Genomic DNA, 72089 nt, shown 5'->3' with positions numbered 1-72089 from the left:
ATTCACACAGAGCCATCTTCGGAGAAACTGTTGAATTAATACAGTTTTTCAAGGTTCAGGCTTTCTCCTGTAGAGGAATTTCAATTTGCGCAATATTTGAACAAGCGGCGTGGAGGTGTACCGCCCGGTACAGACCTCCCCCCAAAAAAGTCCTTCCAAGGGGTGACACAGAAGAAAACAAACAAAAAATTTCCAAGGCAAAGTCCAAGTTTGTTGCTGATTAATTGAAGAAGAATTTCGAAGAGAAAAATATAACTTTTCAGTATTTAGAGGTCTCTTAATTTGTTTGATATTGATGGGTGTGAAAATATTGACGGAAGATTAATAGATTAAAAAGTACTTTTTGCTGAATAGCCGACGAATCTTGAAAAAAAATTCAAAGTCTTTTGTGGTTATTAATTTAAATTCAAATTTAGAGATAGGTATAACCACTGCACGCTGCTAATGCTTGACGGCCAGACCTGCCGCCGCAGCCGATGTTCATACGAGTCACCCAGACTCCTCCCGTACCCTGAGATACCGCTCTCCCGCACTATGAGAGGGTTAGCTGTGGTGAAGCACGCCGCAGATGCGAAGTTAGTTTGCAGTACTCAAGTAGCTTGCGGTTGGTGCGCCGCACATCAGCCTTTGTCGGGAGCTGAACTCCTGCTCGCCGTTCTTAGAGAGTCTTCACAGGAACGAAGGGGGCCCAGTTTCCGTTCAAGTTGCTGCGCGGCGGTAGATGGCTGAGGGGGCACTGAAACAGTAAGATCTCCGCGACAGACTTTTGTTGGAAATTTGCTTTAGGGTACTATCATATTAGTGAGGCTGAGGGGCCAGCGGCGTGGAAATTTTATTTGCCATAGATGCGGTTTAGCAGGAGGCGGGAGCTTGGTAATGGCCGTTTGGCAAGGACAGCAGAGTAACCATGGGGAAGGTTTTACTTAGTTGTACAAGGTTGATGAACAAACACAGGGCAGAAGGCCTTAAAAATAAAACCCAAAAATATAACCTTTAGAGTTCTTACAAGGAGTTAAAGATCCAATGAGCAAGTAATTTACACAGGTTTCACCTGCGACAGGTGAACCCTAAAGATCCTCTCGGTGGCTGGGTTACTCACTAAGAATGTAACAAGAGTCCAAAAAACTAAAATGACACACGGCCCATGAAATCTGGGGGCAAGATTGCGCGCGGGAACACACCTTTTAAACATGAATTGATTTCCGACATATAAATGGGTGGACATCCGTCCATGCTCATATCTACTTCATTACCAGGGTACAAAAAAGAAGAAAGAGCAACACACTTTACGATATGAAAACACTGAATCCAAAAATAGGGGGACACGGAATTTCAGTAACATTCTATGAGGGAAGACTGTTATGATACACTCCCGAAAGAATTTAACGGAAGAAAATGAATGGCACCTACTTCCCAGGAGGAATTCTTGAGATGGTAAAAAAAACATTAAAAAAATATCGAGGACTTCACAGGGATGAACCTCAAATTCACGATGCAGATGGTTTACTACCGTATAAGAGCCTGTCGCAAAGAAACCACCAACTCCCAGGAGCAATTAATGTGTAGAACCTCATCGATAAATCCAAAGGCCGAAACACGCCTCATACCGATATAAACATCCTACCAGGGATAATCACTCTGGGGTGACTTCGTTACACCCATGTTAAAAGACAAATTACCCTATACAAATTACACATGAAAACAGGTAACACCATAACCTCACAATACAGACAAGAAATAACACGAGAAGATGCATCAATACCCAAAAGGAGCAACATACTCCCAATACATCCTCCCATTCTCTTACACCATAAATACCCTAATCCACAAAAGAGAAACTGTATATCAAAAGGAGCCTATTAACTCCCATACAAGATCCCCTATTACACAAAAATATGACCCTACAAAGCATCAAAATACGAAAGACATCATGGGTGAACTTGAGCAGGGGGACCGGATAGCGGGTCGAAAGAGTAGAAACACATCTCAAATGAAAGCAAAATTCCTCAACTGAGTAGGCACTGTCAAAAATAGAGAAGTGAGACCGAGAAATGTGTAGTCGTAAGGACGAAAACAGGGAAGATCAATAAACATGACGGAGACCACTTTAAGTATGTTGGAAGCTTTACCCCATCTGACACATCACCAACGGGAGGGATACCTAAAGTGAAGACACAACAGAATGTTGGGCGAAAGGAACACATACTTCGTTTGCATACCTCGCTATCACGCAACCTTACCAACCAATACGTGCCGCAAAATTAGAGTACCCTACGATCAAGCCTAGGGAATAGACGATGTACAGATCCTGCCTAGAGAAGGCTACAGGTCCCAAGGAATTTAGATTCCACACAATATCGAAGGCTTCCATTACAGAGAACTAGGACGTAAGCGACACCTGAACGCCACAAAGATCATTATCGATATACGGGAAGAATTGGGCAGAGAAATGCCCGACCCAGGAAGAAAATAAGCCGCGCAAATAAAATATACACATTTTATCATAGCAGACAACCATTAGAAGTGACATCCAGCTAGGCTTAATAGGAGAGATAAGGAGAGGTTGGCCAGAAGGCATAGTGCCCATACAATGAGAGTAGGTCTACCGCAAAGAATTTAGCCCAAGAACATACCCAACAACCTCGCCCAAAAACTACATCTAAAAGGGGCAACCGATAGGAAAAGTGCAGTTAAGAAGCACTCGAAACTAATGACAAGGTTGATGTCACACAACCAAAACAATGATCATCACTCAAAAGAAACCACTTGAAAGGGGCAACAAGACGGAACCTTAAGTTCACAATTCCTTGAACAAGCATGCCACTAGATTCGACCTTCGTAATGGGGAGTTTATAGAAAAATTCCTCCTTGGGCAAGTGGCCGGGATGGAGGACTTCGCGAGGGCCAGGCATGATAGAAAAGATTTTACAAATTTAAAAAAATATCCAGCAACTGAGAAAATACTTAGAGTTCGATAGACTATTTAGCCGTAATAAGGGGCTTCATTGAGACCCATATAACCACGCTCTGCTACCACTTGGTACGGAGATATCCGTGGTAGTTAGAGGTGAAAGAAGGTGCGGGCTGGAATGGGTCTAACTACAAGTTCGAAAGATGAATTAAACTTTCAACAAAGGTTATATTTTCAAAACTTAACAATGGTAACATAGAATTTGTAAACTTAACAAGTCAACAACAAGCCAAAATCAGATCCAAAGAAATTACAAGTGTTAGGGGATTATTACAAGGTCTGGGCTTCGAGCCCCACAATCACAATCCTTGAGCTATTAGCCCAACTTTACCAAGGTACGAAATAGAACAAAGGGGCAGAAAACCCCATCATGCCAAGGAGCACTTGCTCCTAATTACAATGTTAAGCCTCCTAGAGGCACACAGAGATCAAATTTAGGAAAGAGCAGACCCGCTCTCAAAGTTCAAGCCTATCAGGAGGCCCTAAGCAGACTTCACACTAACTGCCCTCAAGGCACACATATAATGGTACTGGGGTACCTCGTACCCAATCTACTGGGCCTTCTCAGAAAGGTAAAACAAAATGAGTTAAATAAATGGCCCAAAATACAAAATTGAACGGAGGCGATTACTTGCACTCCTACACTAAATTTTTTTTAAAACCTATGTGGCGTTAGACCCATAATACAGGGGCTAATCCCAAGCTAGGGAGGTGACACGTATGAGAAAACTTTAATATATTAAGGAAGAGAAGAAACGGTTATGAAAACATAGTCACCTCAATTTCAAAATGAAGGGGAGCTCGAGAGGGTAAATCACTCTCTATCCCCGCTTTACAGTAAAAGAGATTTGTAGATTTTACATAGACAGAAAAGGAATTTACATTTTTAAAAGATGGGTTACATATTAAAGGATTCGAACCCTCCCCGAGAGTTAGACTGCTGAGCTAGCAAGAAATAAAGATGTTAAAAGGCCATAACCTTGTAGAAGAACTGCTGTCTGAAGAACGAGGCGCTTCCCGCCCCCTGCTACATATCCACACACTGAGTTAGATGTTACTGAAGTGGCACCAAGACAAGAAAATCAGCAGTTTTTATACTCTCGTGGAAAATTCGAGACCTTTCAGGAATGAGTAGACACCCCCCCCCCAATTTTATTGGTAGACGAATAATTACACATGGAAATTCGAAGAAGAAAGCAATGATTGGAGGAAAATTAATTACAGAAATTAGTGATTGGTTAAATTCAAAACAGGCGGAAAGAAAGGATTAATGTTGCCAACCCACAAACCACAGAACAAAATTTAGTAAAAACCAAACTCAGGAATACAAAATTTCTTCAGGAGAGTACATTCCATTACACCAGAGTGTATTACCATAGTTTTCGGTAGAGACATCTGTTAGAGAATGTCCACACTTCTTGATCAATTATAAACAAAAACACATCAAGATTCACACAGAGCCATCTTCGGAGAAACTGTTGAGTTAATACAGTTTTTCAAGGTTCAGGCTTTCTCCTGTAGAGGAGTTTCAATTGGCGCAATATTTGAACAAGCGGCGTGGAGGTGTACCGCCCGGTACAGAATGAATGAATGAATGAATGAATGAATGAATCAATCAATCAATCAATCAATCAATCAATCAATCAATCAATCAATCAATCAATCAATCAATCAATCAATCAATCAATCAATCAATCAATCAATCAATCAATCCTGATCTGCATTTAGGGCAGTCGCCCAGGTGGCAGTTTCCCTATCTGTTGTTTTCATTTTCCTAAATGATTTCAAAGAAATTGGAATTTTATTGAACATCTCCTTTGGTAAATTATTCCAATCCCTAACTTCCCTTCCTATAAAGGAATATTTGCCCCAGTTTGTCCTCTAGAATTCCAACTTTATCTTCATATTGTGATCTTTCCTACTTTTATAAACGCCACTCAAACTTATTCGTCTACTAATGTCATTCCACGCCTACGCTCCGCTGACAGCTCGGAACATACCACTTAGTCGAGCAGCTCTCCTTCTTTCTCTCAATTCTTCCCAGCCCAAACTTTGCAACATTCCTGTAACGCTACTCTTTTGTCGGAAATCACCCTTTGACCTTTAAGTCAGTAGAAAACACCACACAATATAATAAAAACTATTCTGCAAAAGACTTTCGATTTGTAACATAAACAAGCAACAACACTGTTTACAGGAAATGGAGGGAGTTCAAAACATATGAGTGGCACATTGCACCCTTCTTATGAAACAGCTTGTGGTCTTCTCTCGGTGGTATTAATGGCGCCCTAGAATCTTTTTCGGACTTAGCCCAGCTAATATGTCATGCTCATTGGCTCTTTGTATCATTGCAGCGAAAAATAGACTTTAAAAAATTGGCACTTAGGACCTTTGTAATGTTAGGTATCCAATTAATGTGATGCAGCAGAAAAAATCAGGAGATGCAGGAAAGATTAGGAAATCAAGTCTTAAAGAAAGTAGATGAATTGTGTTACTCGGGCGCTAGGATAACTAACGTGAACATAAAATAAAGTAGCCAGATTAAGAACATGAAAATGCGGGACACTTTGAGCTGTTTGTTGTCTCATAGAACAGCTCAATCATATGTAATTCAATTTAATGTCGGAGATCCAAATGTGATTTCCTGAGTATTTTGTTCTTGGATTTCTTCCTTCATTCCTTGGTCACTTTCTCTAAAATAAAGTTGAAAATGCCGTAAAAAATTACAATATTTCTACAATTTACCTGCCATTAAAGTAAGAACAGTTTTTAAATCCTAAGTTGGCACGTCTGACTTCGAGGGTCTGCTGATACAGAGCTCTTTTGTGAAATATTGAGACATTTTAAATTATTCTGCTTGTTACATATTTGCGAATAAGCCCATTGAGACTATGCAAAGTGCTTACAAGCGTGCATTTGCCTACTTTTGTGACCATATTTCTTTCATTATTTTACTGCGGACATCCTTTCTATCTTCAGTAGAGGTTGTTCCAGTCTTCTTCTTTGGTCTTTCCTATGGGTCAACTTACCATTTGTGAATTTTGGATCTGAAGATGACCATGTTTTGGACATCTGCTGGCGTATTTCCTGCCTGTCTCAAATCGATTTTGATTTCGCCAATCAGTTTCATTGTGTCTAGTAATATGGGCAATGTTTGTTCTAAAACAATGGGCGCTGAGTCAGCATTTTCCCACGAGGTCATTGACCCCAGGTGAGTAGTAAGGCTATGTAGATTACAGAACGAAGTAATTGACCCCTAATTCAGTAGTAAGCCTATGTAGGTCCCATACCATAGAGGTTAAGACGCGGAATAACGTCATAACCTCGAGTACGAGAGCAAGCCTAACCTCATCGACTCCATTGGAGGGGCCTAATTGGTCAGGGAATGAACTGGGGTGCGTTTGAACCCTAACTGAGGTTATGACGTCATACCCTTACGTACGAGGGCAAGCTAAACTCACGGTCCACCTTGGAGAGCCAACCTGGAGAGGTCCCCCTTGGAGGAGCCGAGTCGGAAAGGTCACGGACCCCTTTGCAGTTGCCGAATCGATCGGGCGCCCATGGAGGAGCCACAAATCGGTTAGGTGACCTGCGGATGATGTTAAGACGTCATTATGACATGTTAATCTAACCTTGCACACGAACGCTAATCTAACCTCACACACTCAGGGTCCCCATGGAGGAGTCCAATCGGTTAGGTGACTGGTAATTGAAGATGACGTGTTAACCTAACCTAGGGCACGAATGCTAACCTAACCTCACACACAGGCTCTTTGCCCGTCTCTCCTTGGAGGAGTGATGGAGCTGTGACGTAATAAGCGCGGGCGATTTAAAATGCAAGTTTTAAATAACCGAGAGCGCAGGCCTTCTCCTGAGGCAGCTGTGACGTCACAGCATGGGTAATTTTAAATGCGGACTGCTGGCTAAGGGTGCATGACGTTATAACTTAACGTGTGTCCATTCCTTGTCCCGTTTCTCTACGGTGTCGAGTTTGTCGTGAGATTAATCTGTCAAGACCTATTTTATAACCGGATGCCCTTCCTGACGTCAACCTCACCAGGGATGATCATAATATGAAATAAATGACATGATATATGATAGGAAGGGAGAGGGTAAAGCCCGGTAGTAGCACATAGCCTCTCCTGTCGAATAGCATGGAGAGATCTGCTCAAGGCTTGATGTCACCATCCGAAGGACAATAACCATCAACAGCGTTATATACCATCACTCCGTATGAGAACTGCGGAATTTATTCAAGGCTTTTTCTGGGCCCTACAATCTAGTAATTATAAATTGTATACGACCATCTACTTTACCATGCCGGGCTGAATGGCTCAGACGGTTGAGACGCTGGCCTTCCGTCGCAAATTTTGCAGATTCGATCCTGGCTCAGCAGTGTGGGAGAGGGAGGGGAGACATATCAGTGCACTCTCGAGGCGTCTTCGTGAGTTACTGAAAACAAATATCCCGTCACAGACAAAATATTATGCTCTTACGACGACTTACTGAGGTGGTAGAGAAACAACAACTGATTCGCTCTTTAAAGTAGAATTGATTGTCACGCGAATACGTGTGTTAACGCCTTTCCTTTAAAATCTATCTTTCTTATGCTTTTGGCAAGAAAATCCATTGTTACATTAGCACGATGTGCTGGAGCATTGTCGTGATGCAAGAGCCAGGTGGTGAGCCGTGACCTTGGACGGAGCTGCTTGAGAGCCTGGATGACCTGAGGCAGACAAGTCTCACCGTACCACTTCGCAGTAATTGTCCTTTGTGTTTCTAGCACAACCCGAGTCAGGATGCCCCGTTTAGTGAAGAATACTTCAATCATCCTTTTCTTCACTGACCTTGACTTTCGCACAGTCACAGGAGTAGCCTTATCTTGTTCTGGGATTTTGTTGGGACATCGTAATAATAAAGCCAAGTTTCGTCACCTATAACGGTGCTATTGACGTTACGCGAAGTCCCATTTTCAAACTGTTTTAGCGTTTTTCGGCACCATTTCACTCGATGTGCCCTTTGTTCCTCTGAAAGTGAATGGGGCACACAAAAGGAACAAACCTTTCTAACATGGAGATGGTCGTGTAGATTTAATAAATAGCTAGTGCAGGGATGTGGAGTGTCTCTTCTATCTGCCGATATGTCACCCCCTCTCTTGCTGCAACATTTTCCTCACAGCTTCAATGTTTTCCTCAGTCACTGATTCAGACGGTCGCCCAGAACGAGGATCGTCTTCAACCCCAAAATTTCCCCTCTGGAACTCTTTGTACCAGCGGAAATTGTTGTCTGATGTGGACAGTCTTTCCCCAGCAGGAGTCAATTCCTCCAGGCACTGGTCAGCCGTTAATCCACGAGCAAAATTTTAGCGGATAATTGCGCGACATTCACCTTTATACCACACTGACATCTTAACTTGCTTTCAATCCCACTTCTTGGTAACAACTGGTGTGAAGATCGCGCCTTGCTGTCCTCTAGACCGGTTTTCACCCCTCTTTTCATCCCTCACCATAGCAGGGGTGTCCAGCCAACCGTTTTTGCGTATTGCAATACTTTCCTAGTGCCCTTTGTATATTATGTTACATGTAACCTTTGTACTTAGCGCTCTTTATACTATGTATTTCCTTTTACTTCCTTACCTTATCTGTCTGAATATCCTTCTCCTAACATAGAGAGTTCTATCCTCCTTATAGAACTAGTAGCTTATATCTATCCCCTCATCCTCCTCATAGACTTTGACTTCCTCCTTATCCTCCTCCTCTTCCTCCTCCTCCTAAAATGCATCTCTACTTAGTTGTGCACCTATGACAGAGTTGACTCCGTTTCAGGCCTTATGCCACTTTTCAAATTTCGTAACAGAGTTGCGAATCAAACACATTGAACATACTTTATGCGTAGTTCTATAATAGCGGGACTGACAATGTGCCATACTGATATAAGAAGGATTCAAAGTCTATGAGGAGGATGAGGTGGTAGATATAAGCTACTAGTTCTATAAGGAGGAAAGAAGTCTCTCTGTTAGGAGGAGGATATTTAGATACGTAAGATAAGGAAGTTCTCACAACACAAGATATACAAAGCAAGAGTGTTGGCACGTCTTCAGAAAAGATACTAAATTAACATAAAATCAGGAATACATACCATAATCCAGAGAAAAAGAACGTCGCCGATTGTGGAAGCACTGACCCAAGAGGTCTTGTGAATCAACTTAAATTAAGCTTAATTAATTAAACTTGGCTGAAATAATAATCCATCAATAATTTTAAGAAACAAACTTTAATTATCCAAATGATTTATAACTTCCGACCTATTTAGATTAATTAAAAGAATCAGGAATATTGAACTTCTGCCGTCAACCTCTTAAAAGAAAACGAAAAGATCACAGAAAAAAATTAATAAACGTAGGTTGAAGGTTAATTTAGATTAAATTAAATCGTTACAATCTGAAAATCTCAAGATTTCTGAGGAATTGAACAGTGAAGAACCTTCTAATGAAGTATCTCGGTTAAATAAATTGCCCCGTGAACAGTCATAACCAGCAGAAATCACCCAATTTCAAATATCGAAGCAATAATAATTCAAGAACATACAATTAAAGACAGAAGTAGAACAAACTACTCCAATATCACCCAAGGAGAGCTAACTCAGCTCAAATAAATAAATCAATCACAGCAGTAACACATCTGCGTGCAGTCAAGATCATTCCCCCCAAATCAGATGACAGTCAAACCATTAATAATAATAATAAAAATCAACTGACCTTCAAATGTCAGTTTCAACATTGCAAGGCAAAATGTCACGTGTGCATTCTATGACATCGAAAAAAACAGATGACGACCACCGAAATCAAATGAGAACTTGAAAACCGAGTAACTCATTAGATAAGCCTTCCCTGAAAACACCTTTCTTTCTTATACTTGGCCAAGATCTCTTGATAATGTTTCAAATAATTAATATAATTATTATAACATAAAGGAAATGAAATTCAAGCGGCATAACTTATTCAGAGACTACTTACATGATAGGTTAGATGAGAGCTCTTCAACGTAAATATACCTTTACAGATATGAAAATTAGAAATAACTGAATTAAAGGAAAAATGAATATCACCCATACATTAGATTTGAAACCCCGAGGGTATGAAAATAAGGTAGATTGGATAAGACCCGATTCTCAATTCTTAAATTTTAAAGAACCACGAAAGGTTTTAAATCAACTGTAGACTTTCTTACATATCCTTGCATTTAAAGGTGTCCACGTCCCATAGCGTGATTACACCACTCACCTTTTGGTAGGTTAGCAGTACAGAAACGGTTAAGATTAACTTACAAGTCGGACGATAGCATAAATCAAAATTAATATCAAAATAACTCAAATTCTTCAGGCCTAACGCCCAGATTGGGAAAACGTCACCCAGGGTCTAGTCCCACGATCATTCTTCTTTCTTCTTGACAATTTTATACAAGAAAACCCTCCAGAAGCAAGCATCCTATTTCAATTCAGCCACAAGAATACCCAAAATCCAAACAACTGCAGCTCAGATTTAATTGTCGCCCTCATACTTCACTTGTCGCGACCAGATAGCAGCACCGCTTAGTGAGCTCTCCCTTCAAGTTCTGAATTGACCTCTAGATGTCTCACCATTAGCCATTAAGGAAAATCATTCCTTCCGATATTTGTTTTCGTAGAGATGCAGACAATGGTCACGGCGCATAAATATAATGCAGAGTACTTGTACCCCACGGAGTAATAATTGTAATTCCATTACAGAAGTAAAAAGAAATACATAGTATAAACCGCGTTAAGCACGAAGGTTACTTGTAACATGCTATATCTTGCATAAGAAAGATAGATTTTAAAGGAAATGCGTTAACACATGTAATCATGTGACAATCAGTTCTACTTTTAAGAGAGGATCAGTTGTTATTTTACTACCTCAGTAAGTCGTGGTGAGAGCGCACTCTTATGTCTCTGGCGGGATATTTGTTTACAGTAGCTCACGAAGACGCCAAGAGTGTGCGCTGATATGTCTCCCCCTCCACCCTCCCACACAGCTGAGCCATTATTGAACCTGCAAAAATTGCAATGGAAGACCAGCGTCCCAACCGTCTGTGCCATTCAGCCTGAAATGGTAACACAGGTGGTGGTATACAATTTCTAATTACTAGATTGTGTGCCCAAAAAGCCTTGAATAAATTCCAATCCTCTCCACAGTGCTCATATGGAGTGAGGGCATATAACGCTGTTGATGGTTATTGTCCGTCGGATGGTGACGTAAAGCCTTGAGCAGATCTCTCCATGCTATTCGACAGGAGAAGGCTATGTGCTACTACCGGGCTTTACCCTCTCCCTTCCTATCATATATCATGTCATTTATTTCATATTATTATCTTCCCTGATGAGGTTGACGTCAGGAAGAGCATCCGGTTATAAAAATCGATCTTGACAGAATCATCTCACCACAAATCCGACACCGTAGTGAAACGGGACAAGGAATGGACACACGTTAGGTTATAACGTCATGCAACCTTAGCCAGCTTCCGCATTTCAATTCACCCACGCTCTGACGTCACATCTCTGTCAGGGAAAGACCTGCGCACTCGGTTATGTAAAGGTAGGCATGGATTTTAAATCGCCCGCGCTTATTACGTCACAGCTTTGTCACTCCTCCAAGGGGAGACGGACAAAAAGCCTGTATGTGAGGTTGGGTTACCGTTCTTGCCCCAGGTTAGGTTAACATACATGTTAATCACAACTGTAAGTTACCTCACCAGTTCGGCTCCTCCAAGGGGAGCCCGTAAATAGCCTATCTGAGGTTAGGTTGGCGTTCCTCGTAGCGAGGTTAGGTTAACACGTCATCATGGCGTCATATCCTCAATTAACAGTTACCTAACCGATTGGACTCCTCCATGGGGACCCTGAGTGTGTGAGGTTAGATTAGCGTTCGTGGGCAAGGTTAGACTAACATGTCATAATGACGTCTTAACCTCATCTGCAGGTTACCTAACTGATTTGTGCCTCCTCTATGGGCACCCGATCGATTCGGCTCCTCCAAAGTGGCCCGTGAGTTTAGCATTGCCCTCGTACGTAAGGGTATGACGTCATAACCACACCTAGCCGTCAAAACACTCCAGGTTGGGCATTGAGGTTAGTATTGCCCTCGTACGTATGCGTATGACGTCATGACCTCACCTAGCCGTCAAAAACACTCCAGGTTGGCCAGTGAGGTTAGCATTGCCCTCGTACGTACGCGTATGACGTCATGACCTCACCTAGGATTCAAAAGCACCCCAGATCATTCCCTGACTAATTAGGCCCCTCCAATGGAGTCTGAGGTTACACTTGCTCTCGTACGCAAGGTTATGACCTTATTCCGCGTCTTAACCTCTATGGTCTGGAACCTGCATAGATTTACTACTGAACTAGGGGTCAATGACCTCGTTCTGTAATCTACATAGCCTTACTACTCAATTAGGGGTCAATGACCTCGTGGGGTAATGCTGTCTCAGCACCCATTGTTTTAGAACATACATTGCTTATACTACTGTGTCTGTTTTAGCTTTTCTTCCATTTTTTTTGAATTCGACTATTTATTTGGTAAGTCTGTCTGGATGCATTGTTTCAATATGGCCATAGAGTCTTAGCCTGCGTTTTCTAATGTCACTGTGAATATTTGTGCATTGTTGGATTTCCTGTCTGCCTCAAAGTTGGTAATGCCGGACACTGCGTTTCGGGCCTAGAATTATTGTTATGATTTTGCGTTTCTTTTCCTCAGTGTTTTCAATGTCTGCTTTCCTGATCAAAATTAACGTCTCTGATCCATAAATACATTCTGGTTCAATTTTATTCTTATTTCGTATGACAAAACAAGGATACATTATAAATACATATTTCTTAAATAAGTATGTAATTTACAGGTCAGCATTCAAAACTTAATGTACAGACTTTTCAGCCAGTCTACTGCTTCTGTAGAGGTACTATGTAATTCTTGAACAGATCCATTGAATCTTCTTTTTGGGCAGTCCATAACAACGTGCTGAATGGTCTGAGGCACATTAACACAGTCGCAGAATGGCTCTTCAGATTTTCCCCACTTGTGAAGCCAGAATTTACACCTTCCATGGTTTGTCCTGATTCTGTTTAGAGATGACCATTCCCTTCTCGATAAGTTGAAACCAGGAGGAGCTCTACAAGGATGGTGGATTAAACTCAGGTGGTCAGGATTTGAAGAGGTCCATTCTTCACGCTAGACCTCACCAGCATCAAAATATGTTTTCAGGAGCTTTTGGGCTTTAATCTCTTCGGTTTCTGAGGTTGCAGTCCTGATGTAAGGGCAGTTGAGGATTACTGTGACATTTCTGCCATTCTCTTACAAGAGCCAGTTCTCTTCGTAATTCTGGTTCAATGACTGTATGGTATTGTCTTAGTTTCGTGTGCTTGGAGATGCATTTCTTGTTATAGATATTTTAGGTTAGTCGATATGATGTTTCCGTGTTTTGGCATCTAATTTCTTTTTATTATTATTATTCTTATTTCTTTCTTAATCTGTTTACCTTCCTGGATTGGTTTTACCTTCGGAATCAGCAAGGGATGCCACCTCCACCACCTCAAGGGCAGTGCCCTGGAGTGCGATACTTTCGTTCGGGGATACAACTGGCGAGCCAGACCAGTACCTCGCCCAGACGTCTCACCTGCTATGCTGAACAGGGGCCTTGTGGAGGGATGGGAGGATTGCATGGGATAGATAAGGAGGAGGAGCGAAGGAAGCGGCCGTGGCATTAAGTTAGGTATTCTCCCGGCATTTGCCTGGAAGAGAAGTGGGGAACCACGGAAAACCACTTCGAAAATGGCCGAGGGGGGAATCGAACCCACCTCTACTCAGTTGACCTCGTGGATGCTGAGTGGACCCCGTTCCTGCCCTAGTACCACTTTATAAATTTCGAGCAGGAAATCGAATGCGGGTCTTGGGGGGTTGGCAGGTAACCACGCCAACCACCACACTACAGAGGCGGACATTATTATTGTTGTTATTATTGATACTTTATACCCAACTAAGGAGCACGTTTAGTAAATTTTGTTAAGTACAATGTTTCCTTTTTTCTTTCCAGTATCTCTTTGTTTTCTTTCTGCCTTTTTCTGTCCATCCTGTATATTTTCTGTAGGTTTCTGTGCAAATTTACGTTTGCTTAGTAAGCTCCTAATTTTTTAAAACCTTGAATGGTTTCAGCTGTAAAACCAACCTCTCCCTGATCTTCGTTTATTTCCATTAATCAAATTATGCGGTTATTAATTGATAGTAGCGGTATTAGGTTTACACGTTTCTTTGCCAGACCGTTGTTATCCATTCCAGAATCCAAGAATCTTAATCGCTTTTTCCTAATTGTATCTGTAATTTTTTCTGTGACTTGATACATTTATTGTGGTTCCTTTTTCATCCAAATTCCATTTTCGTTAGCCACGTTCAAAACAAGTGTACGTGGTTATGACCTGTGTCAGCTGTCAAAAAGCACGTGATTTTAAATTCCGCGCCCCCTACGTCGTTAAGATGGTAGCAGTGAGTTTAGGCTCTGTTAGGTTGGATGTACTGAGATTAACCACGTTCACTTGTTTAAAATCCACGCCCACTTGGTTAGGAAATGTCATCTTGACAGCTGTCAAAAGCACGTGGATTTTAAATTGCGCGCCACCACGTGCATAAGGTGGCAGCAGTGAGGTTTAGCACCGTGAATATGGCAGCAGTGAGGTTAGGAATACTTACTTTTCCGAAAAAGTGAGGTTAGGGTCCGTCAAGATGACAGCTGTCACCTCGACAGCTGTCAAAAAGCACATGGCCAAGCACGTGGCCTTGTTTACAAACAATGTGACGTCACGGTCACGTGGTCATGACGTCATGTTTTCATTGGCCCCGGGGTCAATGACCTCGGGTGCTGACTCAGCAGAAAAAAAAATGCTGGCGCCATGGTTCAGAACTGTCACAGCTCTACTACTAGTATGTGGTCCCCATTTGGTAACTTGATTTCGCTTGACGTAGTTTCCACATACTCATGCAAACCTCCTAGCTTTTTAATGTTAAAAACATTTCTTAGCAGACACACGAAGGTCCTCACACTACGAAAAACGTTAAATTAGCAATTTCCTCAATTGTGCCTTAAAATGAAGGGGTAAAGGGCTGGAAAGTTTTCAAATCATGAGTCTTGGATAGCTTTATCAAAATAAAAAACAAATTTCTAAAATCACTTCCGGTCTAAATGCGTTTCCGGAAAACAGTCTAAAATCGCTTGTTTCTTTACTCGTTTTCTTTTTTATATAAATCCTAGCCAAATTAACTTATTCACATAATTATTTCTCCTTGATGCAATACCCTCAGGTGTTTTTGATTTTTTTAAATCCACACAAAATGTCGTTATAAAGGCTTAAGTAAAACTCAGTATTGACTCACATTAGCTCTCTTAGTGGTAGAAAAAAGCAAACTGATAATCTAATCGACCGGATAACGATGATTAAGAAAAGGGTTGTAATTTTTAGGATTAAATAAAATATATATTCTCATGCTTTATTATAAATTATTTATCTAAAATTCTTAGCTCCTATCCCTAGGATGTTTTCAACATTGAGTTGCTCTTTGTAGTTTAGAGATCCGTTCTTCACAATTCAGTCCTGAAGGTTGAACGACTTCTCCCAGGTGTTTTAATTTAGACAGTCGTGATATTTTGTCAAATTACCTTTCCAACTGTGGATTTTTGTCCTAGGACTTTTCTGAGAATTTTCCTCTCGTTTATTCGATGTATATATTTCTGACCTGCCACCAATTTTCAGGGTTTCCGAATTGTAAAGCGCCTGTCGCTTGATAACCGTGCTGTAGTGGCGTGAGTTTGCATTTTTTGATACATATTTTTTGTTCCAAGGTGATTTTTGCAGTTTAACGTTTAACCGTTCGAAATCAGAACCGGTGAACGACAAGGAGCAGGATTATCCTCTCTACTGTTCAATCTAGTTCACGAAAAAAAGATTCATGAACGGAAAAAGGAAACTAAAGGAAAAAATATTGACAGACATCTTAAAAGGAAAATTCATCTTGGTTGCAATCCAGTCCATAGAAAAACTTAATGAAATAGCGCCCAAAACAGGACCTCAAATTTCATTTGAAATTAGTGTGCGTTAATGGAATAATAATAATAATAATAATAATAATAATAATAATAATAATAATTAATGCCAAGCAGGTTTCCGAAAAGGCCGATCAAGTGCACACCAAATACTTAACCTAAAAACCATAATAAGATACCATATGCTTAGAGGTCGAACCTTTGTATCTACATTTGTAGACTTCAGGAAAGCAAACGACTCCACCGACCGTGATGTGTTGCTTAACATCCTTGCAGAAATAGGAGTCGATGAGAAACTGCTGGCGATAATAAGGGCAACACTAACTAATGCCAAATCCAAAGTAAAATTTCAAGGATGTCTCTCTGAACCCTTTGAGATCAAGACAGGCGTTCGACAGGGAGATGGGCTGTCACCTCTTCTGTTCAACTGCGTACTTGAGAAGGTAATACAGACTCGACGTTAGCCCCTGACGGGACGTACTGTGTGAGAAGAATACAAGAATGAGGAATGTAGCCTGCAAGCACGAACTTCCTGTTCTGCCCAGACAGATCGGCTCCTATCTGCTCTTATCTGCTACACGAAAACATTGACTCACACTTTGCAGTTTGCTGGATTTCGACTCACACTTTGCAGCTTGCTGGATTACAACTGACAAGAGCGAAGAGCTGCCACTAGAAGATAATATAAAGTCACCTGGGTAGTAGCGGAGTTGCTATGGTAACTATTGTGTCACTGGCTCTGCTGGTGAAAACCCCTTCGCCCCGTGCCTCACTGGGCATGTGCATTCTAATGATCTCCCAACAATACTACGGCTTCACTCTGAAGCTTTACCGAAGACTTACGGAGCAAGCCGAAGCTTTCCGAATGGCGTACGCCGCCATCATGAATCGAGTAGTTCGGATAACTAACTGATCTGAACTGAACTATTCTGAAGAACATTGCTGTATGTTTATTTCACCTACTGCAGCTTCACATGGTCAGCACTATTTCTATTATTTTATGCTCAGAGTATTAGCATATGTGTATATAAGCGTGACTCGTGTGTTGAGAATGTCTTGTGAGAAGATGTTGGATAGTGCTTTCCGTCTCTGGAGCTCAATGATTTTTACTGTTTGTTGTTATATCTCCGAGCGGTAGCCTACATGTCATCTACTACCTGTTGCTTGTGAGAAGATATTGGATAGTGCTTTCGGTCTCTGGAGCTCAATGATTGTCACTGTTTTTATATCTCCGAGTGGTACATGTGATCTACAACCCGTTTAAAGCAAGCCCAGTCTTTACAGGCTTTATATAAATAAATGTGTAAAAAAATTGTGTATTCTTAATATTATATTTGACGTTTATATTGTATATTTCAGTTCATTATTGCATCGAGTATTATAACCTCAAATTATATATTGGAATGAATGCCCTATTTTACCTTAGATACCGATATACAGTTTGATTAATCAATAAGAATTGCACTAATAATCAGTGATCTGCATTAGTGCTGTTGTCCAGGTGGCAGATTATACTTTCACTTTAAGTCTCAACTAATACAGTATAGACCTACGGGATTGATAAAATAAGCCAAAAGATAATTAATTATTAATTATAGTACAAGGTAGTGAAACTAAGGCTGTACTTTTATTCCGGTATTGCTGATCTTGATGGGTATATCCATTAGTGGTTGGAGAATTTGCATGAATATATCAGAAAGTCAGAAGAAAGTGACATTGAGAAGGTTGAATATAATTGTGACGTACCCACTCGGCCCACAGATGTTAGACAAAATTATAACGTGGCGGGTCACTTTAATATTAAAATAAATAAAAGATATGTCATTGTTTCTCCATAAACAGTATCCCAAGGGCGCCAGTCTTCAAGCTTATGGCTTGAAGACAAAAGTAGATAATTAATAATAATAATAATAATAATAATAATAATACGTAATGGGACTCAAAAACTCCCAGGGGTGAGGTGAACGGAACACAAATCATTAAGTACACTAACTTGGAATTTAAGGATCATTAATAATCATTTCATAAAATACAAATTAAAACAGCTATTTATTAAGATGAAAAACGTGACGTAACGGCGTTTTAACGAAATCTGAACTTACGGAAGCAAAATAAAAATTGAATGAAATTAATTTTAAAAATGAACTGTTGCGCGAAGACTTGCAGTAACTTATGCCTTTAGCTCACCAATTGTAGACTCTGTTGTCTTGAAGCTGATGAGATGAGGATCTCTCGTGCCGGCTGCTTCATCTGTTGTTGGATTCCAGTCCTACTTCCTGTTTTTAACACATCCTACTGTACTCCTTACATAAAGTCGTAATGAGTCCTAATTTTAAATGCAAAACCACCATGGGTTATGTTCATGGAGAGAATACACTCGTATTCTTCCGTATTACGGAACAGTAGTGTAGCTAAATTCATAATAAAAGCTCTCCTCCCCTAACTAGTCAAAACCGGTCTCCCGTTGACTACCTCTCGTCATTGAGATAACAAGTCCCAATGAGAGTAACTTTTGAGTAGAATATACTCAGATGCGAAGTGAACTAAGTTAAAATCTTCTCCGACGTGCAGACGTAGAATCGTAGTAAGAGTCTCTTCCAGGAGTGAGAATCAGAATGTCCAATAAGAATGTGAATGTGAATCTGAATCTGAAAAGGAATGCTAATGTCCTCTCCAGCTCTTGTCGGTGGTATATATCGGTTCAAAAGTCTCCTTCCATCAGCCATATCACATGGTCCAGTAAGATTCGAGGTCTCATCCCTTCTCCGATGTATAGCTGTGAATCCATCACGTTGCTTCATTATGTTCATTCTCATAGGCTGAACTTTCCCGCTGAAATAAAGCGTCCCGAAGCGGAGTTTGAAAAGTGGGTGTTAATAATGTATCAACTGTCTCTTCATGAGGTAGAGAGGGTAAGGTCTCTCGTAACCTAGATGACGTACTTTTCCTGGAATTGGGATGAAATTAGCCTGCTGACTCTGGTCACCTCACAACGGCTATTGGAAAATTTACTGCAAGTTATAAATATGCATGATGTTAAAATACTTTACCCAATAATTTGTTCGTTCAGAATACGTTATAGCCGCGATACAAAGAAATGAAATGATGATTGAAATGGATGATTGAAATGGATGATAAAAACCCTATATATATATATATATATATATATATATATATATATATATATATATATACATATTAATTTAAACATGACCTATCAGTGATTAAATATACACATCTTATCAATTAATTACATAGTTCAATAATTAAAAACATGCAGTGATGTCCCAAACATCACATAATCTCATCAAACTCAGTACCTCTAGGTTATAGAAGAGGTTATGTAATTCCATAGGCAGAACTGACAGTGAGCTGATATTGAAGGTTATTATTTTTTTCTGCCAAGCATGAGATAATAAGATTCAAGCAAATTCTCCAGCCACTACCGTAATGGATATACGCTATCCTTCAAGATCAGCAATACCAAAATACAAGTACAGCTTCAGTTCCACTACCTTGTATTATAATTAATTAATCTTTTGGCTAATGTTATCAATACCATATAATGTATTAATTAAGACTTATAACAGTATTTCTAGTGAAAGTATAATCTGCCACCTGGGCGACAGCACTAAAGATAATCTCTCATCCTAAAGGGTCAGTGGTACACTCCTGTTTCTATTGTAAAAAAGGTCAAATCACATGAAATTTTCGAGCATGATGTACTATGGTATGATTTTTTTAATCACACTCCATGAACTGTGTGACTGATATATGATAATTACCGGTACCTTCCTGAAAGCTGCAGGTAACAGCTAAATCTGTTCTCAAGATTGTTGGTTTGCAGCTTCCCTGTTGGTATATGGTAGTACTGCTGAAAGTGTCAGTCATTAGTGTGCTATGGCTCAAATTAAGAGTTCTGCAACTGTTAAGCCATGATCAGAAATTTGAAAGAAAAGTGAGGTGTCATTTGCATAACTGAAATTTGCTTCCAGAGGATTCCTTTGCAAAGTAAATTTTACAAATTTCTTACATCCATACATCATCATCTTCAAGCTCCAGTTTCCCAGGTGTGGAGTACAAGCGCTTGCTACTTCATCCTGTTAATGTTTGGTTTCTGTTCCTCTATATCTTCCCACTTGGCATTCCTCTTGCTGACCTCCGATTTCACTATCTCTATCCATCAATTCCTTGGCCTCCCCCCTTCACTTCTCTGTCAAAATAATTCCTTGCTGTTCTTGTTCTGTCCATCGTCATAACATGTCCAAACCATTGTAGCCTGCCTCTTTCTAAAAGCTCGATAACAGGCATTTTGATGCCAGCCTCCTTTCTATTTGCTTCATTTCTAATCTTGACCTTCCTGGTCTTTTTGTTCATTGTTCTGGTGAATTTCATTTCTGTTGGCGGATTTTACTATTTGCCTTGTTATGCAGGGTACATGTTTCAAGTCCATATGTGAGAAATGGAATGAAGTAGGTATGTAACATGGTCAGTTTTACTTTCTGGGGTATTTTATCATCCCAGAGTACGTTTCTCACTCGAAAATGAAATTGAGAAGATTTCTGAGTCCTGTTAAGTATTTCTCAATTTAATGTGTTTTCTTCTGAAGTGATTCTTCCAAGGTAGCCTATTTGAAGTTAGAACCAGACTGCAATAGACTTCCCTCCAGGAAAACTCTTTTTTTGCTAATTGCTTTACGTCGCACCGACACAGATAGGTCTTATGGCGACGATGGGACAGGGAAGGGCTAGGAATTGGAAGGAAGCGGCCGTGGCCTTAATTAAGGTACACCCCCAGCATTTGCCTGGTGTGAAAATGGGAAACCACGGAAAACCATTTTCAGGGCTGCCGACAGTGGGGTTCGAATCTACTATCTCCCGAATATTGGATACTGGCCGCACTTAAGCGACTGCAGCTATCGAGCTCGGTTCCAGGAAATTGTTTGAATCTGTGCCTTTACTGTTGATAGTCATTTAAAGAGCTTTTGTTTTATTGATTTTCAGCCCATACTCTTTAAATTGCTGTTCTAGGGATTTAGGTTCTCCTGTATGTCTGCTTCATTTTCTCCCCACATCAGAACATTATCTGCAAATATTAGAGTGTTAGGCTCTTTGCAATGTTCTTTGTTGGATTTTATGATTCAATCCATGTCAATGATGAACAGGAGTGGTGACAAGGCACTTCCCTGCTGGACTTCTCTTTTGGTTTCAAACCAATCTGATCTTCCATCCAATATTTGGACACAGGTTAAGCACTTTTGATAGAGCATCTTTACTTTATCAATCAGGATGTCTGGCAGACCTATACCTTCTAGGTATTCCCAGATTATCTCTCTAGGCACACTGTCGTAGGCCTTCTCGATGTCCATAAAACCATCACTAAGTTCTTAACATAGCCTATTCCCGGTGCTTCTCCGTTATCATTCTCATGGCAAATATCAGGTTTGTAGTGCTTCAGTTGTTCCTGAACCCGCGTTGCTCCTCCTCCAATAACGGTTCAACTATATTCCTAATTCATTTTCAAATGATCTTCTCCAAAAGTTTGATTGAGAAAGTTGAGTGATGCCGCTATAATTTCTGCATTTCTTCCCGTCTTCCTTTTTATACAGGGCAGTAGCAGCGATTGTTGGGGGGAGGGGGCGGGAGAGGGGGCAGTTGCCCCCTCACTTTGTGGATAAAAGATTACATTTTTATTCCATTTTAGGAATTATAGAAATTATTTTTAAACAAAGCAATTTGTACAAGCCCTGTTGTCTTATCGGCTAATTTTTCCCTCATCTTATTTAATTATTAACAAAATTATTAGAGGAAATACGCACAGAATGTTGTTCGTTCCGGATAACCGATTTGTATACCGCCACAGCAAGTAGTGGACACTGCATGTGCTATGAGGAAGTGTAGCAAGGGTATATTTTTTGCCAAGGTCATGGGCACTGAGGTATGGTTCACCTGCTTGCCGCGTGCATTCTTCAGTCTGGCAGTCTCTTTAGTGTCTGTTAGTTTGTAGTCAAATACTAAATGATTTTAATTGTATAATCACACCGTACTTTATTTAATTGTACTAAATGCGTAATATTGTTCCTTTGGTGAAAGTTTTATTGTATGGTATAGTATTGAATCGACCACCTCTGTGGTGTAGCGGTTAGTGTGATTAGCTGCCACGGTTCACGCAGACAGTTCTCATCCTAATTCCTCCAACGGCTAAATCTACCCAAGTCATCTCCTCATTTACGAGCCTAACCAAAATTATGTTGTGTTAATAGAACTCCTGATTAACAGTCCTTCCCATTTTAACACCTGTTAAGAACACTTTCTAATCTATCTCTTCCTCATTATCTCCACTTACCTGAGTATCTTTAACACCTAGCACACCCGGATGCACACTCTTTGCTGATCTGCCAGTTCTGCTTTCTTTCTTGCATAAGCCTCATTGATATTGATGGATCCGCATTGAATTCCATTTTATTTCCCAAGTAGTTTCCAAGGTAAATGCCCAGAAAACAAAAGCAATGAATATCAACGTAAAGAGCAAACAGAAATTCATTGTCAGTGATGAAGACATTCAAGAAGTCGAAGAGTTTACATATCTTGGCAAGATGGAGGAGCAGCTGCTGATGTCAAAATGAGAATCCACAAAGCAAATGTGGCATTCGTACAACTCTATCCGATATGGAGGGCCAGAGAAATCTCAATGAAAACCAAACTTCGCATTTTTCGAACAAATGTAAAAACAGTAGTTACATGGTTGTGAAACCGGGAAAGTTACCTCAGAGATCACTCATTAACTACAGGTATTTATAAATAGATGCTAAAGGAGAATTAAATGCATTTTTGGCCAAAAGTAATTTCAAAGGAAGATCTCTGGAAACAAACAGAAGAAGAGCCCATTGGCATACAAATAAAGCGGAGGAAATTGAAGTGGTTCGGCCACACACTGCAGAAGCAGCAGGATGCAGTGGAGAGAAAGGCTCTGTTTTGGAACCCCCAAGGATAACGGAAGAGAGGTAGACCCAGAAAGTCATGGAGAGACAGTGTGATGGAGGAGGCAAAACAAGAAGGGAAGACCTTTGGAGAACTGAAGACCCTAGCTCAAATTAGGATACTTTGGCGCTCCGTTGTCAAAGCCCTATGATCTCCAAAAGAGTAAAAGGACATAACTAAGTACGTAAGTTTAAAAGGAGTCCCTCTCCTGTCAAATAGAAGTGGGACTGAGTTACTCTCATAGGTTCAAGGCGTGTTTAAAACATTCTGAGCTTGGTACATTCTGTGAAGCAGGATGCTGCCTTACTTACACATAGTCACAGTGAGAATCTCTCCTATAGGAGGCAGGGACCACTGGTTGATTGTATAGTTCTAGCTGCCAGAACAACAGGAGGGTCCTGGCTTGGAACATGTCAAAAATGTCCACCCCAATTCCATAGCAATGGGTATCCCAACTCTGAGGACGATTAACTTTGCCACTCAGCCGTTGCCCATGGTTCACAAACTCGGATATGTCTACAGTAACACTCACCATAACCGACACATTTGGACTTAACAGTTGAGGGTTATTCAAACATTTGTGTAATGTAATACTGTTATGTAACAAAATGTGTGACATTATGTTAGCTGGCGACATTACCTGGAGAGCTGCACAAACCATGGATCTTAATGTCATGGTCCATTCTCCATCAATACTTCAGATCACAGCCTGCATGGTTGCTAGGCAACATAGCATCACACATTTTACTGAAAGGCATTTATGCCCATTTGATTTTCCCAGAGGGAAATGCAATAACTTTTTTAAATATTCATTATTTTCCATTACCGAGACACAGTTTGCAGAAAATGTGGAATTAATTACTCCGTTCTACACTCTTGTTTGATCACAGGAAATGTAGTTTCATAGAATTAACTGCACAAGAGTTGTTGTTCAAGAGTACCTATGTGGAAAAACTATTCTGAAGTTTGGTTTGGGAGCCATTCTCAGCTAACAACCACTTTCTTTGGGTACACGCTTCTGATATCTGAGAACTTGGCAGCTGTTAATTTGTCATGGTAATAAAATGATGGAAATATTAAAGCTTTTTGCAGAGTCTGTTTGGTTAAGCTCAGCTGATAATGATAATTTTTAAAATATACACACTGTCAAAAATGAAAGTTTTGAAATTGTTTGAGAGATGACACTCATAACTTGCAGATATTGACAAGTCCTTAAACATTACATGGTTCACTCTGTTATTGTCTGCTATTATCACACAAATTTTAAGCTCTCATGTTACAACAGGCTTCACTTGCGTAGGATGTTAGGTCCTTACCTGTGATATTTACAGGATTAAGGGATAAAGTTTGCTTCTGTCTGTTAGGTCATCAGACCAGAGGCTGGTTGGATCCTCAATTAGGACCACCAAAGGCTATGCAGTTATATGGAAAATGCAAAAAATAATGGCAGAGCCCAAATGAGGCATACTAGGCAAGATGAGGAGTGAGGTAATTTGTCATTGCTTTCCTCACTGGACCAGAAGGTGCCACTGGAGCACGACTGATCCTATGAGCAACATCTTTCATAACACTCAAACACTAGTTGTGCTCCAAATGTCATTACTCAGCACGACCCATACCCCAGCAGCTTCCATATTGTCACAGCCATGGATGAGATTGGGACTTCGGTAGAAGCTACACTTTCCTCTGGCCTGTGCCAAGAGACGGATACAAAAAAAAAAGTGAAATAAATAAAGAGGCACTCAAGACGCCACAACAGTTTTTGCTGCTGCTGATAATTTAAGCAAACCCACTGAGCACACCTCCAGTGTAGACTGTACTCTCCTGTACATACACAAACTTCCCATTAATAAAGCCACATATTTTTCACTTGAATGTGGTACCCAGTGCTGGATTAAGGTGTTTGGGGCCCTGGGCTATTTAAAAATGTGGGGTCCCTTCTTCGTAACATCACGTAAGACTAGCATACTGAAGTCGTTATAGAACTACTTGCACTTAAATTGATGAATAGGGAAGTATTGAAATAGACTACAATTTTTCTCTATTTTTCATGTTAATATTTCAAAATGCCAAAACATATTTTACATTTGTCTCATCATCACTATCAAATCGACATACAAAACGAAACTTACGTTTTTTGGCACCACTATGATATTTTCTATCCATTTTACAAAAACATTACAGTTGTAACTTACGAATGGTTCAATAATCAGAGGTGAACTGGAAGTTCTCTTCCTGATGCAAAGATATAGTAGCCTATAGCATGCAAATTCCACCGTGCTTTCCCTGTCCCCTCCCACTCACTTTCTAGACCTCTTCATCCCCTTCCCCCTCTGCCCGTACTCGCAAGATGCCAGATTTAAATTTTCGTCAACAATAACCTTTACAATAATTACAGTGCGTAAGTAGCGAGGATTCCTGTCTCCGGACGCTAATTGATTCTAAAAGTGATGAAATACTAACGCGGACAACTGATAAGAAGGATCGAGCGTAAATATTCATATACATGCACGGAGGTGGAACAGCAGGCCTTTTTATACAATTTTAGGTTCGGCCAAGGGCCGGGGCCCCTTGGCACGCGGGGCCCGGGGCTGCAGCCCCTTTAGCCCCCTCTTAATCCGGCCCTGGTGGTACCATTAATGGTGGACTTTAAATAAGGTAAGTTTTCGCTTGGATTGTCAACAGCCACATTCAATGGGAAGTATAAGTGCTGAAATTTTCTGAAAATTATTTTGCTTTTGAACTTTGATAACTACTGACTCAAAAATTATAAAAAAATGCGTACAGCATCATGAGAATTGAATAATTTCTACCATGTTCTAACAGAGAGAACTAAATCTCGCTCTTCAGAAATATTTTGTGAGTTTTACCACAAACATACCAGTACAGTTTGTAGATCCGTAACATCAACCGCAAAACTACAAATTAATCGATACTTTCTTTTTTTTAAATGTAACATACAGGGGTGAATTGAGTTTTATGCCTTTAATTAAGGTACAGCCCCAGTATTTGCCTGGTATGAAAATGGGAAACCACAGAAAACCATCTTCAGGGCTGCCGAATACTGAATACTGGCCGCACTTAAGCGACTGCAGATATCAAGCTTGGTGTTTAGATTACTCTCTGAGACTTTCCAAAAAAGAGAGAACGTTTATTCAAGTTTCTGTATGATGAGATGAAGAATCTTGGCTACTACCCGGTATATCATTTGTAGGTTTGCAAGACTGATGTATTATGGAGGCTGAATACAGCATGGATTAAGGAGAAGATATTTCAGTCATGCAACCTTCTTTAATAGCAAAGCAAAGCAAAGCAAAAGCAATGTCACCTCCGTACAGGCCATGAAGGCCCTTGGAGGAGTGGAAGGTAAAGGCTTGCACCATTGTTAACCTCGGCACATGATGGGGTGGAGTGGTTAGCTCTACGCCCGGCCGCCTTTGCCCCCAGGAATTAACCTGGTACTCATTTTTGGTGTAGGCTGAGTGAACCTCAGGGCCATATGCACCTCCGGAAGTGGAAATCTCATTTCTTGAATTTTACGACTTCCTGACGGGGATTCGAACCCACGCCCTTCCGGGCGAACCGAGCACGCCTTTACCGCCTCGGCCAAGCAGTCCCTTAATTAACCAATCAGTAAGCTTTATTTATAACTAGAGGTGTTAGCCCTAGAGGCAAATTTCAAGTCAAATAAAAACGACTGGCTGACTGCTTGTCAATTCCAACATACCGTTCTACTCCTCCAGATCACAGTGGTGAAACGAAAATATATCGGGTGGCCTATGGTTAAGGTTTATTTAATTGTCTCTGGTAGTAACCAATTGGTCCGCCTCTGTGGTGTAGTGGTTAGTGTGATTAGCTGCCACCCCCGGAGGCCTGAGTTCGATTCCCGATTCTGCCACGAACATTTGAAAAGTGGTACGAGGGCTGGAACGGGGTCCACTGAGACTCGGGAGGTCAACTGAGTAGAGGTGGGTTCGAGTTCCACCTCAGCCATCCTCGAAGTGGTTTCCCACTTCTCCTCCAGGCAAATGCCGGTATGGTACCTAACTTAAGGCCAGGGCTGCTTCCTTCCCTATTCCTTGTCTATCCCTTCCGATCTTCCCATCCCCACCAAGTCCCCTGTTCAGCAAAGGAGTTGAGGCCGCCTGGGTGAGGTACCGGTCATCCTCCGCAATTGTATCCCCCAACCCAATGTCTCACGCTCTAGGACACTGCCCTTTAGGCGGTAGAGGTGGGATCCCTCGCTGAACCTCGAAGGTAAACAGGTGAAGAAGAATAATAATAAGAAGAAATACCTGGTAAGACAACAGGGTTTGAACAAATTGCTTTTTTGTTTTGTTTTGATAATTGATAGATTAAGATGGCTAGAATGTAATACCGGTAAACATTTATTTTTCTGCACAAAGTACCTGTAGGTGAGCGAGTGCCCCCCCTGCCAACCGCTCCTCCTAATCGCCGCCTCTGATGGCATGGAATAGTTGAAAAAGGGAAAATCCTCGCAGTCGGTAGGACTCGAACCTACGCTCCCAGAGGGAATCTGATTTCTAGTCAGACGCCTTAACCACTCGGCCACGACTGCATACAGTGTTCAGCTCAGATGTTTGTGTTACACAAATAGATAACAGACGAGGCCAGGCTGCGTCATGATGAGCTCTACGGGCTGTGTGGTGTCTACAGGGATACCAACACCGTGAATTAAATTTACCCACACCGTTCTACATTTCCGGAACAGTTCTATCCCCCGACCCAATGTCTCACGCTCCAGGACACTGCCCTTGAGGTGGTAGAGGTGGGATCCCTCGCTAAGTCCGAGAGAACAACCAACCCTGGAGGGTAAACAGATAAAGAAAGAAAGAAAGAAAGTAAACAATTGTGCCACCAGATATCCGTAACTTGCCAACGTTGTATGAAATAGAGCACCGGCGACTTTTTTTTTTTTTTTTTTGTAGCCTTCAGAAATCTAATGCCGTCCGACCGATGTGAGAAGCGTACGAGGGCTACCTGCCCCAGGCCGAACCACTCAAGCTATGACGGGTAACATTCTTTGTATCCAGAAGACAATATGGAAAGGTACGAAAGTCTGTGCCATTCGTGAAGGACACAAGTTCGTGTACTATGGCACAACATTCTGCCGAAATTCTGCCTTTACCGCCTCGGACAGGCAGCCCCTAACCTTCTTTAATGCTAAGTAGTATTTGTTACTACTTTGTGAAAGACTTGCCAGAAAAAGAAGCCCTTTTTTCTTCTGAAAAGTATACAGGAATACTATATCACCAGTTGCAAACATCTTGTGGGGGAGGGGGGGGGGGGGAAATCTACTTCTGCATATTTTCTCATACATACCTATTTTTTACAACCTAAGGAGAAAAATTCACATCACTGCTGTGTAGATATGGTGAAGGTTGCAAAGGTTCTTCCCATTGATATTTCGACTTATATTCTTCACAATAATAATATTTCCATTTATTTAGGAACAACGTCCTGTATTTACAGGCTGCCACTAAGGACAAGATAAAACAAACCAAATTTCTGTACAGATCTATTCATTGAAGAAAACTCTAAATTATAAAGGAAGAGTATAATTAGTGTGGCATTCCAGAGCCGTAGCTGTAGAGGTGGCGTCTCAGGATTTTGATGGAGCCTCTGTGGACGAGGGTCGCAATTTCAGGGATGAGTTTCATTGGAAGTTGGAAGCGCTTCCATGTGGCGACGAAATGACGAGGTACGGTACTGCGAACTCGACCATTATTTATATTTCCTGAAGGTGGTATTTAGATTTGTAGTAAGGGATAGTGGATTTGTATTTGTTAATCTTTTCAAGATTAACCTCCTCTGGCTGACCGCTATGGTGCTCGAATCTGACAGTTGGATCTAATATGAATCCTTGAGAGCTGCTGTCTTTAAAGGCTATGATGTCAATTCTCTGCAAACTACTGTTTATGGCCAGTCCGTGTATCTCCTCATGTACATCGAATCCCTTCTTCCTTAGTTCTTCGGCCGCGTGTTTCTTAGGAGCTCCCCGCGTGTGCAGAATCCCAGGACATAACCAAGAGTTTCTTTCTCTCCGTGGCAATGCCGACAGAGGTTGTTGTCCAGGGATCTGCCTGGCACCGAGCGCACCGCAGAAATATTAGCAGTCATCTTTATAGCCTCTCTCCACTCGTTACAAGACAGTCCGGTATGATCTCGCACCCAAGAGTTTGCTGGTGTGTACTCTTTGTACAGTTGTACTGAGTCCTTTTTGCGGCAGTGAACACCAGGAGGTGAATTCACGTTCTCGTAGCTCTTGACGGATGTTCTTAGTGTCGTACAAGCCGTTCTTGGCGCTTATTTTCTGGATATCAGCGTTTGTTAGTTTTAGGCATTCTACGCATTCCCGACTCTCCGCATGAGAATCCCTTGAAGCGACGTCGAGTGGGTGTTTAGTCTTAAGCAAGATGTTACAGGCGTTAATACATTGAAGGTAAACTTCCCACGAGGTTTTAAAAAGAGCGAGTCCTTTGTATTTCTTTTCGGTATACAGCATGCCATCTGGAGTATCCGTCGGTAACTGCAATATCTCCTTTGTTGCACTTTTAATCATTTTATCGCTATCGGATAAGAATTTCTGTGCGATTTTCTTGAAACTGCATGTCAGGAAAGGGTACATCAGGGTGGGACAGATTGAGGAATTCGGTACTATGAGTTTTTGGTCTTCCTTAAGCAGTGGCGACGATGTTAGAAGTTGGAGCTTATTGTGAAGGTTTTTCATTACAGCAGTCTCGTCGAAAACTAGAGTATCCCTGAAGGTAGTTCCAAGATAACGAATTTGCTCGCCGTCTCCAATTAAGTCAATCCTACAGTCTTCCTCCATGGATAGTATTATCCTTCAAGATGAATGGAAGATATTTGAGAAAGTTAAGGCAAATTAAAAATCTGTAAGTTAAAAGAACCAGAAACCTCATATCAATCCAAAACTTCCATGTGGGAAAAGGAAATATCCCAAAGTAGCAGATACAATTAAAACATGTTTCACTCTATGATACAGATGTTGATTCCCATTGGGAATCTGTAATATTTGTTCCGAATGAGTAAATTTATAATACCAATATAAATGGTCCGTTATTGGACATTATAAATTTTCCAGCTAACTCATTCCTGGTTGCCAGCGTTTCGCCCTCGTGTGCTAGGCTGGGCTCATCAGTTGGTACCTAGCACACCCACCAAGACGCATGGCTAGTGTATACCGTGGAGGCCACTGCGTAGGCTAATTGTAGCCACCGGCAGTGCCAATGCACTATGAGACACTGTCTCACTACTAAAAATTGATGCCTGCTTGGCCATCAGATGATACAGATGTTGATTCCCATTGGGAATCTGTAATATTTGTTCCGAATGAGTAAATTTATAATACCAATATAAATGGTCCGTTATTGGACATTATAAATTTTCCAGCTAACTCATTCCTGGTTGCCAGCGTTTCGCCCTCGTGTGCTAGGCTGGGCTCATCAGTTGGTACCTAACACATCCACCAAGACTCATGGCTAGTGCATACCGTGGAGGCCACTGCGTAGGTTAATTGTAGCCACCGGCAGTGCCAATGCACTATGAGACACTGTCTCACTACTAAAAATTGATGCCTGCTTGGCCATCAGATGATACAGATGTTGATTCCCATTGGGAATCTGTAATATTTGTTCCGAATGAGTAAATTTATAATACCAATATAAATGGTCAGTTATTGGACATTATAAATGTTTGTGTGTATGTGTGAGAGAGAGCGAGGGGCTAAAGGGATGCCGTATCGGTCAGTTAATTTATGTTCCTTTTCATTTATTCCTCGTACACTTGGTTTTCACTTCGAGTGCGGTGTTTATTATTTTGTCTTGGTCTGTTTTATGACCGTTTTGCTCGTTCTTATGGCCGCCATTTTTGTTTCATTTTAATTCGGGTGATGCGCACACCCACTTTATTTTCTTTGCCTTTTGTATGCTCTTTGGTACTGAGATGCTGCACCCGTGGCCATCTCGATACCTACATTGCCTTCATGTAATTATTGTTCGCTCTACTCCGAGAGGCTGTGTGATCTTGTATCCTTGTGATGGTCATTGTTGATGCTGTAATAATGATGGAGGCTTGAGTAATGTTTGGTAAATATAATGTGAACTACTTCGCGGAAAGAAATGACCAAAATAAGATGTTTCAATATGTTGTGAAAATATCAATTAAGCAGTGAGCACGTCGTAAGGTATTGTTTATCCATATATTTATGGTATGTTGTGCTCGAACGGTTACGATGCTAGGTTCTACTAACCTGAAGGACAAAAGCACGTATGTAATAATGTTTCATTTTGTTTGGTGGCTTCTTTTCTTGCATTTACATTTTTATCTTAATAAACCCTCATTTAATTTTATTCGATTTTTATTGCTGGTAGTTAGTTTTGTTTCTTTGTCATGAATTATTATTGATCAACGCCTTCAGTTCGAGGCTGTTATCTGCCTCTCCTGATCGGAGTCCACGCCCTCGAATCTCCCGTCGTGTTATATATGTGTATTTACGTCTTGGGTCCGGTGCAATAGCTTGAAAGGGAATCTGGTTGGCAATATCTGTTGCTAATGTTTTCCTCTCTACATCTGTGAGGGCAAGATGGCTTAGATCATTTTGATGACCTCTGTGAGTGGGAACATATTTTACTTCACACATTCCATTTTCGTGTTCAATTAGTCGAATACTCGCCGGACAGATCTCATCAACTTTGTTGCTTCCTTGAAGCTTCAAGTGTCTGATGCCTTTACTTTCAGACACAAAAATGCCTGATCGATGACACACACAGTAATGTCTCTTCGTGTTATCTGTTGCAGTGTAAGAACCCCTTTTCTTTACATACTGTGAATGTGTTTGGCTTTCAATGTGCTGTTTCCACTCTAGGAAGCTTGAGAAAGAAGGAAATTTTTTATCCTCTGTCTCAGGTCCTCCAATTAAGTTTGTGTGGCAACTGACGCTCGTGCCGTTTTAAATTATAACTGTGCGTGAACTGTTTATCACAAAATTTACACTGGTGCGGAAGAGATGTCTCGCCCTTTAAAGAAGGCGCAATTTCATCTAGTTTCTCTGGATGGGCCTTAGAAACATGTTCCCTAAGATTTTTATTATACTCATAGCTTTTACCACATTCAGAACACGAGTATTGCTCAACGTTGCTCATTATAACGCTATGTAAGTAGGCCTACCTAAACTGAAGAAAAACTAAATAAACTAAATAAACTAAATAAACTAAATAAACTAAATAAACAAGCGGCACGTAAATAAATACACACTATAGCTGGGCACACCAAACGAAATACACTAATCCCACAGGTACAGTAACGAACACTATGCACAAGTAGATATTCGAAAATATACACATGTAATTTTCTTCTCAAACCACTCGTACAATAAATACACTTTCCTGCTGTCAACACGAAATCGTCACTGCCCGGTTCTCTTCGTATGTATTCGTAGTGTAGCCTACCTCATGAACACTACTATAGTTCGTTCCTTCGTTCGTTCAGCAGATCTCCTACAGTTCGTTCTTTTGCATTGTCAACTCAAAGCCAGTGCGCCGTTCGGAAATCTTCGGCGTGTTCCGTAAGGGTTCGGCCGTGGTATCCAGTTGGAGCCCGAGTACGTCCCGTCAGGGGCTAACGTCGAGTGTAATACAGGAGTGGCGAAAGACGTTAAAAGAAAGAAACCTTCACAAACCCGTAAGGATTGGGACAAAGAAAATGGAGTGGAAATAGATTGCTTAGCGTTCGCTGATGATATAGCCCTTATGTCAGAAAATTTCGAAAGTGCAACAGAACAGACCAATGTGTTGAAGGAAGTAGCAGAACAAACAGGTTTACAAATTTCCTTTCAAAAGACAGAAGTAATGTCAAATATCAAAGATGATACGGCACAACTAAACACCAAATATGGAACGATAAACTGTGTTAGTAAATTTAAATACCTTGGAGAATGGATTCAGCAAAATGGACTTGACAAAGAGGCCTTAGCAGCAACAATCAAGAAAATGGAAGTCACTTTCCAAACCACCCGCAACATATACAACAAAAAGTGCTTTTCCCTGAACACAAAAATTCGTCACTACAACACTGTCATCAAACCAGTATCGCTGTATGCATCTGAATGCCTTATCCTATCCGAGAAATGTTTGCTTGCGGATTTAGAGAGGAAAGAAAGACAGATCCTACACACCATACTTGGCCCAAACTACAAAAATGGCATCTACATTAGAAAATCCAGGCAAGAAGTATACTCTAAGATAGAGAAGATCACGGACACAATGCGTAAAGGCAGAGTTTGCTTCTATGGTCATATACGACGGATGATCGACTCTCGATGGACGAAACGTATTTTCAGTATACTGTATTTTTACTCAAAACCAAAAACGGCAATACCATAGTACGTTAATGTCAAAAAAGATCTTAAAGAACTAGCCCTACAAGCAGAAGATGCACAAGACCGAAATCTTTTCAGAGCAGCCATCAAGACTTTTGGGACTTTCCGGGACGAAAAACGGGCAACTGGTGCTAAATGGACAGAAGAACGTCGTGCTAAACACAGTGAGCTAATGAAGACGATGTGGATCAAGCGAAAAATGAACAAATGCCAGAATGTAAAGTGAGGTTTTTCGTGGTCCCTAGTTGGCCGATTAGCGAAGTAGAATGAATGAATAATAATTTAATTAATTTCGTGTGGCTATTCCTTTTTTGCTAGTGGCTTTACGTCGCATCGACACAGATAGGTCCTATGGCAGCAACTGGATAGGAAGGGGCTAGGAGTGGGAAGGAAGCGGCCGTGGGCTTAATTAAGGTACAGTCATTTGCCCGGTGTGAAAATGGGAAAATACGGAAAATCATCTTCAGGCCCGCCGACAGTGGGATTCGAACCCACTATCTCACGGATGCAAGCTAACTCGCCCGGTTGATTTTTCTAGACGAGTGGAGCCCCTGTAAGGCAGACCCTCCGATGAGGGTGGGCGGCATCTGCCATATGTAGGTAAATGTATGTTATTGTTGGCGGAGGATAGTGTTATGTGTGGTGTGTGAGTTGCAGCCAGCCCCCGAGCCACTGGAATTAAACAATGAAGGTTAAAATCTCCGACCCGGCCAGAAATCGAACCCGAGACCTTATGAACCGAAGGCCAGTACGCTGACCATTCAGCCAACGAGTCGGACATAACAACAGCAATAATAATAATAATAATAATAATAATAATAATAATAATAATAATAATAATAATACAAGGCACATGTTTCGATAGACAGACCGACACTTTTTCCGTGTACTGGAAGAAAACAAGAGAATTAATCATGCAAACATTAACAGGCACCACTTCAAAGGTTAAATTGTCAGGGGAATTGTTTGAACCATTTGAGGTTAAAACAGAAGTCCGACAAGGAGGTGTGTTGCCCCCTTTATTGTATAATTTTTTTTTAATGTGGTTGGGAGTTGGGTAAAGAAGTTAAAGGACTACGTGATTACGTGAAAACAAAATTAATTTACATTATTTGGCCTTCGCTGATAACTTTGCAGTTATTTCCAATAACAGACAGAAAACGATTGCATCCAGAACAGGACTCCAGATCTCATACCAGAAAACTCACAACAGGGAAGGATTTCTTTGGTACTTAGATGGACAACCAACGCAAACCCAATTTGGCAAAATATCCCGAGTGTCTAAATTAAAACACCTGAAAGAAGGACTGAATCGTGAAGAAAGGATTTCTAAACTACAAAGAGCGTTCAGACTGACTTGGGACCGACATGCAAAATTAAGGCATTACAACACTGTAATCAAGCCTGAAGCACTACATGTATCTGAAACACTGATCATTGGGGGAAGATCATTTATTAAAGATGTAGAAAAGCAAAAAAGAACAATAATAAGGAAAATTTGTAGACCAGTCTGTGGAGGAGGAATCTGGATGATAAGGAAATCTCATGACCTGTATCAACACTCGGACACATTTAGGAATAGACGTTTGAAATGTTATGGACATATTCTCAGAATGATTGACTAAATGAATTCTGAACCTTGCCCTATCAATAAAAGTAAAAAGTAATTGGCTGCTCGAAGTTGGAAAAGATCTTCAGGAATCAGACATCACAGATGACATTTTGTTAGACATATCTAAAATTAGTCTACAATCACCACTTTACACACCATACACACACTACCACCAATAAAACTTTGTCAGAAGACCGCAAGAAAAGTCACAGCGAGAAGATGAAGTGATTTTGGGAAAATAAAAAAGCAACGACATCAGCTAAAGAAGTTCAATTGCACTCCGTAGTCGGGCAAAACGAGGAAAGGAGAATTATTATTTGTTTCCTAATTTATCTCTACTGGTTGAATAATTTTGCTAAGGTACTTGAAATGTTTTCCGAATTTGATGATTAATGGTTGTTGTTAAATCTTGACTTAGTTCTTTCCATGCAGTGTTTTGATCACATACTGTATGTTTCCTCTTTAGCGGCCGGAAGGCCGACAGTGTTTGAAACAAACAGCTAAATGGGACCATTAAGATCTCATTTGATTTGCTCTTATCCTGGTTCTCACAGCACAGTACTTGGGGCTTGAGGTATCCACCTGCGCCACCTACTACTTCACCTGTGGCAAGGACAATTTAGGTCATTGTCCCACTACTAATTCTTACACGTCATTGCCGAAGATGACCAGGCAATAAATGTGCAATATTTCTACAATCTGCCTGCGATTTAAACCGAGAACAGACCATTTATAACGTAAAAGAATTTTAAATGTTCAGTTGACACTTTGAGGGTCTGGATACAAAGCTGTTTTGTGATAAATTGAAACATTATATTTGCTCTTGACTATTGCGACATGGTCCTCGTTGATGTAACTAGCGAACTAACTATGAAACTGCAGCGAGCACTGAACTCTAGACATCGGTTTGCTTTTAATTTGAGTTCCGATTCTTACATAACTCCTAACTCCTGTCTGAAAATGGAAGGGCGGCGAAAGATTCTTATATTGACGTCGGTTTATCTAACTCTCGAATGAAAATCCCCCTCTGTATACATGTTCGAAATATCATTTCCTACCCTAATTCCATAATCTTAACACTAGATCTGGCTCTTCCCTTGCTATTCCCGTTAACCGTTCTTCTAAGTACAATAAATCCTTCCTTGTAACTGGGTCGCGACTTTGGAATACACTTCCAGCTGATGTCAGGAACTGCAAGACCAAAGACAACAATTTTCACTAAACAGTTCAAGTATGATGATCATCATTGCATTGTTCTTGTAATCTATATCTGGTAACAGTTTCAGTCTCTCAATATATCTGAGGAAGGCAACAGAAGTCAGAATGTATGCACTTCGAATTCGTGCCTATTGACGGAAGTGAGTACGTCGTCATGGCGAATATGAGACATTCACTTGGTGATTCAACGGGAATGTTCTGCCTCTAGTGACATCACGAAATTTCTGGCTCAAATCACACGGGCTATAAAAAGGGCGGCTAGCCGCTGACAGTCAGTCAGTGTTGGACTCGGAGTGACAGTTGGGCTCCGAAGTGGAGTCAGTGTGAGAGTCGGTGTGTTGGAGTTCGGTGGCTGGGCTGAGGGCGACGGAGGTGTCGGCTGTAGCTAGTGTCTCACCGAGGTCTGAACCAGGAGCTGTTGTTGTGGTGTTAGAGAGTCGAGTGAATGGGGTGGAGACTACAGAACGGAATACTGTACGGTGTGTTCGTGTAATTCTGTGAACTGAGGATTGCCGTGAGTGAGCGAGGAAACCCGCTATCGTGAGTGCGAGGATAAATGGACCTGTGTTCATGTTCGCTGTTGTGAGTATCGTCCTGCTGTTGAATACTGTGGAATTGTTTACTGTAGTTGTTCACTGCATGTGATTCTGTGAATTACTGGACTGTCTGTGGAATCGAACCAACGAACAGATATCGTGTGTTGTGTAGCCAGGGGCACTGTGTTGAAATCCAGCGGTCTACACACAGCTGCTGTACGAGTTGACTGGACTTGGGAAAGTGAAAGTAAGGATTATAGCCATACCCAGGTAATTCCAAACGGCCGGGACTCCCTGGTGTGTGTACAGAAGAGAGATTTGTAAATAGACAGTAATTAGTAAGTGTGGCCATTCGCAGTTGGTTAGAATTGTTTGTACTTATGTGCGTGTGTGCTTCTATTAGGTCATACTGAAATAAATTAGACTAATGAAAGAGATGGAGTATTATTCATAACAATATGTATTGAACCCATGACCTTTGTGCCCTAAGAATTTTAAGTATTAAAGTTACCACCTGTGGCCCCATGTCAAATGTAATAAGAATCTCGAACATATTTTTTTATATCGAAGAGGGGACACGAGGCAAGAAAGTCGCTACCTTCCGTCCCACGCTGTGAGATGTGACGTCATCCTCACGTGTCGAAAGTGGATGGATACAGAAGAAAGTTTAGGTTGAATAAGCATATTTAAATGAAAGCATTAGTAGTGAACGCAGTATGAGGGTCCTGTATTTATCTATAAGAAAATTGGTCTTTAGTAAGACAGATTTGAGACTGCTAAGCCATTTCTGTGGATTTTTCAGGAAGGACGCGGGAGTCTGTTCTACCCACGCTAAGTCGACAGAAAATAGTGCCTATGAAATGAGGTCATTTAGCCAGTTAATTTGGTAAGAATACATTTTAAATGTTCATGAACACTGCCGCTAGCAAGTTAGCAAGTTCGTGGTTACAACAAAAACTCTTTTTAATACAGTTCCGCTAAGTCGGAACAAGTATGCAATTTTTTTTGCTAGTTGTTTTACGTCCCACCGACACAGATAGGTCTTACGGCGACGGTGGGACAGGAAAGGCTAGGAGTGGGAAGGAAGCGGCCGTGGCCTTAATTAAGGTACAGTCCCAGTATTTGCCGGGTGTGAAAATGGGAAACCACGGAAAACCATTTTCAGGGCTGCCGACAGTGGGGTTCGAACCTACTATCTCCCGAATACTGGCAATTTTCTTGGCGGCAAGAAGAAATGCCTGGCGAGAGGGGATAGCAACTATAAAATAAGAAGGGAAGCCAAATTGAAACCGCTGCTTTTGTATCATAGAAGCGTGAGAGAGAGGGTTGAACTGTTCAGTAAATCGATCGTCAAGAAGTAGATTAAGTCCAACAAAGATTTTGCTGGTGTGGCTGGGTTTTGACTCCAAGTGGAGGTAGTTGTTGTTAATCACAAGATTAATCTAATGTAAAGACGGTCCAGATACCGAAATAGTATTTGTAAATTTATAATATTGAGTTGTAAAGATTGTAATTCGTGTGTGGGCAACAAATGCAATCAGTCGAGTTCGATCAACGAAACACCAAGTGAAGGGCATTTCTTTTTTATGCTTTATTTTTCAGGAAACATGAGTAAAACCAACTTTGAAACCAGAAGTGTAACAATGAATAAATAAATATAGGAGGGTTACTGGTGAGCCCTAAAATGAAAGCTGACGTACAGTTACGGTAGGTGAAATGTCATCTTACCGCCTATTATATCTTGTTTCATGATATCACACTTATATGTATTTGTAATGGGCATTTATGACGCAGTTGGTCACCCATATGTTTTCGTGAATGTCAGAAATATGACGAAAGGTCATTTGTTTTATTTTCTGCTTGGATAAATTTTTAAAGTATTGCGAGTGCCGTGTAACATGTTGTAAAAAGTTATTAGTGCGGGTTTCGATGTGATATCATGTCTAAGGTAGATCGTCATTTCCGTGAATTTATTGCCTATATTTTTGTGATGTCCAGATGTTTTATTTGACGTAAAAATTTTCTGTTCGATTAGTGGAATTTGTGCAAGAGATCCGTGGTTACCCATTTTCACCGGGTGGAAGCGCGCTGTAATATTGAGTAATGTAGATCAGGGAATATCTGTCACGAAGTGTAATGCTATTCTATGTCCGTTTAAACTGGCTCTGTGTGACAATAAATAACAGTAAAGTTTGCCAGTCATTTTTTGTGAAAATCCAAGTTGTAAAATATGAGATCACTTTATGCGAAGTTGTTGATTATTAAAATATTTGTGCGTAATTATGCGTCGTGGATTCTAAGGATTTTTATTCCAGTTCTTTTGTCAGTGAGAGTCGTCGAGTTTGAGGCAAGAGGTTAGATTTGTCGTATGAGTTGGGATACGATTTGCGAATCAGGTGATTGGAAGCCTGTAGTGATGCCGGGACCTTTGCGTGAGCCTGAGGAGGATATTTTATATAATGTTTGGGATGAGAAAGTGCGAGGGAATCCACGCAAGTGTTAATTTGCGACGTGTACAATTATTGAAGGACATTTAAAAGTAAAAACTCCATGTGCATATCTGTTTGGTCAGGAATATCGTATTTTAATTCTATTTGCGAAGTCGAAGATTTCATTCTTAGAGGCTAGTCAAGCATGACCTGAACATGTGTTTCATATCAAAGCCGAGAGCGAGGGTCGTTTGTTTCCAATGCCGACAGCTGATCGAGAGGGGCAATTCGAATAACGGGGTTTGCGCTGCTCGCTACGTGTAAAAAATGAGATTGCATTCTTTGGGACGGTGATCATTAAATTTTCGAGATCTAGTTCAATTTTCATCCAGGAGTAACGTGTAGGTTATTAGGTACTATTATTTTGTTCTATTGAGATATTTGAAACCGCGAAGTTAGAGTATAATGAGTGAGGTTAGCCAATTTCAGGGTTGTTGAAAATATAGAGTGATGGTAATGTTGATTGATTTGTTTGTGAGGGGTGCACAAAGCTTCATGGAAATGTTATGATGAGATATGACATCGTAATTGACTTACATTGTACGGCGAGTTACTTATGTTGATTTTGTTTGTGTATTTAATTATTAGGGTAATCCAATTATTAATAATTGTTAGTATTAGATTAAATTTAAAGTGTGATGACATGAGACGAGATATAGTACTGAAAGTAAATTATGTAATGTCTTCTAACTGTACGACAATAAAAGACTATAAACATGAATTGGAATTAATTATGTCAGAATTTGAGCAGGGACTTGTGAAAGAAACCATTCGTCCGCGAAGATAGAATTTGTTGTTCATTAAGATTCATTAAATCATTTAAATTTATTAAATTATTAACCCCTCAGCGCCGACCTCTATACGTGGTATAGACCCCCTTTTCTTCCGTAGCCGCCGACCTCTATACGTGGTATAGACCCATACATGGTTTCGCATTTACGGCTATAGCGCGAAGAGTTTTGGTGTTATGGATATGCAAATTGTTTTGTTTCCAAGAAGACATTTTCGGGTTTATCAGTGTTCTAAATAAGTATTGAAAATCGTTAAAGTGTAGCTGCTTTTGCAAGGATAAGTATATGTCAATTATGCCTGAGCACCAATCCCTGCTTTTTTAATAGTCCGTTTGCTTCATTCTTTCCCACAGAATAAAATAAAGAAATGATGATCTGAGAAGTTTGTCTTTTCGTGTGATGTTCTTTGCTCTAATTTTGTATTAAGAGTGCGGTTTATTTATTATATTTGTCTTTATTTCTCAGCTTGTAGTTTTTCGTAACTCTCTACGAGTACTCTGTATAGGCATCAGTTAGTGCTGCTTTCTGTCATACGACACGAGAAGCAGTTGTGCATGGTATATATCTCGTTTGAAAGACGATGTATCGACCTTTTAATCTGAAATATGTATCGAGTTGTTTTGATTCGTCATAAATGTTATTCCCCTCATTCAGTTTCGTCCTGCCGCTTTCGGTCCCGCTGCAGCTTCATCAGCTTGTGTGACGCACCGCGCTCAATGGCTAGCTCCTGCTGAGTGTAGCGTGCTTGAAATATTGTATAATTCAAATGAAAGTTTAGTCGGAAGTAGTAGTGGCAGTATTAGCAGTAGTGATAATGAAATAGATGATGTAGCAGTGGTAAATGATGAGAGTGACGATGAGGAGGAACCAGTACTTGGAAATTTCGTGTAGGGGGCTATAGATACGCATACAGGTCAAAGGGAAGCTTTCAACAGTGAATTATGATTCCTAGATTCTCCAATAATATTTAGACAAGCCACAGGGACAAACATTGAGCAGTTATCTTATCAGTTTCAGCTGATGGAAGGTTTGTTTACGTAGTACAAAATACGCTTCTCGGGCGGGAAACGAAATATTCAAGGCCGGCGCGCATCAGATAATACAGTTCCAAGGTTGCAGGAAATACGTTTTATCAGGAAATTAGCACCCAAGAGTGAGAAATCCAAACCTCAGAGACGTTGCATCGCGTGTTCAAAACACGGTGAAAAGAAGACATCGGTGTACTGCTGCCAGGAGTGTGCCTTGGGTCTCTGTCTCGAAGAGTGCTTCGAACTCTATCACACGGAACTAAATTACTAAGGAAATGTGAAACAATTATGTAATTATCTTCATGTACATTGTTCTACCATAAGGAATTCCAAATTTCGTGAATATCGGGCCACTCTTATACTAGTAGTAACGCTTTAAGTGAATCAATGTATTTCAGTCGCGCGTAGTTGAAATCTCATCCGGCCGCGGGATAGGAAGCTCTTTAAACGGCTGCGACGCTGAGGGGTTAAATTCAGTGGAAGCCGTAATTGTGAAATAACTTTAAACCAAGTGAAAAACTTGGAGATGCATTCTGGAAATCTTAGTTTATTTTTCTGGGAAAGTTCAAACATTAACGCAACGCTTAAGGGGACATATCCGAAGGTAATGGATTTTACTGCCACAATGTATTGTTAGCGTTGTTGTTGTTGTATTATTTGACTTTGATTGATTGAGCATTAAATGTGCTGGGATTAGTAAAGTGGAAACTTTTGTCATCAACCAATGTAACTTAATTGAATTTAGCCTTCAGCTTAGAAACTTGGATGGTCATAGGGTCATCAACCTCAGTGACTTGGATTAAGGCCATATGCCATTGTAGCATCAATTTTCTTGCGGTCGTCATCCACAATGACTTAAAAGTAACTTAGAAGTTTAGAGGTCGGTCCATGACATAGTCGCATGTCACATCGATTCAATTAAGGGCCAATGTCGTACAACCACTGTGTGGCACACACCGATTGGACTGCCTTAATTATACCCAGAGTTCAGAGTTCGTGCTACGAGGGCTGAACCATCAAGAATCATTATGATAGTACATGCAGTCTCACATGGAAGCCGAATTTAAGGATCTTCAGACTTCCTTTTCTTTATTTAATAATTGAGACAATGGTTTCTAGTAAGGATGGCCATCAGGTAGTTAAGTCAAAGGCTCAATCCAGTATTCTGCTCCTCTGTGTTAAATTATTGTGGTGTCAATTGGACAAGATAGAGTTCAAATTGTGTTAATTTTTAATTATTATTTCCCTCCGTAATTTCATAAATAAAATACAAATATTTTGTGAATAGACCTCTCATTTGAATAGAAAGATTAGGATTACTGAACCCTACCTTATACCTCAGCAAATGACGAAGAGCCCGAAACGACCCAAGAGACAGATCCCAGGAAAGTTGCTGATAGGTAAGGAAGGTAGGTTTCCTTCATAGTGGTCCAAGGGTTCAGTAAATATATATAAATACTTAGATTTCATTTAACAGTGGGGGCCATGTGCATTATGAAGTTATTAGATCTGTGTTGGGTCAACTATAGGTGTGTGTTGTCTCAGAAATATACAGTTGGGGCTAAAGTTTTAAAACATTCATTTGCAATTTTATAATTGAGCATAAGTTGCGGATTTGTTAAATGATATCTATAAATGTCTATTGTTTCTGAAATGTTCAGTTCTCATATTTTTATTTACAGTAATTTTCACCACAGACATCTCACTTCCACACGAATGCAGAAAAATTATTACTATGCTAAGTGGTAGTCGAGCTACGATGCCTTTTGAGTTGACAAATATTTGAAAATAGTTTACGGTTCAAAATTGAAATATGCGACTCTCCTAACTAAAAAAAAAAAAGTTCCTATCGTTGCTGGTAGCGAATTTATCAAAACGCACGGAAAACAAAATAGAGTATTCGTGAGTGTGTTCTGTAGATCGTGCCCAGTGAAATTCTCACCCATATACACCCATACACCTACTGCACATCAGTGTATCAAACAAATTCTTGGGTGTGTATGTTTCAAGTTTCAACGTGTATGAAACTAATTTCCATCATACTTTGTCCAGGCTTTGAACTGGCTAAGTGGAAGAACACATTTTTTTCATTCCGGGTGTTTGAAATCAGCTTATAAGGATCGTCAATAATTTTAGAGCCTAGAGTTTTCTCTGTCATTCTTATTTACATTACACACTTACTTTTAATGTACATTAGTCAAATATTATTTACGTTTCTATTTAATTTTTAACTTTCTAATGAAAGTTAAACGCTTTTCAGTCTATCGAACACACTAGTTCAAAACACAATATATAACACTGTAAATCATTTGTAGGAAAATATTATTATTATTATTATTATTATTATTATTATTATTATTATTATTATTATTAAATCCGTTTACTCTCCATGGTTGGTTTCTCCCTCGGACTCAGCGAGGGATCCCACCTTTACTGCCTCAAGGGCATTGTCCTTGAGCATGGGACTTTTGGTCGGGGATACAATTGGGGAGGGAGGACCAGTACCTCCCCAGGTTGTATCATCTGCTATTTTGAACAGGGCCTTGTGGGGGATGGGGAGATTGGAAGGGATAGACAAGGAAGAGGGAAGGACGCGGCCGTAGCCTTATGATAGGCATTTGTCTGGAGATGAAGTTCGAAAACATGGAAAACCATTTCCAGGATGACTGAGGTGGGAATCGAATCCCCTTTACTCAGTTGACTTCCCGAGGCTGAGTGAACCCCGTTCGTGTCCTCGTGCCACTTTTCAACTTTCGTGGCAGATCCGGGAATAAAACCCGGGCCTCCGGGGGTGGCAGCTAATTACACTAACCACTACACCACAGAGAGAGGCGGATCAAGAAAAATACACCAACCCATACTCCTTGGCACAACATCCACGAAGGGCCATGGCCTACGAAGCGACCGCTGCTTAGCCCGAAGACCTGCAGATTACGAGGTGTCGTGTGGTTAGCGTGAAGAATCCTCAGGGCCGTTATTCTTTGCTCTCTAGACCGAGAAAAATATACACTATTAAGTAGGGAATGACATGTTTCGCTCTACAAGAGCATCCTCGGGTGTATAAAACCATCTTAAATCACGTTTATGTTGCGACCGAGTTAGTGGCTGCTTGGTCTGAGTCACGTAGCTGTCAGCTTGCATTCGGGAGATAGTGGGTTCGAACTCCACTTTCAGCAGCCCTGAAGATGGTTTTCCATGGTTTATGTACCTTAATTAACTCCACGGATGCTTCCTTCCCACTACTATCCCTTTCCTATCCCATCGTCCCCATAAGACCCGTCTATGTCGGTGCGACGTAAAACAATAATTGCTTAAACTAGTAAGACATGTTTTAATCCTCTAATGTCATTTTCGTAAATTATGGAAAATTTTCTGTACTTATCTTAGCTGCTATCGTCCGTTACCTCAGCAACTTGTTAACTTGTTTGGACTGATAATACATAATGTTGCGGAAGGTAACGAACGATATCAGCTAAGATAAGTAGAGAAAAATCCATAATTTACTAAAGTGATAGTAGAGGACTTCTTCTTCTTCTTCTTCTTCTTCTTCTTAACAAATACATCGCAAATAACCCGGTGGCAATGGTCACTACAATAGTGTAACTAAGTAACAAACAAACAAACAAACAAATAAACAAACAAACAATAAACAAACATACAAACAAACAAAAAGCTAACAAACAAACAAACAAACAACAAGAGTACAACAAGCAATTCCATGGAAAAGATATTACAAGAAATACTAACAGTTTAACATTCTAAATCAAGCATCATCATTTACAAATTCACACACAACTTCAGTATTTCCAGTACTTAACACTATGGCTTACAATACTATAGGCTGAGCCTTCAACTAGCCTAACATTACAGGTTATAATAAAGTAAGGTGGAAAGTGCTATTCTGTGAACACGTTGATCAAATACTATCAAACTGATACAACTTAATTATTTCCATGCCTGTGAGATATGTTGATTAAAATTTCATCCTCACAGGAAAGCAGCACTCCTAAAGTCCGGCTCCATGGCTAAATAGTTAGCGTGCTGGCCTTTGGTCTCAGGGGTCCCGGGTTCAATTCCCGACAGGGTCCGGAATTTTAACCATAATTGGTTAATTTCGCTGGCACGGAGGCTGGGTATATGTGTCGTCTTCATCATCATTTCATCCTCATCACGACGTGCAGGTCGCCTACGGGAGAGCCTAACTTGTCTTCGGACATTCCCGGCCCTAAAAGCCATACGCCATTTCATTTGATTTCATTTCAGCATTCCTAAATACTGCGGCTGGCGTGTGTCTAACGTCACTGTCACTTTTCAGGTAGTGATCGTAACACAGCACCCCTAGAGGATGTGCTCGGGCAGCTTATCGTACTTTGTGGAAGGTCGAATCATTGGCATGAGCGGTATGGGAGTATCATACCGACAGATTGCGCTGGCAGTTAGCTGTAGTGCAACTAGTGCAGTGACGAGATGGACTCAGGACAACATTGTGGCACGAAGAGCAGGCACGGGTCTTTCCAGAAAGACTATACCACGATAAGATCGTAGGATTTGTCTTCTGGCTTTGACGAACAGACGAATGACAACAGGAAAGGTTACAGGCAGAGTGTCACCACGAACCGTCGGGAAAAGATAGCTGGAAGCTGGGCTGGGATCTTGAGTTGCCATGCGTTGTTTACCGCCGACACCAAACCACAGACAACGAAGACTTGCATGGTGTATAGCCAGAGTCAACTGGGGCATTGAGTGGCATTGTATGGTGTTCAGCGATGTGTCTCGCTTCTGTTTGTGGCGGACAGATCGACGTGAACATGTCCCCAGACGACGCGACGTAGATGACGTTACTGACCTAGTCTACATAGACGAAGACTGGTTGCCATGGTTACAATGGACTCGGTAAATTAATGACCCTAGACTCCCCGACCCCCAAAGACATCCATGTGAAATTAAACTGAACCCAAAATACGCATCAGTTTGTTGTACGACGAACAAGCCAGAGTATCTACCTCAGTGAACCGAGTGCATTCAAGATCAAGCGTGTCAATTCTTTCTTGATGCTACAAGTGAAATTCGTAGACGACACAGACGCGGAGTGAAGGCCAAGCATGTCCTCTACATGGAGAAGAAGATTATGCATATCTGTTTGACCGTCATACTCGCGCCGACGTAGACAGAAGGAGTTTTAGGGCTGTATCGAGCTGAATATCTCGTTCGTGAAATCGATTCCCAACTTGATACGGTACTGGATACAGCGGAAAAAGGACGTTGTTAGCGATGATCCGTGAGCAGGTAAACATACTGTACTAATATCATTGAGTACAGAGCTATGGATTTGAATTTGCTCTCTCGTCTTCTAAGCCATATAACATATCCATGTATTAAAAATTTCAGATTTTTCGGAAAAAGGTAACCACAGATACTATCAAGAAATACGGAGACAGGAATTTGAAGTAGTGGTCTCTCCCGTTATTTGTGAATCCTCAGATGCTACCAATCCAAGTTTATATGTCACAAACTTGTTGTACGTACAGTACTTAACGAAAATTTATGACCACCAGAGAAAATCAGTTAATGAACTTCTGACCCTACATTCAAGGCACGTATTGGTTTGCAAATTCGGTTTGGCTTGTTCGTCTAGATATAGACCTTTTGAAAAAGAACCGTTGAAATATCGAATGAACTTATGAGTTATAATTTTTGAGACATTTTGAGAACGTACGGAGGTTGAGTCATAAGTCACGGCAACTACTTTTTTCTCTCGCGAACAGGAGACAACATGGAAAATCTAAGATATGCATTTGGAAACGTACGATATGTACTTGCGTATGATGCCACTAGATGGTGTATGTAAACAACAGTGTGGGTCTAAGCATGCCCCATAATTCAGTGTGTGAGTGAGAGCGTCACAAAATGGAAGTCAACAAGCAGGAGCAACGATCGTATATTAAAATAGCAGTTCTCCGCGGCGGAAATGCACGCCAAAGCTATGCAGAGCTGCGGGAAGCATTAGATGTGTGACTAATCCCCAAAGTCAAGAAGCCATTACGTGGACAACGGTTTGCTAACAGAGAGGACATTGTAACAGCATTTCTGAGAGAGATATCACTCGTTAGCGATTCACATGCAGCGAATGGTATTCAGCGCCTGCCCCTGGCAACGCACACTCTCAACTGTCCAGCTACAGTTCTTGAATACAACTTGGAACTTCAGCGCACTAAGGACGGCTTCAACATCGAAACTAGCAAACCTTACTACAATCACTTCGTGGCCAACATAGGAGCCCACCAACTTAGTTCACATTGTCGGGCAGCTAATATCACCCAACAACGGTCTTCCCGTCGCCCTGAGCCTTCTTCCCGTGCAGCCCCAGTACTCTCGGTTGTGGCATATGGTGTGGACAGAGACTTTACTGAAGATGAGATCGCCGCCCATCTTCAACTTGCGGGCCACCAAATCTATCGGGCGTTGCGTATTCGCAACGCCCAAGGACCAACCTCTCTGATTCGCGCGCCGTCACAGAGTGGGGCCTTCAAAATCTTCGGCTCCTCAGAAGATACTCTGCGCTAGGTGCCAGCGTTACGACCATCCAACTGGCACCCCACGTGTGCAACCCGAGGTATGTGCTATCTGTTCCAGTGAGGAACTTCCCACACCCCACTGCCCTAACAAAGCCACCCCAAAGTGCATCAACTGTTCCCTTCCTCATCCAGCCTTCAGCTATATGTGCAAATCTAAACCCCTTCCTGACCTCACTCACCCTGAGACGGCTGTTCCTGCCCCCTCTTCCGTCCTCCCTAGTCCCATTCTGAGAATACCATCCGTTTCATCACGATGATACTCCAGAATATCCTTCCCTATCATCGTTCCCACATCGTTTCCCAGGTTCAACTAGCGGCTCGGTTGATCTTGAACACACATGTGGACATCACGTACTTTCCCCTAATTGCAGTTCATTTTATGCGGGAAAAGGTGAAAATCTACTATGCAAATGTTCGATCTCTCGTAGCCAACCGACCGCTTTTTGACCTTTCCATTATCCCAATATGCCCCGGATATCTTCGTTCTGAATGATACTTTCCTGACGCCCTTCCTCCATCCACAATTCCCACTTCATAATATCTTTCGCGGTGACCGGATATACGAACCTCGAGAAGGGGTCGCCATTGGCGTCCGAAAAGAGCTCACTGTCAAACAATATTATTTTCCATTCCCTAACAACTTTACAGAATATTTAATCCTCGAACTATTCACTCCTACATATAAATTTGTAATTGCTACTCTCTATCCACCTTCTCGAAATCCTATCCCCTCCAACTTTCTTCAATATATTGATACTCACTTTCAACATTACATTCTTTTAGGAGATATTAACATCAACTCCTATACTCCTGCACAGTTTACAAGCTTTCACGGTGCATATTCATCCCTTTCCCTTTCCCCACTTTACCTACTAATAATTCTACTCCTGATATATTCATAGCTTCTCCTACTTTCGCTAGCGCCCCTAATATACAACCTATGATGACATCGGCAATGGCTATGCTCCTGCTTTGATCACCCTTCCTAGCATTTCTTTGTATCATCCCTCATCGCGCCCTCGTCCACTCCCAACCCGTCGGTTTTCTCATACCAACTGGGATCACTATCGTACTACCATTACCGAGCAACTTCACGACTCCCGACTTCCTTTATATATCCCCACTCTCCATAGCCTCATCACTAAAGTTGAAAAAGCTATTATCACAGCCGATCACCGTCATATACCCCGTCATTCCTTCCATCCATCCAAACCTCCTATTCCACCCACAGCCCTCCGTCTTTTCCACCTTGCGCATGACTTATATCGTACCTATACTAGTGGTCACGACCCGACGACTTTACGCCAACACTGTCGTACGCTACGCCATGCCCGTTCCTATATAAAGGCCATCAAACGCAAACTCTGGATTGACAAATGTAACTAACTTTCTGACTTACAAGACCCTCGACATTTTTGGACTGTTTTCCGCCGTCTTACTAAAACCAACACACCTTTTCCTCAGTACCCCCATTCTCCATCCTCCTCACCATCCTACGACAGACAAAGACAAGGCCGACCTCTTTGCCTTTCACTATACTAAAGTTTTCTCTCCACTGCCCCTCATCTTCTTCATCCTGATGAAGCCACTATCACACAGCTTACCTATTCTGATCTTCCAGAACTCCAAACATCTTTTTATCATTTCAATAATGTAGATCACTCTCATCTCTTAAATGCCCCAATTACTCCTCAGGAAATCCACGCCTTTCTGAAAAATCGGAAAAATACCTCTCGCGGAGCCGACCACATTACATATCGCCACATCAAAGAAGCCCCTCCCCTCCTTTTTTATTTATTAAGTAATATCTACACTTTCATTCTCTACACGGGCGCTTTCCCCGCTCATTGGGGCAAGGTCAACGTTCTACTCTTTCTTAAACCAAATAAACCCCCCCTCCGCTCTTAGTTCCTACCGCCCTTTCTCTCTTCTCCCCGTTTTGTCTAAAATTCTCGAAGGTATCTTGAGTAAGATACTATCTTCCTATTTACACTCTCTCGGTCTCCTACCTCAATCTCAAATCGGCTTCCGCACCCCTCACGCTACTCAGGATCATCTTTTCCACATCTCCGCGTACCTTACTATCTTTCTCCGTCCCCGTAAAACAGCTGCCTTGGTATGTCTGGATGTGGACAAAGGATTTGATTCTGTCTGGCATCCCGGATTGCTCTATAAGCTTCGTCATCTCCCTCTTCCCCTCACTATTGTTCGCTTCACTAGTAATTTTCTGCGCCATCGTTGTGCACAGATCATCATTCATGGCACTCCATCCTACACTTTTCGGATGACTGCTGGTCTCTCACAAGGATCACCACTCTCTCCTTTCCTATAAATCTCTTCACCTATGACATCCCTCATCCCGATCACCCATTACGACTTTACCAATACGCCGACGACTTATCTATCCTTGGCCTCACTTCTTACACCCCCTCCCTTACCCGTCTTCGTGAAAATGATTTGACTACCCTTGAATCATGGTTCAGCTCTTGGTTTATTACCGTAAATCCTGCCAAAACTCAGTTTATAATCTTCCGTAAGAAATCTCGCCTCTGTCGCCCGCGTCACCGCATCCTCTTAACCATGTAACAAATCTTCTTAAATATCTCGATATTAAATTCCAAAACAATCTTCAATGGAATCATCATCTCACAGATATGTATAAACGAGCCCTTCAACGCTTTCGGGTCCTCCGTTTACTTGCGGGTAAAACACGGGGACTCAAACCTACCCAAATCCTTAATGTCTACAAATCCGTCATTCATCCCGTCGTTACCTATTCCTCCTTGACGTGGTTGACTGCAACACGGATCCAATATCTACAACTTCTTAAACTCGATCGGCACGCTATGCGCATTGCCTATTCCCTCCCTCTTGATACCCCGTCTGCCAATTTCGGTCCTCTTTATACCTTCCCCGACATTCTTACTGATCTCCATGCCCTCCGTGTTCACTACCTCCGTAACGGTCTTCAGAATAATAATCCCATTAACTCTGAAGCCATCAAACTTTCTCGTCTTGCAACCGCCCTGCTTCACCATACTCGCACTCCGGTTTCTTCACATCTCTCTCCTCAGCAGTTCTCGTAGCTTCTATCGTTTCCCACCACTGCTCATTTCGTCGTTTCATTTTTCATTCTCACTGCTATTTTCATCCCCGGTGGCATGCTCCTCGCAGCAGTGGTGCCCCCCTCGGGGCTTTCTTCTTTACGACACCATAAGTGTCATCGCTGATTTTTACCTTTGCTTTTTACTTTTCAGGTTTTGGTCAGACTCTTTTTCGCAGTTTTGTTATAGTGTGCCTCTTGATTTCTTATGTGTTAGTGCTTTCTTATAACTACGACGTACTACTGTTTTTGTTATACTACTTGCGCATATTTCTTTCTGCTTATTTTTCTCATTTTCATGTATATAAACTCGCCAGTGACAATCAGTATGTTAATTTAAAGTGAAGTGCAAGTGTACAACAGAGAACATACTACGGACTGACCTCATCAAGATTTTCTTTTGATTGTATATTTATTTCATTTCTGTATTCTTGCAACTATGTACTTTTTGATTCTATCAATAAACGGGAGATAATAGGGGTTCGAGTATGGCGGGTGTCGTGCGGACCTTCCCTGGTTGCCTGCCTGACCTCTGCGCCACACACTTCCTTTTCTCTCCTACTAAGTGTGTACAGTACATACTTGAATCGATTCTGTTATTCTACGATATATATCTCCATACCTCCGGCCCAAGAGCTACTTGTCTAGCTGTCGGCCCGCCCACCCCTTTTAGGTGGTGGGAGTGAAATGACCTCTTGATGATGATGATGGCAACGCACAGTGGAAACCTTGGGTGATTATTTCGAAGGTCTGTAACCAGTAGAGACCTGTCCTTTGTACGTAGTCGTGTGTATTTGCTGTCTATACCATAATAAAGCAATGTTTACCAATGATGTTCTGTCACTTTCCTACGAGAATCTCCTGAAGTCAGAATTTGTCTTCAGGCACTACGCATAAGTACATGCCCTATATTTCCAAATGCATATCTTAGATTTTCCGTGTTGTCTCCTGTTCGCGAGAAAAAAGGAATAGTTTCCATGACTTATGACTCGACCCTCGTATAACAGTACCCCACTTTTAGGTGTAAAGGCCACCTGTCCACTAAACTACTGCAGGTATTGTAGCCTCTTATTTTTTGTAAATACCTATGCAATGGACTGTTATTGCCGTAAAAGCCGAAAGCTGAAAATATCACGATCGTTTTTGTGCGTTTTTCACGACACTCAGTTTGGATGGTGACTGAAACCTGAAAGAAAAGACGCCAGTCACTGATAATTCTTCATCTGTAACATGTAACGACGCCTGCGGTCGGTTGAGCGAAGTCTCTACTACGTGACAAGTGCAGCTTCCGTGACATTTCAGTGTGGCCAGGTCTGCAAATAAAAAATCGGTAGATTGTATGTAAACATTTCGGGAGTTTTAATGAAAATGTCGGTAGTTTCTCGAACACTGAAATGTTATAATGTAACTAAATAAAGAATTTAATAGTCAAATGAAGTTATTATGCGACCGAAGGACAGCACGCTAACCATTTAGCCATGGAGCAGGACAATACACTACTTATTTCAGTTACGTTTTTGAAGTGTTAACTTCATTCTTTTAATGAACCATGTAAGCGTGGAGAGTAAAACTTATGGATATGACATTTTGCGCGACTAACTTATTGGCTATAACGACCTTGATTGGTCGTCCCTTCGGGGTCGTTATATCCTATTTGGACTGTAATTATATCCCGGATGTGTAGTCAGTAATAGGAAATGTGGGCTAGTCCGCTCTTCAACAACGTAGAGAGAGTAACGTAACATCTACGGGTTGTAATCTGCCGACCCCTTAATGTTTATGGCAGAAGTGTAGTGCAAGCAGAATATACTTGCAACTCGCTTTACCTGAACATCCCCGCTCTAACTAAGATATTACGTTATTTCTATTGTAGAACTAGCTGTTGTACTTGTCGTTGACTGGGCATTTAGCGTGTACATGACGACATTTTTGTCCACCCCTCTCGTTGTTCCCAGATTATCAATATAGCGTGCTGACCACGCCCCTTTTCACCTTAAGATAGTCACGGCAAAATCTACCATCTTCGCCAGTTAACACTATCGAACAGTATCTCGAGGTTAGCGTTGCTCGGCGTTGATATGGAACAAGCAGCAAAAATCTAAATTCATGAATATCTCTATCATAGCCGGAACGGTAAAACTGCATAAATGATTGGAAACTGTATTCTTTATAACTTCTTCTCTCGGACTCAGCGAGGGATCCCACCTCTTCCACCTCAAGGGCAGTGTCCTGGAGCGTGAGACTTTTGGTCGGGGATACAACTGGGAAGAAGAACCAGTACCTCGCCCAGGCGGCCTCACCTGCTATGCTACACTAGTATTATTATACTGTACATCATCTATTTACCGTACTGTATTTTGTACATTTGTTCATTAAATATTTCATGAAACTCGCTATCAGATCCTCGAACAGTTTATTCAGTGAACTGAACTTAACTGTGAAGAAACCTACACATTCTGAAAGATGCCTTCGTAAGTCCTCACATCACCACCCGTGCCAAAAAGCAGCTCTCCTTCGGACGTTATTTAAGTTACTAGGGTGAATAACGTTGCAGACGCTGATAACCGCTCGAGTGCATAAGAGAACTGACAACATCCATGAAGAAAAACGTCTATACGCCAGAAGACATACCACGAGCTGTGAAGATCAAGGAGCCTAACAGGGACAGTACCAACCAGGACTACAGTAGAAAGAAAAAAATGTGTCTTCCCTACGTGGAAGGTATAACTGACAGAATAAGGCGCATTCGTAGGAAGTACAATATAATTCCAGTTTTCACCACGTAACGGAGGTTCAAATCCCTGTTTCGACCAGTCAAAGAAAAAACACACCTTGAAACACCAGGCGTGTATGAAGTTCCATGTGGTTGTGGTTGCTCATACATTGGCATGACAAGAAGGCTTATCAGCACCAGGGTGAAATAACACATCAGGTCAGTCAAGAATGTCATTCTTTCATCCTCCACGGAGAATGTTACAAGCCAGTCTGCATACAGTACAGGCTATGAAATCCTCTTTGACCAGGCGAAAGTCATCGCGCCTGTAGACTTCTATGCTCGACTTGTAAAGGAAGCCATAGAGACAAAGCTGTGCACAAATAACATCAACAGGGAAGACGGCTTCAAATGCATGGAGACCTGTACTGCAGAAATACATGTATAACACCACCATGGCACAGCGGGACGCACTCAAGAAACTGGTGGTGATGATTATTGTTTTAAGAGGAAGTACAACTAGGCAACCATCCTCTGCATAACACTAATCAGAGAGAGAAATGGAAGGGATCCGACAATTCGAAAAATGAAGGTATCGGCTAAAGGAAAACAAGGGCCACGTAGGGCGTGAAAATGAAAGACTCCCCAGGCTTCGAGTGCTCTAATACCGTTGGCGAGTTGGCCGTGTGCGTAGAGGCGCGCGGCTGTGAGCTTGCATCCGGGAGATAGTAGGTTCGAATCCCACTATCGGCAGCCCCGAAGATGGTTTTCCGTGGTTTCCCATTTTCACACCAGGCAAATGCTGGGGCTGTACCTTAATTAAGGCCACGGCCGCTTCCTTCCAACTCCTAGGCCTTTCCTATCCCATCGTCGCCATAAGACCTATCTGTGTCGGTGCGACGTAAAGCCCCTAGCCACACACAATACCGTTGGGGTTGGAAAAGATCAATAGTTGACCCAGGGAGGTCGGATAGGATAGATGAAAGTGAGGAGCCTGGCACAAGAAGTGGAAGAAATGCCAGGACTGAGCTAAGAGCCCCGTGGTCGCCAACCCACGTTCCAAAGTAAAGACCCCTTGGACCTGTTAGGCAGGGGATACCGTCGGTGTTATTCTACCGCCCCAACCCACAGGGGGAAATGGTGATTACATCCCTCCATATAGGCTTGGCGTCAGGAAGGGCATCTGACCGTAAAACGGGACCAATTACACATATTCGGCACAGATTGCATCCGCGACCTCACAGGTCGAAGAAGAAGAAGAAGAAGAAGAAGATATATGTAGATATGTTTATTTTGTTTTGACAAAATTAAAAGTGCCACCACGTTCCAGTACATAGACTGCATTGTTTGCCGAATCAATATTGACTGCCAATGCTGATACATTATCACCATAGTGTGCTCATGTCGACTGGAATGAGTGCCCCCACCTCGCCTACGGTGAGAGAAGCCTCACGCTTTCCTCATTTCGTTCCTGGAACTCCGCCCTCTTCTGACTAACGATGACGTCCGTGCTTGCGAGCAACTGGCGTACTGGCTCGTGGCGCTTTCGCCAGCAGCTGGCACGATAGAGAGTAGTCTACCTGGAACATTTTTTTTTTTTTTACCGCGGAACCTCTCTGAACCTTGAAATGGTGAGGTGTGCTCTAAACTGGTACAACATAAAAAATACTTATAGAAATGTACACAAATTCTAAATGTATATGAAAAGACAGTAGAAACATTCACAGTGACAATTTCAGAAGTTGTTACATTGCCCATGTAACTGTGTTAACGATTTATTAATGCCTAATGGACAGAATAATTCTCTTCCGCCCGTCTCTGCCACCCCCGGAGGTTCGGTTTCGATTCCAGGCTCTTCCACGAAATTTGAAAAGTGGTACGAGGGCTGGAACGGGGTCCACTCAGCCTCCGGAGGTGAACTGAGTAGAGGGGGTTCGATTCCTATCCCAACCATACTCACAGGGGTTTTCCGTGGTTTCCCACTTCTCCAGGCAAATGCCGCGATGGTACATAACTTAAGGCCACGGCCGCTTCCTTCCCTCTTCCTTTCCTATCCCTCCCAATCTTCCTATCCCCCACCCACAAGACCCCTGTTCAGCACAGCAGGTGAGGTCGCCAAATGTATCACGCTCCAGCACACTGCGGCGGTAGGGGTGCGATCCCTCGCTGAGTCCGAAGGAAAAATCAACCCTAGAGTGTAAACGGATTAAATAAATAAAATAGTCCGTCTCTGTGGTGTAGTGGTTAGTGTGATTAGCTGCCACTCCTTGAGGCCCGGGTTCGATTCCCAGCTCTGCCACGAAATTTGAAAAGTGGAGGGCTGGAACGGGTTCCACTAGGGCTTGGGAGATTAACTGAATAGAGGAGGTTCGATTCCAAACTCAGCCATCCTGGGAGCGGTTTTTCGTGGTTTCCCCACTTCTTCTTACGGCCCCGGCCGCTTCCTTTTGTTTTCCTTGTCTATCCCTTCCGATCTTCCCACAAGGCTCCACTTCAGCATAGCAGGTGAAGCTGTCTGGGCGAGGTGCTGGTCATTCTCCCCAGTTGTATCCCCAACCAAAAGTCCCATGCTACAGGACAGTGCCCTTGAGGCGGTAGAGGTGTGATCCTCACTGAGTCCCGTTTTTACGTACATTCCAAGACATGATAGTGTGTATTCTCTTCGAGTCATAGTGATACATACTTTCAAGAGAAAGGGCAACATTTAGTTACTCCGTGCGTTTTGACAGTAATGGGTTAAGATTAAAATTAATTTGACATTTAGGAAGTGTCGCTAACCCACTCTGTAGCGAGAGTAACATAATTTGTAGGGGTTCTGCTGGACGGAACCGTTGTGCAGGATAGTAAATACTTGTTACTCGCCTCAGTAAGTTTACATTGAAACCTGTTACCGCATAAAAGTGTTATTCCTTTTACTCCCTTATTCATTTGACATAAACATGTGTCTTCCCTGTAGCAGGATACCAACCGATATGTTACCCACCAATTAGTCATCTAATTCTAATGTTTAAATCATGTATTGCTCTGAGGTGTGTCGTGAAAACCGTTATAAACTGTGAAGTGTAAGCAGCTCGCAACTGAAGCGCCGGCAGCTTGATGGCAAACAACAAGATCGATCACATATTCGTCAGTGATTAGCTTGAGGCTTTGTTCGTGTGACATTCCGGATGTAACTAATGTATCCGGTCCATTTCCAAGCTTGTTATTGTCCAGCTCTTACTACACAAACTATATTCATAAGTTTTTAAATACTGGCCTGTGTGTGTCTTAAGACACCTGCACGAGTAAATGCGTCATCGGGCGAGTACAGACAATAAATCCAGAAAGGCAGTTGGAATTGATGAGATCTCTGGGGATGTATTAAATGCTGTGGGTTGGGATATCGTGCCATATCTCAACTACTTATTTGATTACTCTTTGCATGAAGGAGCGATACGAAATGAATGGAGAATTGCAGTAATAGCCCCATTGTACCATTGTAGAGGATATCCGTGTAATTTGGGTTGAACTTTTGGTATTTGCAAGTTTGGTCACCCCAGTATCAGGCAAGGTCAGCAAGACAACCGAGAGTAGCTTTCTTCCTGTAAGTTGGTTTGCTAATGGTCTTCAGGTTGAAGGGGAGAGGGAAAACAATTTTGCTACTCACATTCCTTGTAAGCTCATACGGTGACAAGTAAGTGTGCTGTGAGGGAACTGGAAAAGTACTCTAGGATGCAGACTTGCAAAAGAATTGATAAAATTACCAAACAAGAAGCATACTAAAGAACTGTTGAAACTCAGCAGAGAAAATATAAGATGGGTTGTAGGACTGTTGACAGCACACTGGCATTTGAAAACACACCTACATAGAATTGGACAATATATGTAGGAAATGCAATGAAGCAGAGAAATCAGCTGAACACTTACTTTTCAAATGTGAGGCGCTGGGTAGAATCACTCTCTCCACCAGGTGAAGAGAGAGAAAAAACCCGAGAAGACCCAATAAGAACAATCTGCAACATTGTGAACGGAGCAGGTATATCTAGGTGGGAATGAAGGAAAAACATGGTAGCAAAAGATATTAGAGGTCGACGCTAATTAGGAAGTAATATTTAGAGGCCCCATGAAGAAAAGGAGGAGGAGAAGAAGTGTGCTGTGAAGTAGTTACAGTGGAACTTCGATATCTCGAATCACCTCCGGAGCAAATTTTTTTCGAGTTATCGAAATTTCGAGATATAGGTCTTATGGTGACGATGGGACGGTAGAGGGCTGGAAGTGGGAAGGAAGTGGCCGTGGCCTTAATTCAGGTACACACCGAGCGAGTTGGCCGTGCGCGTAGAGGCGCGCGGCTGTGAGCTTGCATCCGGGAGATAGTAGGTTCGAATCCCACTATCGGTAGCCCTGAAAATGGTTTTCCGTGGTTTCCCATTTTCACACCAGGCAAATGCTGGGGCTGTACCTTAATTAAGGCCACGGCCGCTTCCTTCCAACTCCTAGGCCTTTCCTATCCCATCGTCGCCATAAGACCTATCTGTGTCGGCGCGACGTAAAGCCCCTAGCAAAAATTAAGGTACAGCCCCAGCATTTGCCTGGTGTGAGAATGGGATGTCACGAAAAACCATCTTCAGGGCTGCCGACAGTGGGGTTCGAACCCACTATCTCCCGAATACTGGATACTGGCCGCACTTAAGCGACTGCAGCTATCGAGCTCGGTATAGAGAATACCGTTTTTGAGGATAATAGCACATAATCGAATCATCTACGGGCTTATACTGAATACATTATTTTAACAGTATATCGAATGTATCAAATTATCAAATTATTATAATTAAAGAACCACCTTTCCAATACACAAATTCCTTGTATTTAGGATGAAACCACTTAATCACAAATTGGACATGTTTCACTCAACTTTGTGAGCATCATCATGTTTTAACAGTATTTAAAAATATACAAACAAACTCTATTTTATGCCATCAATTTAATTATAACCCTTATTATAGTAAGTTTTTAGAAGACAGGAACAGTACATACAGTAGTGTCTCCTGTTTGTTACTGTTAGCCTTTCCTCCCTTCTCGTCAATACCACGCAGTCGATGATGATGCTTGTTGTTTATAAAGGGACCTAACATCTAAGGTCATCGGCCCAACCGAGTTTCGTAGATGTCATCCACGACTTCGGGGGTTGCTTTCGTACGTGACGGTAATTAATTCACACCCGAGAAACAGCGAGGCTTCGCCCATTTTCCGATGATTTAGAAGTTTTAGATTTTCGGTTCCCTTCATATCAGCTTCCGATATCACTGTAAACCTTCCTTTATTTGTCAACTCTTCCTCACAAAACACAAATGCCGAATTGCACAGTTAATGTTGCACAAAATTCCAGTTACAGTGTATTGTTTTGGCTCAAGGGAAGAAATGTTTATTTCGAGAAATCGAGCAATTCATGTAACCGAATTTCGAGAAACAGAGAAATAAATACACGAGAAGAATGGGACAAATGGCCTGGAAATTTAAGTTACTTCGAGATACTGAAAATTTGGTTAATAGAATTTCGTTATGTCGAGTTTCGACTCTACTTCCATTCATACATTTCAAATATAGTACTTTACATATTATTTACTTTTTGATTACATCATTCCCTATCGTGAAAACTACTGTAATAATTGTGTTTTTTTGTACTTTTACCGATGATTCTAAAAGGAGATGTTTTGCAATTTGAGGCCGTCCCCGCGGTGTGCAGGTAGCATGCCTGCCTATTACTCGGAGGTCTCGGGTTCAGTTCCCGGCCAGGTCAGCGACTTTTACCTAGTCCTGAGGGCTGGTTCGAGGTCCACTCAGCCTGCGTAATTACAACTGAGGAGCTATCTGACGGAGAGATGGCGGCTCCGGTCCAGAAAGCCAAGAAAACGGCCGAGATGTTTCGTCGTGCTGAACACACGACACCTCGTAATCTGCAGGTATTCGGGCTGAGCGGAGATCTCTTGGTAGGCCATGGCTGAGCGACCGAGACAGACGTCAACACTACACAAAAATGGGAAGAAAGTGTTAACTACAGACGCGAGAAAAAAAATAAAAACCTGTCTGTTTGCATTCTATGTGACAAGTATTATGATGACGATTGGATTCAGGATGAACTGTTTTATCATTGTCCTACATACTAAAGGTAACGACCATAATTCATAGTGTCGTATTGTATTGCTCAGATTACATAACGAATACATCAAAAACTTGTAAATATTTATATTAACCTGTCCAAACGACACGATCACCTGGGCAAAGTTTCACGCTATCGGTCCAAATTACACGATAACAAATTTTAGAATGAAATTTGCTTTTAAACATATCCTACATATAATATTAATCCTTTATTTGAATTTGTATGCGAATGGATACATACATTTCACATAAATCTTTCTTACTCATTCAGCATAAAACATAACATGGTACCTAGTAGGGAGGCCACTTGGATACCTCATTCAGCATATGGTGACCTAACTACACCAGTTTTATGCCAAGATGCAGGGGTTTTTAATTGTAATGATTAATATCCCTGGCTGGAGCCTGGGTGTTTGTGACGTCCTTAATCTTCCTTTCTTCACACACAACATTCCACACTACCGCCATTCCAATTACACGCAGGTTCATACAATATGGTCCCAGTAAGGACAAAAGATCCACATGGGTCGACGCCCTGAAAAAATAGCAAAAAATAAATAAAAATGCCAAGATGCAATAAGTAATATTGTTTATTCTTTCTTTATTGTTTATTATTCTTTCATCTATTATATCATTGATTTCAATGGACTTTGTGTGCTGATACATTCTTTAATGACATTCTTTTTGACTATATTTGTTATATTACTTACTTTACATATTATGGCACAGTGTTCAAAATGTGATGTATCCATATGGACACATTGTTATTATCTCAATGATCCATTCATGTTAGTGAATGTATCCGTATGGATTGTTGTGTATTCGATACCTTAAGTGACGTTTGTGTGATTCCACATAAACTTGGTTTCAGTTAAGTTGTCAATGATTGAGTCACAATTATTATTATTATTATTATTATTATTATTATTATTATTATTATTATTATTATTATTATTATTATTATTGTTGTTGTTGTTGTTGTTGTTGTTGTTATTCACATGGTTATGAGAGTATTTAGGGGTTGTAGTAAGGATGTAAAGGAGAGGGAATATAAGTCTCTGGTAAGACCCCGACTAGAGTATAGTTCCAGTATATGCGACCATCACCAGGATAACCTGATTCAAGAACTGAAAAGGAATTCAAAGGAAAAGAGCACGATTTGTTCTGGTGATTTCCGACAAAGGAGTAGTGTTGCAAACTTCGGGCTGGGAAGACTTGGGAGTAAGGAGACGAGCTGCTCGACTACGTGGTATGTTACGAGCTGTCAGTGGAGAGACATAAGAATAAACTTGAGCGGAGCTTTTGAAAGTAGCAAGGATTATAATATGAAGATAAAGTTGGAATTCAAGAGGATAAATTGCGGAAAATCTTCATTTATAGGACGAAGAGTAAAGGATTTGAGTATATTATCAAGAGAAATGTTCAATAATTTTCAAGTCCTTTGTAAATGTTTGAGTTAAAGCTGATAGGTAATATGCCACCTGCGTGTCGCAGATCCTTGTTGAATGATTGATCTGAAAGCTCCGTTTACACCGAATGTATCCAACAGATATTTACAACACGTTTCAAGCTGCATTCACCAACGCAAGCAAAAGCTTTTATCTTGGTGTAAAGCTAAGAAAACAGTTACAAATGAGTGGCTCGGTCAAAGAACCACCCTTTTGTTTCACCATTTATTTTTGCTTATACACTTACATATTAATTTACAATGTATACATACGCACTTAACAACGGACATGATGTATTGAAAAAGAAACGTGATATCGTTGTCTATCAATCTTTAGCACTTTTCTTGCAACTCAGTGCCCTGTGCTTATCCTCTCACGCCTATGCACTTACATCAAAATACATTACTCAACACAATACATGCAATTCACTGAAATGAAATGGCGTATGGCTTTTCGTGCCGGGGAGTGTCCGAAGACATGTTCGGCTCGCCAGGTGCAGGTCTTTCGATTTGACGCTCGTAGGCGACCTGCGCGTCATGATGAGGATGCAATGATGACGAAGAGGACACATACACTTAGCCCCCGTGCCAGCGGAATTAAGAAATGATGGTTAAAATTCCCGACCCTGCCAGGAATCGAACCCGGGACCCCTGTGACCAAAGGCCACCACACTAACCATTGAGCAATGGAGCCGGACGTGCAATTCACTAAAAACACAGTCTATTTTCATTAGCCTCGATCTTCACTGTAACACTGCGCGTCGCTGACACTCGCACCGCCTTCGAGCACCTTTGTGACATGGAGTTAACACACACGAGATATCGTTGTAAAGTCTAGACACGGCTGAGACAACAAACCTGAACGTATCACAGTATACTTTGGAGTTATTTTATGAGTAGATTGGCGGTGGAACTACCGCAACTTGCTATTTTCCGTTTACATCCTTGTAGGTAGCTTCTGAAGGAAGTTAGAGATACCTTGTCGTTGGTTTGAGTGTAAAACAGATACCCTACACTAAACCAAGTCAGTGCATGTCTATGATCATATCTGCTAATGTCTAAAGTCAATATTTGCATGATACACGTCGTTCGGGTTTCTAGATCCCGTCAATCTGTTGAACGCTACTCTGAGCCACTGCCAAATGTCATTGACGGCTTCACAACTTGTCAGTCTATGAAACTTGGTATCAATTACAGAGCATTTATCACATAGCGGCGATTGTGTCATCCTGTGGCGGAATTTCTTTTCTTCTGTCGGAAGTAACTCGTTTATAACCTTGTAGCTGGCTACTTTCCATTCTAAGGGGATTCAAGAAATTTGTAAAGTTGTCCAAATATTAGTCCGATTGTATTCGGGGTATTTGACCACAATGTGTGGTAGATGATCATGCTTCTCCAGCAATTTATTATAAATTACTTTAACAGTGAAGATATTGTGATAATGAAGTGACAAGCTGTGCAAAGCCTGCAGAAACGATTTAAAGCAACACGAGCGAAAATATTGATTATTTTCCATAAGGGGAGAAAACTGGAGCGCTTTATCTTGGTCGGAAGACGAATACTTCACCATTCCTCTGATCAGGAGTGCTTTCCATTTTTTCAGAGACTGCTATGAGGCCTAATCCCCCTTGGTCAATCGGTTTCCTCAGTTGTGGCCTGGCTGTACGAAAAGAATATCCTCTCCATAAGTAATATCCGACACAAAGTTCTATCTCTTGGGCAGTTCTTTCTGGCATCGGTAAAACTTGTGCAGTGTGCCATAGTTTTGTCAGTGCCAACAAGTTGAAATGCCATACCTTTTGTATTATGCTGTGGTTCCTGCCGAGGTGAATCGATAGGGTCGAGCGCACCTGTTGTGTAATATTGTTCCAGTTTAAATCGACTATTTCTTCAATGTTTGGGGTATAGATGATCCCTACGATTTTAACACGCTCTTTGGTTGGTAGTTCGCCTAACATTGCTGCCTTCGGCTGTCTACCAAGGGGTAGAAAATCCGACTTCCGATAACTTACAATGGCGTTGGAGGCCATTTCGTATGTATATATTATTCCTGTTAGCTGTTGAGCGATGTCAGGGGTTCGAAGATGGATAATTACGTCATCTGCGTAAGCTCTAATGGTAAAGAGATTATTTGGATTTGGTACTGAGTTAACCCTCAAGCACACGCGCCAGATCTTAGGACGCAGACACACGCGTAGGGGTGCTTTCCAGCCCACATATCATTGTACTGTAAAATATGAATTACTGTATTAATTTGAGATTTTAAGATAGATTATGTAAGAGTGACTCATTCTGCGGGGATCCAGCCAGAAAAGTACAAGAGCGGGGAGAGCACAGTAAAGTTATTTGTACATATCACTAGGAAACAAAATGACCTGGGGTGGATTCCACCCCATACGCGTGTGTTTGAGGGTTAAGAACATGATGAACAGCACGTGCGAATGGTTCTATGCTCCAGGAATATAATATCATAGACAAGGGGTATCCAATTATCACGACTGTAACATCTTCAGTTCTTGAGATATTTGTATCCTCATGAAAAGAATTCAACACCTATTTCAAACCCCTCCCCTCTGGAGTTACTTTTATCCCCCAAAAATGAGTGTTTTTTTTATTTTTAAAGGTGATTTCAAATACCCATTTTCACGTCTGCAACATATTTAGGTTTTTTAGATATAAGCATCCTCATACAAATAATTCAACTAATATTTCAGTCCTTTCATCCCCCCTTAAGTGGATTTTCCAAAACAAAAGAATACGTATTTCTTTCTTTTTAAAGGAGACTCAAAATACCAATTTTTATGTCTGTAAATACTTCATATTTTGAGATATCAGTTCGATAATAAAATTAATTCAACCCCTTTTTCAGTCCCTTTTACCCCCACGTTAAGTGGTTTTCAAAAAACAATACCTGTTTTTTATTTTTTAAATATTAAAATATAAATTTTCACATCTGTAACATGTTAAGTGTTTGAGATATACTGTAGATATTTTCATCTTAAAAATTCACGCCATCCCGCATTTCAGTCCTTCCCCCCCCCTCCACCATTTAGTGTCTTTTCCGAAAACAAAATAATACATGTCTCTTTATTTTTAAAAGAGATTATAAATACCACTTCACGTCTGTAACATGTTAAGTTTTTGAGATATATTGTAGATATGCTCAGGGATTATGTGTACAAATTTTGGTTGGCGTCTATGCCCAAATGTACACGCATAATCTCGCTGCTGTAGGATCCTGGAGCTACAGCAGTTCATTTCCTTATCCGAGTCCGAGAGCAGGGGTAGTGTGGTGCCAATATCTCCATAATGGTCGGTTTTAGGACCTTAAAACATGGTTTTCGGGCCCGTAGGGCTTACCGAGATTTGTTCTTTGGGTCAGTGGGCTTAAAATGAGCTTAGTTTCGTCCTTGGACGACAAATTCGATATTTCGTCTATATTAGCCTATTCTTTTTATATCTCCCCGTCGCCCCCCCCCCCATCTCGAATTGTTTTGAAAATAAAATACAGCCCATGTCCCTCAGGGATAATGTATATTTACATTAGTAAAAGGATGTTTAGAATCGGTTCAGTAGTTTCTGGGATGACCCTCCAGATATACACAAACTAACAAAATTTGGGCTCTCTCTTTATTATATTAATATAGACTAAAGGAGTTGGACTGATTTTGTCATTTTATGATTAGATAAAATGTTTACGATGAACGAGGTGTGCTTGAATGACGAACATTCTAATGTTCCCGTGTCATCAGACTGCCGACCCCGTGGCGTACGGGTAGCGTGCCTGCCTCTTACCCGGAGGCCCCGGGTTCGATTCCCGGCCAGGTCAGGGATTTTCACCTGGATCTGAGAGCTGGTTTGAGGTCCACTCAGCCTACGTGATTAGAATTAAGGAGCTAGCTGACGGTGAGATAGCGGCCCCGGTCTAGAAAGCCAAGAATAACGACCGAGAGGATTCGTCGTGCTGACCACACGACACCTCGTAATCTGCAGGCCTTGGGGATGAGCAGAGGTCGCTTGGTAGGCCAAGGCCCTTCAAGGGCTGTAGTGCCAAATGATTTGGTTTTTGGTCATCAGACTCCACGACTATGCCACAACCTGCCAAAGTAATGCAGTTTTCTTCGTGGACTGACGTTCATGATGCTCCTATTCCAACAGATGAGCTGGAAAGATATTTAAAGCAAAATTGTGGAATGGAAGAAGATAGATATAGCGTCCTATTGGAGAACAAATGGACAAAACTATCTAAAATTTCACCAAGTCGCTAAGAAAGTAATTTGTATGTAAGCATCAAGTTCAGCTTCAGAGAGAAATTTCAGTTCAGCGGGCTTCATTCTCAACGCACGACGGTCTCTTTTACAGCTAGACAATGCTGATGCCCTTCTTTTCATTCCCAGTAATTCCATTCCACCATATTAACAATGACCAATAAACTACGCACACTAAGTAAAAGCTATGTTCAGGTTTGTTTTTGTTGTTGGCATGTTGCACGTCATTTCTGTTTGTATTTTATTTTAAGGTAAACGCGAACAAAGTCCTATGAATATGCTTCGTGTTATTTAGATTCATTTTCAGTCAACTTGATGTCAATTGCAAACGAATATTAGTTTATAATAAAGTTTCTGTTTGTTTTCAATTATTATTATTATTATTATTATTATTATTATTATTATTATTATTATTATTATTATTACAGTGCAGGAGAAATATCTACCGTTCAATTTCAAAGTGCGATTAGCCTACTTTAAAATATGTTGTTAGCGTACGGGAATTCGTAGAGTGAGTGATCCGAAGAGTAGTGTGACGTGAATATTTCGTTGTGCACGGCGCACATGTTATTGTGGAGAAGCACTCAAGGTTATTCCACTGAACCCGCCCAGTGCGGTGAACTGCGATGGGCTGTATGAGCCCAGTGCTGTGGGCCAGTACGCTGCCGCGTCAGAAGAGAACGGCACTACACGGGCTGGGCTGCCGGAGCCCGTGGGTTTGTAGTGCTGCGCGGTGGGCCTGATGTAGGGCTCTGATGCCTGTATTCCTTGCATAAAATATCACCGTGTTCCTAATGTCTTGAAGATTGTGTGTTATTTTTCTATTTGGAATACCACACTTTTGACCTCATTCCGTGAAAGGCATTATACGACTTGCAAGAATGTTCATAAATCTATATATATAAAATAAGAGTTTTGTCTGTACATTGCTCAGAATTTGAAAAGGATGGTATTTCTGTATCGGTCATGTCCCCAGTAACAAGAAAATGCATTTTTTACTTTTCCGTAATTTCTGTCTGTCTGTCTGTCTGTCTGTCTGTATGTATGTATGTATGTACACGCATCACGAGAAAACGGCTGAAGAGAATTTAATGAAAATCGGAATGTAAAGTCGGGTGATGAACCGCTACAATCTAGGCTATAAATTATTTTAATCACGCTGAGTGAAATGGTAGTTTAGGGGAAGGCCTGAAATTTAATTCTCAAATATTTATGTTATTAGTGGTCGTGTCTTAATGAAAATCGCTAGACAAAGATGGGAAATAATTCGCAACAATATAGGCTATACACGCTGAGAAAAATGGTAGTTTAGGGGAAGGCCTAAAATGTAATTGTCAAAGATTTATTTTATTAGTGGTCGTATCTTCACGAAAATTGGTATGCAATGTCGGGAGATAGGTCGCTATGATCTAGGCTAACAATAATGTTATTCGCACTGAGTGAAATGGTAGTTTAGGGGAAGGCCTGAAATGTAATCTATATATAAAATAAGTGTTTTGCCTGTGCATTGCTCAGAATTTGAAATGAATAATATTTCTGTATCTGCCATGTCCACAGTAACAAGGAAATTCATTTTTTACTTTTCCGTAATTTCTGTCTGTCTGTCTGTCTGTCTGTCTGTCTGTCTGTCTGTCTGTCTGTCTGTCTGTCTGTCTGTCTGTCTGTCTGTCTGTCTGTAGGTATGTATGTACACGCATCAATAGAAAACGGCTGAAGTGAATTTAATGAAAATCGGTATGTAATGTCGGGTGATGAACCACTGCAATCTAGGCTACAAATTATTTTATTCACGTTGAGTGAAATGGTAGTTTAGGGGAAGGCCTGAAATGTAATTCTCAAAGAAGTTATTTATGTTATTAGTGGTCGTATCGATAAATACTACATAACTAACATAAGTTTAGTTATGTCGTAAGTTAGTAGTAGTTATGTAAGAAGTTATTAATTTTCCGATCACTTATGTCTTATACATTGTTACCGTACCGCATATAATCAGAGATATTCATGAATTTGGATTTTTGTTACTAAGTCCATATCAGCGCCGAGTCACGAGAAAATGGGTAAACAGAATTTAGTGAAAATCGGTATGTAAAGTCTGAGAATAAGGAACTACAGTCTACGATATGAATAATTTTGTAGGACACCCTAATATCACAGAGTCAAAAGAAAACTAATGTGAAGGCCTGCAATATAGAAAGCTCATAAACTTTATCAACAATAACATTACATTGACCATTGTTTGTTGTGATGTGCTTTTTGTCTTCTGTTTCCTCTCATCCCCGATAGATAGGATTACTGCAGCGTACCGAGGTTTTCTTAATTTGCTTGACGTCGCACCGACACAGGTAGGTCTTATGGCGACCATGGGATAGGAAATGAATAGTGGTGTGAAGGAAGTGGCCTTGGCTTTAAGGTACAGCCTGGTGTGACTGGTGTGAAAATGGGAAACCACGGAATTCCATCTCAGGGTTGCCGGCAGTGGGGTTCGAATCGACTATCTCCCGGATGCAAGCTCACAGCTGCGCGCCCCTAACCACACGGGCAACTCGCCTGGTCGTACCGACTGTAACAGCCTGCCTGTATATTGGCGGGAAGTAGCTGGGGAGTAAGATAACTTTCTTCTTTAGCATGCCATTCCTCTGGTTCATACATTTTCTGATATATCTGGTACGTAACACACTGTTTCATCATAGTATTCGAGCTATTCAATTCCTACACTGAGGCACTGATTGGAATGAGTAGTGTGCATATTTAACGGAATAATGACAGAGGAGTGTTCACGGCAGTCTGCGACCTGGTTATTCCATCTCTGGAACTTTGGACTCTTAGATCGGCACCTTAGTACTGTTTGTTGAAAGTGAGAAAGTGTGCGGTTTTTCATTTGATCGAGTATTTTATATGATAACATTGCTTTCAATCGCTACATTCCTACTATCGTTTTTGTAATGACCTATGTTGAATTCAGTTAGGAAAACCACCAAGTCAGTCTTTCTGAGAATCCCGTAGCGAAGCACGGGTACATCAGCTAGTATCTTATAATCAGTGTGATATTGTTCTGGGCATTTTGACCTTGGACATGAGTATTATTATACCATCACTGAACCCGGTACAATCAGGTAGTGCTTCGATAAGTACATTCATTAACTCCACAAATGTGTTTTTGATGATAGGCCAGTATGTCTTTTAAAAAAAGATAGTTTAGGCCTGCGGGGCCTGGTGCGGACTTGTGACTAGCTAACGTGATCTTTTGAATGCAACACGCAATTAAAATCACCTCCAACGACTAGTCTGTGACAGTTGTGTCGCAAATAGTATGGTAGCTGTGTGGTAACAAATTCCCCCTTTCATGTCTTCTGTATGTCCCTGAGTGCAAGTAAATGTTCACGTAAAGTGTGCTGTCGTCTGTTAATATAGATGTAATCCTTCCACTGGGATGACATTCGGTGAACTTGATGTTTATATTTGCTTTAAAGAGTATAGCGGTACCTCTTGACTCCTCTCCGATGTTGGCAATGTAATCATATAATGGGCCATGAAAAGATAGACTCGCAACTTCCTCACCACACTACTACTAGCACGTCCGACGCGCTCGCTGGCACAACGAGAACTATACTGAAATTCAAGTCAAGAGCTTAGGAAAAGTATCCTTCCGCATGTGAGCACGTCTCGACTTCGTTCTCCATCTCCGCCACAACCAGCTTGTTACTAACGGCATTAACGCCGCGCGTCCATCTGACAAGTACAGTAGAGCCTGCTTCATTCTGAAATTGTGAAGCATCAAACGAAATCACTTCATTTCACATAGCTGTACTTTCATTACGTACCATACCTATTTATTCCTTTATTGACCATGTAAAACTTACAGATTACTGACGAATACCGAGGCAAGAGAAGCAAGGTTTACTTTTACTTCATAATGCAATTTGTGTGAGGCACATGGAGACTTACAACATAAGTATACGATTCCGCTCTCGTGCAACGACTGTCAGTGGCAGTTTCTCACAGTTAAAAAAGCTGAAAAAAACCCTCGTGAGTGGGATTGCAAAATACAATGCTTCCAGGAATGTTGTAAATATTGTAGTCTCGTCATTCGGAAGGTAAAAACGAACTCATGATCCTCTCATGACAACATTTCTGCAGGTAGAGGGCAGTTACGAATATAAAGTACACACTATTATTATTATTATTATTATTATTATTATTATTATTATTATTATCATCATCGAATACGCCAAGGATCCTGTTCCCATACCGTGTTAAGGCCCTTCCTGTTTTATTTACGGCGAGTGCTGAGCGGACACATCTATCTTTCGCTGGAGACTTGGATTTTCCTAGGGGCCGATGACCTCAGATGTTAGGCCCCTTAAAACAACAAGCATCATCATCATCATTGGATTTTCCGTGGAGTTTAAATTCCAAGCGAGCGGCGTAAACACTGTACACAGAAACGCCGATCAGCTGCGCGGTCTTTTTCACGTCTTCCACAGTCCACAGTGGATTCTAATCTCGTAGGCTACTGTAAACGTTTAAAACAATTTGGTTTCGATTTTCTACGTTATTTTTCTCCACTTTTGTTAGCTTTAAAGTATTTCACAGGGGACTCAAGCGTCACAGCATCACACACGTCTTGCTCACAGCTGGCAGCCATTATGAATACTGAACACGCTGTTGCAGCCAGTATTGCCAACAGTTTTCTTGGATCCATCTTCAACCTCGCACATATTATGCTAACTTATCAGCAGTGGAATGAACTCGAACAAAGCTTAGTAAGTACACAGTGCAATAAGATATCAATATCATATTAAATAATTATTATTTTGCTACATACACCACTGAGGACAATAACTATTCATAGCCATGTACGTATGAAATATAAGAGTTGGTAACGAACCCGAATAACATACAACCTGTGATATATTTTCCATATTTATACAGGGCAAAATTTTTAATTCATCAAGTCAGTTCACCAAAATATCTAACCAAACTGAAGAAAGCTCCTGACTTCAGGAACAAGTAACAAACCTAGGGAACTATTTGGCGCTGCGGAAGCCTTTTCACCGACCAGAAGTCTGACTAACATCAAAGGGACAGCTAAGGTCTTGAGCTGACTCTTAGTATAGTGACCTCCTCACCACACTGCTACTAGCACGTCCGACGCGTTCGCTAGCACAGCGAATACTCTCCATCCCTTCACAACCTACAGTCGATTTTCAGTCCTACGCCGAATATGTGTCCTAGGACCATCTTGTAGCAAACATCAGTAGCTTATAGTTGTACGTTAGATCATGAAGAATATCTAATAATAAGTGTGAGGAGTTCAGGCGTGCCCCGCCAGCCAGCGCTGGAGTGGGCAAGCTCCACAGTTGCGATCAGCTGTTCTTAGGAATGATGCCAAGGAAACGTGTTACTCCGTAACTGATAAGTATATACATTGTCTTTTAAACACAGTGAGAGATTACAATTAAAATACCACGGCAGGGTACAATGGAAAAAATCACACATGGAAATAAGAACTACGGCCTTCATCACATGTTGCGGAAAGCACAGGTTACCGGAGTGTACAGTACATATAGAGATAAATAGCACATAACTCCCAGCATATCAAAACAAACACTCATGAACTATTTAAAGGTAATACTCTATTTACGAACTCAATTTATCGGTTACTGGACATCCGAAAGCTTGGGCGAAGATTTGGTGGCAAATTGGGGAAAATATGGGGCTCTTGGACGTAATTTCCATCTCACACGAGAGATATCCAATTTTTCACCATTCACCATAAAATTATCTGATTTTACTATCAAATCATCAGGAAATGAATATGACAAATTCTGCTATTACGCGTTAACTCAGTTTCCTTCCGTGGAATAGCTCTGGACCACTTTTCAAATTGATTTCTATCCTTCGGTGCTGAAAAAAATCGCATGCCATCAACTACTCTACCATAGCCTGACTTAGAGCCAGGCACAAAACAGTACGGCATGCTGAACCATTAAATTAATCAAGCCACATGCTTGAAGTACACAATACACAATGAACTGAGTTTAGGAACTGAAAGCGAAGAAAATTCAAATTATTCATTGAAATATCTCTCACAGTAACATCTCCCCAATTTTTCTATACCCAGCTTGCCGGAACTACTGGAGCACGTGTTGGATATAATCGCTTGCAGTGCTTGCAGTGGCAGGACCATAAACTATCACGCTATAATGGCTGAGTTCTGATGCTTGGTCTTATATTCGTTACGGTTAGACGGTGGCAGTGGGTTTCTTCGATAGAAAACTTATCAATGTTGTGCGCAAAAGGAATAACTCCGCATTCAGGATATATAGAGATCTCAGGATTACCACCCAGTCACTACAAATTTTAGTTTTAAAAATATGCAGTATATGCTTCATCTCGTAGGAGACATTTTCAGCTTTTTCATACAATTTAAATTAAAATAAACATAACAGACATTGACAACGATCCAGTACAGTTACAACATTTTAAGTTCTAGAATCAAAGTAATGAGTATGCACTGAGTTCGTTTTAAAATATGTTAGAACAAAATCCGAGTCATTAAATTAGAGTCTTAAAAAACAGAAAAAAATATCCACTGTTTCTTGAAGTTTCCATAATGGCTCTCAAGTCGATCATAAGCCACGTGCAGAATTAGCTACACCGAACGGCAAAGCCACTTGAATTTGCCCGCGAAGTG

General features: G+C 41.2%; 1 non-coding gene across 1 annotated transcript; it reads right to left on the bottom strand.

Moving 5' to 3' along the window:
* Nucleotides 1–27551: 27551 nt before the first annotated feature.
* TRNAS-AGA (transfer RNA serine (anticodon AGA)) lies at nt 27552–27633 on the bottom strand. The gene has a single exon. It is a non-coding gene; the product is annotated as a tRNA-Ser (tRNA).
* Nucleotides 27634–72089: the final 44456 nt, after the last annotated feature.

This window comes from Anabrus simplex, chromosome 3 (genome assembly GCF_040414725.1).
Source record: "Anabrus simplex isolate iqAnaSimp1 chromosome 3, ASM4041472v1, whole genome shotgun sequence".
Lineage (NCBI taxonomy): Eukaryota > Metazoa > Arthropoda > Insecta > Orthoptera > Tettigoniidae > Anabrus > Anabrus simplex.
This window is presented reverse-complemented; position numbering and strand designations above follow the sequence as displayed.